The 72,089-nt window shown below is 36.0% G+C and overlaps 2 protein-coding genes across 2 annotated transcripts; both read left to right on the forward strand.

Moving 5' to 3' along the window:
• Positions 1–12,737: 12,737 nt before the first annotated feature.
• On the forward strand, positions 12,738–17,655 carry LOC113694724 (tropinone reductase homolog). Its single transcript, XM_027213580.2, has 5 exons — positions 12,738–12,817; positions 13,200–13,407; positions 15,690–15,906; positions 16,731–16,837; positions 17,473–17,655. The coding sequence occupies exons 1-5, from the start codon at positions 12,738–12,740 to the stop codon at positions 17,653–17,655; spliced, it is 795 nt and encodes a 264-aa protein (XP_027069381.1).
• An 18,498-nt stretch (positions 17,656–36,153) lies between these two features.
• LOC140009905 (uncharacterized) lies at positions 36,154–50,855 on the forward strand. Its single transcript, XM_072056244.1, has 3 exons — positions 36,154–36,375; positions 48,133–49,497; positions 50,256–50,855. Exons 1-3 carry the CDS (start codon positions 36,154–36,156, stop codon positions 50,853–50,855), a joined length of 2,187 nt encoding a protein of 728 aa, XP_071912345.1.
• The last annotated feature ends 21,234 nt before the right edge of the window (positions 50,856–72,089 follow it).

Consider the following 72,089-nt stretch of genomic DNA (forward strand, 5'->3'; position numbering starts at 1 on the left):
GCCATTTTGTTCAATCATCTTCAAGGCTCGTTTATCCCAAAATTCTTGTGTGATTCACTCCCATACTACTGTGTGCGTCATTAGAATCATACATCTCACGCATTTCACACAATGGTGAAACTAAGAGGAGGAAAGGTGACTGCCGGACGCAAACACACATTCAGGGATGAAGATGCTGATTCTCCTAGGGCCAAAAGATCATCCAAACGTGTCAAAAAGGGGGCAGTAAAGGCTCAAATTTCACAGCCTTCCGCTCAGCCAGAATCCGGACAAGGAACTTCTTCTCAACCGCCCTCCAAATCAACCACTGTCTCCCCATTCTTTGATGATGCTGCCAAAGAAAAACACTCCTGGATATCTCAAAAAGGTTTCATTCCTCAACGTACCATAAATCCCTCTGAGTTTCGCAAAATAGGTTTAGAGTCCATTCTGCGTCTCTTTGAATTTCAGAAATGGTCACATATCATTTCCATGCCTAACGTTTATTACCCTGAAATGCTATATCAATTCTTTGCCAATCTTAGGAAAGGCACTGATCACACTGAAATTATGTCCAGGGTAAATGGGGTAGATTTAGTGTTTGATCCTGAGATTGTGAATGCTGTTTTAAATACTGTTATAGAACCAGGATGCAAAAGTAAAATTGTCAATTTCTTTTCTTATGAAGAGCATCCCACTGCTGATAATCACTTTGATAGTGCTAAGATGTTGTTTTATTTTCAAAAGAAGTTTTCTGCCCCTGCTGATGCAAAACTAAATGACCTTGCTCCTGTGAATCTCATTGCTTTCTCAATCATTTCAAATTTACTTGTGCCTACCGATGGTCATAGGACAGATGCCAATAAAATGGAGTTGTATCTGTTTTATTATTTTCGAGAAAAAATTCGCATTGACTTTGGCTTTATCATGTGCAAGTTTTTATTTCATTTTACCACTGATTCTCGTAGAAAACTGTCTTATGGAAAATTTCTTCAGAAAATTTTTGAGTTTTACAAAGTACCCATCCTTGGTGTTTGTCCCAAAGAAACGCTTTCTTCTGCCTTTACTAAGGCTTATTTTGAGCGCAAGAATCTTGTCTTTAGGGATAATATGTGGGCTTATAAGGGGGCCACGTCTAATGAACCTAGATCTAAGGCTGCACATGATCCCCTTCACACTTCATCCTCTGTTGCACTGACTTCTATTCATCTTAGGAAGACTGCCACTAAGGCATCTTCTTCTTCAAATTCTGAAGTGGTTGAACTCCTTCGAGATCTTAAACAACATGTTCTACTTCTTGAACATGGTCTCATGCTCACCACGTCATCTGAGCAACAAGCAGACTTCTTGGATAAAAAGAATCTTCTCTTTCCCCCACCTGTGGTTGAGGAAGTTCCTCATGGCAAAGAGCCACGCTCTAATGATCCAAGTTCATCAGCTCCTACTCGCTCTATGAGTCCTGCTTCCATCGACCTCACCTCTACTCCCGTGGCACCTCATGATCCTTCCACATCTGACAAAGGCAAGAAACAGTTAGTAAAGATGCTGAAGATGATGAAGACACTGAGGAGGAGGATCTCTCTCAGTATCTGCTTACTCGAAGGATGCCTGGATCCACTTAGTTTACCATTTAGGATCACTAGCCCTATTAGGATCATTTGCATTCTGTTTGCCTGATTTCTATTTGTTGGATGTTAGATGGTTGCATCGAATTTTTTTTTATTTTTGTTTTGTTTCTTTGATTCTGGTGCTTGTAATGTTCAAAATTGGATATGTGGATGTAATGGTTGTGATATTTTGTTAAGAATGTTTAGTTCTTTTTCATACCCTTTGACTTTTGTGATGACAAAAAGGGGGAGAGATATGAAGAGATATGTTGGTAAAATTGGCTGGACAGTTGGTAAAATGTTGGTTGCTGGATGATTGAATAAATTTGTGTAGTAGCCAAGTGAGGGGGAGTTTTTCAATTTTTGTTCTACGATTGACTAAGTAAGGGGGAGCTTTTGTCAAATGAGAAAGGGGGAGCCTATTTGTAATCATCAAATTTCATTTCAAACCATTGTTTTGTCATCATCAAAAAGGGGGAGAATGTTATTCTTGATTTTGATGATCACAAAGCACTTTAAAATGTTTATCTAATTTTCTTCAAATATAAGTGTTTTGCTTTTTAGAAAATCAGGTACAAAGGTGTCAAGGAAATAAAATCAATCAAAAGAAGAAGCAAAAACAGGGCACTCATGTCGGACGTCCGAAAGGATGAAGAACATCAAGAAGGAAACTCCTTCGGACGCTCGTGAGGAAGCATCGGACGTCCGGGAGGATCGGACGCACTCTTCGGACACATATCGATCGCGTTGGACGTCCGAAAAATTTCGTAAAGTTTTGATGACTCTCTAGACGACGTTCGGACGCAGATGCTTTCGGACGATAAAATCCCATCGGACGTCCGAACGACAACTTGGTGATTTTCGGACGATGGGATCGGACGATGATTAAGCTGTCGGACGTCCGACAGCCCCAACGGCTAGCTGACTCTTCATCTGCCTTCTATCCGTTGGAAGCAGTAATGAAGCCCATTTTTGGTCTCCTTCAAATACAAACGATTCTGAACGAGAAAGAGACTTTTGCATACTTTGTTTACAAGATCTCAAGAGATATTTTAGCCAGAAAATAGTCTCCTAAGCAAAATTTGTTCTCCAAGTAGTGTGAAGTTCGTGTATGCACTTCTCTTATGTTTGAAATTTTCAATAGTGTAGCTTTCTTGAGGGTTATCTGAGTGATAGTAAAACTTCCTAGCTTGACTAAGTGAGGCTTGGGGCAAGGAGGAAGTGATCCCTCCATTGTACATTGAGTTGATTATTTTTCATCAAAGAGAAGGTGCTCATCTTTGTGATTGGTCTTCAAGTTTGAGGAAAGCTTGGTAGACAATCGGTTTGATACTCTATCTTATTCCTTTTGTGTAATAAAATTCTCATTACTTATATATACTCTTATTTCTGATCAACATTGCTCTCTTCTTTAAATTTACTTGGCTGATCACTACTAGAAAAGAAGGTAAATTTTTATTAAAGAAAAAGTGCATAAACTCAATAAAATATTTTTAATCAACCTAATTCACCCCCCTCTTAGGTTGTCTTTGGGCCTTACACTAGCTAGCAACACTCTAGTCAGTCTTGAGGCATTCCTATCCAGCTTTGGCTGCAGTTGAATTTTATACCTTGCCAACTTCTGATTTCAACCAGCCTTGTAGCCAGCCTTGACTTTGTGGCCAGCACCAACCACCTTCAAAGTTCATTTTGTGCTAGCTTTTCTCCTTGCTTTGTTGCATTCATTTCTTGTTTCCCCCAGATGTGTAGTGAAAAACTCGTTGTAGTCTTCGTGTAAATACTCTAACTTCTAAACTTTGTGCTCAATCATCCATGATCCTTTAACACCTAAAAGTATCATGAAATGAAGATCATTTAGTTTGTAAAAATGCAACTTTCTTACCTTAAACCAATTAATATTAAAGTAAGCTAAAACCCTAGCACATGCACTTTTGAAATACCTAAAAAACACCAAAATAACCATAATTAAGCGCACTAAAACATGCAGAATAAACACTTAATACCCATACTTTTCAAAAATATCCTTTTTTTTGTTAACTAAAAGTTTGAGTGGGTTCGGCTTCGGTCACCACCACAGGTCAGGGCAAGCCTTCGGAACCATATGTCGTTTACAGAGATACTTACAGATCGCCAACTAACATAGTTCTCACATCAATAGCAGGATTCGAACATACGACCTTTTGTGAGAAAGTAATCCGTTCTTACTAATTGAGCAAACTTGTGTTGGCTTCAAAATATCCTGAGGACCCCCTAGTGATATGAATTGATCCGAGACTTCGATGAAAATCATCTTTATGGAAGGAATTGTGTAAAATTCTTATACTGCCCTTATTTATATAATACTAAAAGTCAATTGGCGGGTTGAATTTTCGTTTCAAAAAGCATATTACCTCATTGAAGAGGAAAGTCAGTTGAAAGGGTCATTTGAAATTTTAAGAAATTTGTTATCTTCTTCATTCAACTTCACGGACCAGACCTTAATTTTCCTTTTGTTTAGCTTTTTCCCATTTTTCTTTCATTTTTCATTTCTTTTCTTCCTTCCTCAATTCCAACCAACAGCACCATGTCACTTCCATCTTTATCATTACCACCACCATCTTTAATTATCGTCGTCTTCATTATCATTGCGTGTAGTTATTCTTTCAAGCAAGGTATCGGTTTTGCCACAAATTAATGCTTATCTATGCATTTTGATGATTAATTGGTAGTATAAAATTGTTCTGCGGATCCTAAGGGTCGTCCCAATATAAACTTCATACAATCTGGTGGTGATTTAGGGAGACAAAGAGGGTTGTATCAATTTCAATTTTGGGCCTGCTCTATCATTTTCAGCCATTTTTTTGTCTAATTTTTAGGTTAAAATTTGATGAGGTTTGCCACTAAATGGTGGTGGCTGGCGGTAGCAGAGCACCGAGCGTCGCCACCATTGCTGCATCTAATTTGATTTAGCAATTAGCTGAAGAATTAGGATAAGAAATACAAAATAAAAATAAGAAATGTGAAAAGAAAAGGAAAGAAAGGAAAAAGGAAAAGTAAAAGAAAAGTATGAAAAAATAGATTACCAAATTACGCTCTTACGTCACATTTACACTCACTTGTCAAGTAAGTGCAGTGCATCTGTCAATTTGGATGATTCTCATCTAACTTTTACGTTAAATCATACCATAAAAAGATAAAAGGTCCTTGGGGGTAAATTTCAACGTTAAGGGAGTGCCTAACTTTCGACCAAAGCACACAAAGGTTTTGTGTACTTTACCAATTTAACTTTTACATGATATCATTTTTGGCTCAGAGTCTACCAATTAGGGTACATATTTATTTTGTAGCCATATGTGCAAGCATAATATGGAAAACTACTTACTTGCCTCTTGAACAAATTTCATTCTTTTAATGTAGAAGTGCTGATTTGGATATATTGACAAGCAACATATGGTAAGTAGTGTAATATTGCCAACTTTAGGGGCCAAGGACATCATCAGAAACCTCAATGGCGATTTACGAAAATATTAATTTTATGACATGACAACGAAATCATTATATGAAGTATATACTGAAGAAGAATTTGAACTAGCCTTACAGAAAAATATTTGGAATAGAATACTTCTAGAAAAGTATTTTTTGAAATGTTGGCTTGAGAAAAATGAACAATGTTGTTTCAAAAACAAAAAAAAAAACATAAGTATATGGTCCAAATGGAATTGGTCAACTTATGGTTTCTTTTGTCTTCGTGTGCTTGTGTTTCTTTTTTGCTTTTTTGGTCCTTTTGGTTCATCAAACTAAAATTTTTAACATTAAGCACAAAAAATAGTATAAATAAATAAAAGGTACTAAATGAAAGATATTACTCTCTCCATAATGATAGGCTTACTTCCACTTTCACAGAGATGAAAAATGGTAGTTAATGAAATAATTTTTGCTTGGTACTTTCCTTATACGTCCTTCCATTAATACTTGTTTTAGTGTTCTATTTATTACTTCTAGCGGAATAGTTGATTAATAGAATAGCATATTTGTTGATTAAGATGCACGTTAACTAGGGGTGGGGAAAAAAACCCATCAATCCAAAAATCCAAGCAATTCGATCCTTCCACTCCAAAAATTAGGATATTCGATCCGGTTTCCCTCAGCAAAGTAGATGAGGGTCGGGTACCCGAAAAATTCGAATACAAATACGGATTATAAAAATAAAAATCCTTGGAGTACCTGACCTGTAGGTATATTATATAAATATTAGAAAATATAGGGGTCATTTTATAATTTTCTTAAGTTATTAACCCTAAATCCATCAACTTTCCAAATTTCTCTCAGTCTTCAACCTTTAGCTGATGTCTCTCAGTCTCCTCTCCTTCTCTTCCTTCTAATCTTTACAACCAAAGAATTGTTATAAGGTTTTCAAAATTATCTTATTGATTTGAGTTTCAACTTGTGCTAATATTTTTCTTGGTTGCTTTTATTTTTTGTAGAAATTTTAAGTTTGATAGATGAGCATTCTATTATTAATATTGAAGATTGAAGATTTGAAGAGTTACTTGTTCTCCTTAATATGTTGTAGAAGGATAAACCTTTTGCATTGATGTTCAATGTTTTAATTTGTGATTTTTGTTGAAGAATTTGTTCTCCGTCCAGCTGATTAGTTGTTTAATTCCTTTTTTTTTTCTTTTGTTAGATTGTAGTAAAATATTCGGAAAGTCACCTTGAGCCCAGACCTCAAATGAAACTTTGATTTGGCATTTTCTATGTGTATTAATTTGTCTACTGATTTTGTTTCATATTCGTGGTTCCTATACATATTATCTCAATCCCTTCCATGCATATGATGAGAGCAACTTTTCTTGGCTAGTAATGTTCACAATAATCAACTTAATGTACTTGAATTTAGTGCTAAAAGGTGTATTGTTGATTTTACGTTATTAGTTGCTTCAGCAGTACTATAAAAGGAATAATAGGGGTACCCTATAATCCGTCCTTTTTTTTTTTGTGTACTCGAGAATAGGATACTCGGAGACATGCAGAGTAGATTAGTGTCAAAAAATTATTGATTCTATAAGTTAAAGTCAGGTCAACTAAATCACGTTAGAACTGGGTACCCGACCCGTGCCCACTCCTAACATTAAGTATGGGCATTGTAGCAAATTCATATACTAACTATCATTAAAAAAGAATTAGACTTGTAATTTAAGAAAAATATAAAAGAAAAGAGAGTATATTTTTATGGGATGAATGTAGTTTCTAAAGTCAAAGTTGAAAGCAACATTCAAATGCTCAAGAACAGTACCATGGAACCTCCATTTCAGACAATGGTTGGCGCCCGTAGTGTACTGTCATGTAATACTACTGCTAGTTATGTGTTGTCAATATGACCTTATCGGGAATATAGATCGATTTTACGTATCAAGATTTTGACCAGATGAGCTTATTTCAAATCTCGGGAAGGTTTATGAAAATTTCTTACATATATCAGTTTTATCACATGGTGGAGACATTATTATTATTATTTCCACACTTTGACAAAGTATGTACTAAAGAAGAATCTGAAATATAAAAAAAAATATATTTAAAATTGAAAGTATCTAGAAAAAGGGGAACTCATAAAAAAAGACAATAGATAATATAGAGAAATATTTGGTCCAAATGTTGTTTCAGAATAAAAAAAAGGAAAAAAATAAAAAAAGGAAAAAAAAAATTCAAATTGATCAAGTCAATTATCGGTTTATGAAAATTTTCTTATATAATTGTCACTTTTATCACATGTTGGAGACATTACAATGTCTACGCTTTAACGAAATATGTACTAAAGAAGAATCTGAACCAGCTTATAAAAAAATATTCAAAATTGAAAATATCTAGAAAAAGGGGAACTCATGAAATAAGATCAAATAAACTTTAACCAAATAAATCATATAGAGAGCTACCTGCTTCAAATGTAAGAAAAAACTACTCCGAATAGAACAAGTCAGTTATGGGTTTCTTTGGTTTTTCTGTTTTATATGTTAAGTGCCTCATTTTTCATTCTGCGCCTTTGGTCATCACACTAATTTTTTTGACATTACGCAAAAATAAAAGGGGAAGATATTATTCAAAGTCAACGAGCAAGAGTGCTAGAATGGTATACTACTGATTTGATTTGGCCACGTGACCAAATCATGTGACCAAGTCAACGCCGTATACAGTGTTTGTTTTACGAACAAAAGTTGACTTTGTCATTTGAAATAAGAGAATTGTCTACTAGGTATTCCAAGCATCTAAGGCCTTGTTTGGACAGCCATTTTCAGCCGGAAAATTGCGTCATTTTTTGTGATCACATTTTCCTATTATTATTTTTTTCACATACATCAAATCACTACAGTAATTTTTCTACAAAAAATCATAGAAAATGCAATCCAAACACAACCTTAGATTATCAAAGATTTGCCATGGACTATTAGGGTGAATTTGACAAAACTGAACTATAAAATTTGAATATGTTAATTTATTAAATTGTTAAGTACTAGAATCCTAACATTTGAGCGTCTTTTGCATTCACTTATCACTTATTTTTTAGAGTAATTTTACCTAGTTCAAATTGGTTGATTAATTACGGTATTCTATTTTTTATTCAAACACGTTTGAATATATTAAAATTTGAATTCATTAAATTTATGTAATGAATTGAGTTATCAAACAAATTTTTTACTTATTCAGCTGAGATTATCCGGCCAAATAGGTGTCTAAAACACGGTGGCTAAGAACTTAAGTGATAATGTAATGGCTTCGGTCTAAATAAATTAGTTAACAATATCCAGAAACCACAACTCATTTATTTTGCTAGAAACTGAGTTGGTGGCCGATGTGAAACCAACAATTCTTTGCCTAGGTCAACAATAGTTTGGAAGAATCTAGGAATAGTTCATGAGTGCAAAATGAAATTAACCCTTAAATTTTATGTGATCTTGAATTTCATAATTCTAAACTTGGATAGTAGATCATTTGGAATAATTTTTTAAAAAAAAATACTGCAGCACTTGATAAAAAGGTGGTAGGAAAATGTATTGATGATGTAAGTGGATAATTTTTTGCAAATAATCCACTATCCAATCAAAATTTGGCTCATTTATTCCTTTATTTTTCCCAAAAGTAATATCTACGAATTACCCATTCAACTTCAAACTAGAATACGTTTTTTATCCTTTAGTTCACCTTCTCTGAAGAATATGCAGTGCTGCCATTACTATATTTATAGAATTGTAATAGTTGCATCTTTCATTAAAAGCAGTCCCAAAAGGCCCCAGCGGAATCCTGGTCAATAAACCCACACTTCAATTTAGAAATAGTTTTGGTTGCAGGTAGTTCATTGCAAAAATTAGAAGTTTAGGTTGCACACTCCAATATAGAAATAGTTGGAGTGGTGCAAAGTGCAATTAAGCTAATAATTTTAAGGGTTAATCACATTTTATCCCCTTAAAGAATACCTTATTTCTCAGTTTACCCCCTAACCTTTAATTTTGCTCACTTAACCCCCTTTAGGACAAAATTGCCCTTGCATTATTTTGACTTTTCATTTACCTTGTTTTCCTTTCTTTTATTTCTTTTTCTCTTTCTTCTTTATTTAATTCTTCCTCTTTCCCACAAAAATTTTCACCTTAATGATTGAAATTAAAAAAGAGGAATTGCAGAGATCTATTTTCTCCTTAAATGATTAAAAATATTCAAATCACTTTCCTAAAATACAATTTTTTTAGCCTTTCAATTCTTTTAATTTTGGATTTTCCTCTTTTCTTTCTAGTTTCTCATTTTATTCTCAAGAAAATATCATAAGATAAAATTGTTTTCCTTTCTTTTATTTCTTTTTCTCTTTCTTCTCTCTTTCATCCTTTCCAATAGAAATTCCATTTCAACGAAAATTTTTGTTTTGAGTTTGTAATTGCATATTTTGGGGTGAAGGTTTAAGAGGCATAAAAAACTAAATTTTGATTTTTTGTATGATGCCACGTGTCACAAATTTCAATTGATGATTATTAATCTGGTCACAATTTCATCTTAAAATATTTTCTTGGGAATAAAATGAGAACCTAGAAAGGAAAGAGGAAAATCCAAAATTAAAAGAATTGAAAGGCTAAAAAAATTGTATTTTAGGAAAGTGATTTGGATTTTTTTTAATCATTTAAGGAGAATATAGATCTTTGCAATTCCTCTTTTTTAATTTCAATCATTAAGGTGAAGATTTTTATGGGAAAGAGGAAGAATTAAATAAAGAAGAAAGAGAAAAGAAATAAAAGAAAGGAAAACAAGGTAAATGAAAAGTCAAAATAATACAAGGGTAATTTTGTCCTAAAGGGGGTTAATTGAGCAAAATTAAAGGTTATGGGGTAAACTGAGAAATGGAATATTCTTTAAGGGGATAAAATGTGATTAGCCCTAATTTTAAACAAAGTTTAGCTCATTTTCCCCTTGGGAAAAATGCACTTTTCATCCCCAATGTTTAAGCTGTTCACTAATTTCGTCCCTAAAGTTTCATAGAAAACACATTTCATCCTCATAATTTTGTGATTTTGACCAATTTTTGTCCCTAAAGTTTATGTAGAACACATTTCATCCTCATAATTTTACAATTCCTACCAAATAAGGACAATTAAAGGATTGTTAACAAATTTAGGCATAATATCATCACATGTCCCATTAATAATTGTATTAATAATACTTAATTCAATTATTGATTAATGTATAGAAATAACAACAAGTGTTTTTGGATAGGAGACTATCTCTTTTTTTTCCCTTTAAATTGTGATATGATATATTTGAAACTAAATAAATAGATTGAAAGATAAATAGATGATTGAAAAACAAGTATATGATGCAACAAAACAAAATTTTGCAAATAAATGACAATCCAAACCATTCATTCTTTTGCATTAATATTTTTCTCCAATTAGTTGTATTGGGTCTGTTTGACATTTTTCTTCAATTGGCTATAGTGGGATTGTTTCTTTCCCACTGACTTCATTTTCTTTGGATCTTCTTATCCGATTGTGATTAAAAAGAAAGTAATTGTCGCTAAAAATTTCTTAGTCTTTTTTGTATTAAAATGAGAAAGTGAATTAAGAAAAGATTTTTGAGCTTTTTGTTGATCCAATTTTTTTTTTTTACCTAATAGGCATGTCGTGATCAAGTGACGCTATCCCATTCAAATTGCTTGACAATCTACCAATTGTCCTCAATTAGCCAAATTTAGGAAATTATGAGGATGAAATGTGTTTGCGTAAAACTTGAAGGATGAAATTAATCAAAATTATAAAATTACAAGGATAAAATGTGTTTTGCATGAAACTTTAGGGATGAAATTGGTTAACACCTTAAACATTAGGGATGAAAAGTGCATTTTTCCCTTTTCCCCTTTCTAGAGTTGACATTTAACAATTAGCCTTTCAACTTCAAACTGAAACTGTATTATCCTTTAGTTCACCTTCTTTTAATAATATCAGAATATCCAGTGCCGCCATGCCCATTACTGTATTTAGAAGTGGCAAAATGGATATATGGTTGACAAATGGTTTTAGTTAAATGGATAGTGGATCAAATTAATCCAATCCAATTAAAACCATTTAATAAATGGATCTAAATGGATGTCATTTAAATGGATAGTGTAAACCATGATCCATCCATTTATCCATTTACTCTCCCAAATCCTAAATTTAAGATCCAAATGTTTTTTTCCAAAAAATACAGATCCCCAAAGTTCTATTCTTAAATCACCTAAAATCTTTTGGTAATAACAAATGCTTGTACTACTACTCTATTTCAGTACTTCATAAAATTAGTTTAGTTCCAAGAAAATTTAACTGCTGTGGTCAATTTAATCTTTCGTCATTACTTTAAGTATCATTTTGTAAAGTAATGAACAATTAAGAACTTGGCTACATTTTTATAACTTTTGAATGAATTGAATATGGCTTTACAGTGAAAAGAAGTTTACGTTTCCAATTTTTTGCACTCCTGTTCAAGAGTGATGTCTTGAATAAAAGTGCAGTTCTAACAAGAAATCTTATGTTAGTTGACAAGTAAAATATTTTCATCATATGTGCACGTAGTACCTAAAAATGTATGAAACTCCTTATTATACCATTGATACACAAGCTACCTTATATTACTTAATAAATTGGGTGTCTTTTTTTTTGGATAGTTGGGTTAGGTGATAAGGGAAGAGGGATTGCAAGTATGAGGATTTGGAAAAAAAAAAAAAGTTGTCATTTACATATCTTAACCAATGTTGCAGGGACACTCGTTAGAAAAATTCTTTTTATAAATAAAAGAATTAAAAAAATAAAAATTATTTTGACACTGCATGATGCATTCTCGCTTTTTCTTTACTTAAGAATATAAATGTTTGCAATCATTACTACATGAGAGTTTAATTAAAAAAAAACAAGAGTAGAGACTAAAATATAATTTTGAAAAGGATGGAAGAAGTCTAGGAACTAGAAGCAAATAAAATGCAATTAATGTTATTGGCAACTTGGCATGTGAGGAAGTTATGAAGGAAAGAATAGGTGGTCCCACAAAATTAATTTGACATATGAGGAAGTTATGAAGAAAAGAATAGATGGTCCCACAAGATTTTATCTCACATTTTTATAAATGTGTTTTCTATTTTTTAAGTTAAATGGATGTATATGGATAAGATGGATAATCCATTTAAATCCACCAACATAATTGGATTTAAATGGTTATCCATTTAAAACCATTGAATTTATATGGATCATCCAAATCCATTTAAGGTTGGTTTATATGGATGGATTGGTGGATATGAATCCATTTTGCCACTTCTAACTGTATTTATTATTTCGCCTGTTGTAATAATTGTATCTTCTATTAAAAGCAATCCCAATGAGCCTCAGTGGAATCCTGGTCAACAAAACCACATTTCCCCGTTCAAATATTTACGCCGTTTGGTTCCACCCATCGCAAGTTCACAACTGCTGACCTTTATCTCGACTACAAAACTGTGATGTATTCTAGATTTCGATGATTGTTGTGCTTTTCTTGGACTAATAAATAGCCTACATATACAATTATCAGCCATCCTTGCATCTTTGTAATAGTGGTTAACACTAGCAGCTCTCTCACCATTTCTTCCAATTCGCATTTTTCTCAACTCATTCGGAAGACAAAGAAAGCATGGCTGGTGAACAGTTGAAGGGTAGATGGTCTCTCAATGGCATGACTGCCCTTGTTACTGGTGGCACCAGGGGCATTGGGTAAGCAAGTTTCTACAGATATTGTTCCTGTATTTATTCTTACATCAAAAACTTGGTGAATTGTTTCATTATTAATTTGCATTCAATCCTCCAAAAGGGTAGGTTAAGAATCAATTGGACAACTTTTAAGTGTATCTATACAAAAATGTTATTCTCAACGAGTAGAAAAACCTACTCAATACAATCATTTGTCTTACTCATATCCAATTTAGCATAGCATAAATTCCTGCTTCCTCCTTGTTTCCTCGTAAATATGTGCGATTATGTCCCTAATAACTTAGGTTTGAGGCACATTTAGAATGTGATTCTGCACTCTTCAAAAGAATGATTTGAAAGCTCAAATGGGATAACCCCATTTTAACTATTTGACCCAAAATTTCAGGCATGCCATAGTGGAAGAGTTAGCAGGATTTGGGGCCACAGTATACACATGTTCAAGGAACCAAAAGGACCTTGATGAAAGGCTGCAAGAATGGGGAGCAAAGGGCTTTAAAGTATATGGCTCAACTTGCGATTTGTCATCAAGAATTGAAAGAGAAGAACTGATGAATAATGTCTCTTCCACCTTTAATGGGAAGCTGAACATATTGGTAAGTATAAAATTTTTCATTTTCATCCATTGGATAATATTTAGTTGCTTGAAAAGTCGGTTTTAAATTGTCAAATTGCAGATAGTTTGTTACCAAGGTCTGATTATGAGTTAATAAATGGGAAAATGGAAAAAAAATTCGGAATTTGAATTGCATCCAAAGTAATTCTTGGGTGAAATATTTGAGATTTATTGGTTTGAGTTAATTTCCCAAATAGGTACTGAACTGCAGATATTTTGCAGGATAAGTAACCATAATCACAGCTGTAAATGAATTCTATAATTGAAAATTTTGAGAATCATGCATGACTTGTTTTCTAATTTCTAGAAGAAACGGGTAAGAATAGGTTATTTTAAACGTGTATTGTTCACAATTGATCCTTTAAGAATCTTCCGCCTGTTTTTTGATTTGTTGAAATTAACTTAAAAGACGAAAAGTTGATTTAACAAGTATTAACGTGTTTTTAAAACAACTTTTCACTTTTCAAATAATTTTTTTTCCGAATTTAAGCCCACCTTTTATTTGGATTATAGGGATCAAATTTTCGGGCAGTAGGGATTCTACTACCAGAGAAAAGTTTCTTCTTTTTTTTTGTTTTTTTTGTTTTTGAGTAAATTACACTAACCTCCCCTCTTATTTTTGACCTCTCTTGATTTTACAATACCAGGGACATCCCATCTTGTTTAGCTAGATAAAATCAACAATTCCCCTACTCTTAATAAAGGGAGTAAAATTATTAGTTTTGAAATAAATTCACTTCAATATCCCCAAAATACTCTTACAATGAGTAGTTTTTCTTTTCTTCAACTCCCCAAAATATCCCCTACTCTTAAGAAAAGGGGCTAGAGTAGTTTTTCTTTTCTTCAAACTTAATGACCGGAAAAGATCCATAGAACATAAATGAATGTATAGCTATCAATTTTATCTTGGGTAAAATGCAAAAAATCTCCCCATGATTTGGCGAATGTATAGTTTAGCTCCCTATAGCCTGAAAACCCATAATTTGATCTTTGTGGTTTTAATCAAAGTGAAACCATTAGATTTTTCTGTAGGTTTAATGGTTAAACTCAAATAGTCAAACTTTTCAAATAAAATTACCCTAAAATTAATAAAACACCCTTCAATCTAAGGTTAACATAATTTCTAAACAAAAATTTGAGGAGAAACAGCACTTTAAAAAAAATTTTGAGGTAAAAATGAAATTTAGAAAAAAAGGTTATATTTGTTTCGTCTTCAATGTTATCTGTTGCACTGCTACCATCATTAATAAAAGGCTTACAACAATTCGCCTTTCGAATCGGCACACTTCACATACATCAGGTATACGAAGACAAAGATTATAGAAAAGTATTGCATTCTTGCTAATTTTGGGGAAATACTAAACTGAAAAGTTCCTCTTCCACATGTAAGGGTTACTATGGCATTTTTTTGTACTTGTGCACCAACCACGCAAATTCCAAATACTAACATGCATAGACGGAACTAGAAAATTTAGTTAGAGGGGGCAAGGTTTAACATATCTAAAGTTATGTTTATATTATTTAGTATTTTCAAAGTTTGCCCAGCAAAAATTTAAATTTATAAAAAAACCCATTTAAATATTATTAAATTTTCAAGAGAGGAAATCCTAATTTTTAATAACTTTTTTTGATTTTTTTGATTTTTTTGTTGTGTTTGGGGGGGGGGGGGGGGGTTGTGTTGGGTCGGAGTGTGGCTCCTCCCTGTCCATTCCTCGCTAACATGCTCCTGCATCATTATTTCCCTCTTGGAAAGGACTTGAGTTCAAGGAGAAAGTTTTGATGCACTCTCATGACATCCACGTTGCAAGTTTTGATAAAGTACAACGTTCTGTCCTCGCTAACATGCTCCTGCATCATTATTTCCCTCCTGGACAGAACTTGAGTCCAAGGAGAAAGTTTCGATGCACTCTCAAGACATCCATGTTGCAAGTTTTGATCAAGTACAAAATCCAAGTTCTAATGCTCTGAATGCCTTCTTCACAATTCATCATCTGTACTCCCTATTGGATTTTGAGGGTAACCACTTTTCAAAGCTATCTTGGAAAACTACTTGAACGATTTAATAAATGTTCATGTAGACGATGAATTGGAAACTTGTACTTTGTCGTAATTTTGATAATAGCAAGACTATCAACACACATTCTCCATAATTATCAGCTTTGCATTCATTACCATATGATCTACATTAATTTTGATTTCCAAATTCGTCCCTGGTCCATTACATATTCATTCACCATTCTATCGCTACGTTTCAATCTTTAGGTTAACAATGCAGCAACAGTTATCTTGAGAAGAGCTACAGACCTTTCTGCCGAAGATTTTTCACGTGTGTTGGGAACAAATGTCGAGTGTCCTTACCACTTGTGTCAACTTGCATATCCGCTTCTGAAAGCTTCAGAAGCTGGAAGTATAGTTTTTATCTCATCTGTGGCTGGTAGCACTTCACTTCCAGGTGCTTCGGTTTATGGAAGTTCAAAAGGTAACGTACACCTTTAATTACTAGTATCTAATGAACAATTGGGCAAAACACTAACCTTCTACCTTAGAATTGAACCAATTGGGTAAAACAATTTGATTTTTTCCAGAAAAAATCAGTATTCATATTGATGCGAAAAGTAACATTCCTGTGTTCATTTAACTCCAACAAATTTTCCTAATGAGTAGTTTTTATCTCAGGATATACTAAAAATAATTACTTTTTGGATTAGATCCTGATGCAACCCACAATTTATTCGAATTATAAGTGCTAATCGCAATTAATCAATTAAACAAAATAGCAAACCAACTCCCTCTAGAGGAGTTGGCCACCACATTAATTGAGGGATGAGAGGTCAAGCGTTCAAATCTTGCCTCCCATCAATGTGCCTCAATATGAGATTTGTTCTAAATCCATACGGGTGTGTGGTGCACCCGTCTGGTGTAATGGTGGTTCAGTCCCTGTCAGGTTCTCTCGACTCAGTTGAGCCACCCCATAGAGTAGGTTCCCCCCAGGAGTAGAAGTAGGTTAGGTAAGTTAGATGTGCCGTTACGACAAAAAAAATTAAACAAAATAGCAAACAGAGAAGCTTTGGAACCTTTTTTCTAGATCGAAATTCAAAATTTCTCAAGTCTAATACATCAACAGTGCAAGGAGCAATTTAGCCCATTACTTTTTTTTTTGTTTTAAAAATTTTTCCAATTGGAGAGGGGGATGAGACTTTAGAAGCGAAAAGGGACAGAGGAATTTGAGTTTAGAACTTCTAATTTTTGAAGTTTCAAATTTATTATACTTTTCAAGTTGTTACGTTATTTTTATAATTACAGGTGCAATCAATCAGCTAAGCAAGAACTTGGCATGTGAATGGGCGAAGGACAAGATCCGCGTCAACACTGTTGCACCACACGGAGTGCGAACCACTCGCCCAAAACTAGTAAGTTTTTTTTTTCTTGACAGTTGAGGAGTTTTGAATTCATAAGCTCCTACTTATAATTCCTTCCCCCTCCGAAACTAACAAGTTGATTATTAACTTCTAATATATTTCTATTCCAAATCTCTTCTATGTTTGCTAGTTCTTCTCCAAAAAATTAATCTCTTAAATTTCGACAAGGTTGAAAAGTCTAAAACAGGGTCAATCAAATTTAACAATATGAATCTTTTTCAACTCAATATAAGTTAGTTTATTAGTATAAAAATGTTGGGCAAAATTGTGACACTTCAAAGTTGGCCTTAGATTACTAATTTATTGAAAGACTAAACTTGTATATATTACAATGTACATATCAGCAAACATGAATGCATGACATATGGACAAGAGTTGAAGTTCAAATTAATATTGAGATTAGGTGGTATCCATCCGTACCCGCTAATAACAGTGTATACAGGATTAAACTTTTATAAAACAGCTACATTTAACTTTCAAAATTTCTTTTGCCAAAAAAAAAAAAAAATTTGAATTAAAGCAAAATCAACTGTATATAAGTTTACAAGAACAGACACATCAATGAAACACTTCAAGATAATGGCACCATACGTATATTAACTAATATAATTGATGAACGCTTACAGGAGGACTATGATGAAACCATTGCTCAACAGATGAGGCCTATAATGTCTCGGACTCCTCTCCGTCCACTAGGAGAGCCAAATGAGGTCTCACCACTGGTGGCATTCCTCAACCTTCCTGTTGCATCATATATTACTGGTCAGGTTATCCATGTTGATGGAGGATACACAGCAGGTAGCTACTAGGAAAACATCCCAGAAGGTTGAATCTTTGTTCCAAAGTTTTGCAGTCAAAACTTGAAAGGCTTGACAAAATTGATTCAAGGTAAAGATATGTAAGAACAAATGTGTTAGGTTGTTTACAAGTGTGTTACTCTACACCTTGTATAGATTCTTATATTTGTGCATTTTTGTATAAATAAATAGCGGGGACTTTGTTTTCCGTTAAAAGCTTAAAATATCTGCCAAGAATTTTCATAGTGCAAAATTTTGGTTCTTGAGCACTTAAGCAACTCAAACAACTAGCAAGGAAGAAAAAGAGAGTAATTAGGCTAGGGAAGATGCGGATTATGTCACTCTTTTGAGTAGATTCATACACCTTTAGACAACAATTGGTGAGATGAATGATTTGTTGCATCTGAAACATTTCTCAATTTATCTTGTTGCTTCTACTAAATCCATACAAATAATTGAACTCACAGCTTTACACAATACCTTATTAATACCCAATGCAGTAGTAATATAGAACGAAGAAGAGACCTAAGAAAAATGATGTGATACAATTGTTTAGAATCCTCCATGTGTAGGTTGAAATAATAGGGTTTACAATTCCAGATATTAAATAGAATAAACACAAAAATTTTTGTTGCAATGCAGTATTTTTTTGTATAAAGGTAGAAAATATTATTATTTGAATTAATAAAACATTTCCATAAGTAACACTTTAGTGGACCTTAGTTACACATTTATGGGAGAGAATTATAATTGAAAATTCTTAATAGATTTGTAACTTAAATGGCTTGAATTAGAAAATATATATGTCTTTTTATTTTTATTGAAATATTCAACAACATCCCACTCATACTAGTAAAGAAAGTTGGGCATCTAGTATGAACATGTTACCTTAACAAAGTAGCAATACCTTTAAATCTTCATTTGTTATTTCAGCCTTCTCATACTACTTGATAGAACGGACTTAACCTTTAAATTATAACTACTTGACACTATGTAAATACTTCACATATATGATGGTCAAGAAATTCTTAAATAAGCTTGTTAAGTTAGCACATCATGGATATGTGCTTCATCCAGTTTAAAAGTGCTCTAGAAAATTAGCTCAAATTTTCATAGAAGCAGCAAAACTTCTATATTCATTAAGTGAACTTATGAAAGATACTTGAATCAGTATAACATCCAACTGATAAAAGTTATAAAATTCATTGAGATTAATTCTCAGCCTATCATATATGTCATTAAATCACATGCATGCATGTCATATTAATGAACTAAATATAATGTCAAGATCATGCATGTACCCTAACAAGCGAATAATATTTATTATGCAAACCACAAAGTTGACTCTCTCCCGCGTGTGAGAGTATTTGAAAATTCTCTCTCTTGAGAATTGTGCCTAGGTCTCTTTCTGTGAGAGTTTTCTTCAATTGTTCCTCCGAAATTCTAGATCTCCCAGTAGTAATACAAAATTTGAAATCCAATATGTCTATGGTAATTAATGCATTAAAGAGTACCACCTTTAATACTGTCTGATTGCTCCATCTTCATGAACAAGAACGACCTTTTAAGCTGAAGAGCTTTTTAGAATATGGGAGATGAGCCAGGATATGAAGTAGAGTTTTCAAAAACTCCAACCATGACTTTGCTGAGACAGGTATATCGAAGCTTAGATCTTTGTAGACATTGCCTTTACTTTCTAAAAATCTGATTGTTTTCTGTCAGTCTTGTACTTTAGCTACTCTTCTTTGCTCTTCACTCAAAATTTGACAAAAAATTAAAATTTAAAAGAGAGTTACAGTATGAAATCTGCCTTTTTTTCTGCATAATAGAGAGGTTTCTCAAGGTTAGCCTTTGTTCTTTAAACCTGGATTAGTGAGACCCACCAATATCTTATTCCTTTACTAGGCTTCCCACTTTCTGGCTGTGATCTGACAAACTGGGGTGCAATATTCCTAAAGTATTGCTAAAGGTGTAAAATGGCAGATGAGATTATTGAGATCCTACAAAATTTACTCTTTCAAGCAAGAAAATTGGTGGAGAGGAATTCGATTTAGGAGATGTAGGATCCAATATCAAGGAGTGCCAAACGAGCCTTTTTTTTGTCGCAACGATAACAGTTGTATAACCTACTCTAACCTATTCTAAGGGGAAGGGGGGTCGACGGGAAATCCCGTCGAAGGAAGCCACCCGAAGGTGACAGCCACAATTAAGTGGCAATTTTTGGTGGGAAACAAGGGTTGGACCCTTGACCTCCCGCCAACCCGACCAACAGACCAAGAGGCTGTTGGCGCCAAACGAGTTTGGTGGGGAGGATAATGTTGTGTTTGTGGGCCAGCCCATTTATTGGGCCAAACCACAAAACAAATCCTAGTAGGTTGACTAATGCTTTCTCTCTTGGAAACAAACTAGGAGGCAGGGAAAAAGTGATGGAGATGCCCAGTTTAGTAAAATGATTTCTACTTAATCCAAAATGGATCCATTCATGGAATTTGTTTGTTTTTGATGGAATTTAGTTACAAATAAACCAAAAAAAAATTTTTGAACCAAAATTAGAGCAAACTTTAATATAACAAGAGCACCCCTAAACCAGTGGAGGTTGATCTTTACTATTGAGGATGGTTGCATCCTTGATCAATAAAAGTCAAATCCTCTTGAGTATGTAATCATGTAAAAATTAGCAAGTGTTATTCTCAACAAAAAACCAGAATATTAGAGAATTTTGTCCAAATTGTCATTTACGTTTGCTATCTCAAGGCTAGGTTGCACTATGGTTTAGTTACAAGATCCGTCAACTAATGATGCAGCTACTTAAACTTAAAAACATTATTAGAAGTTAGATTTTGCTATCTTTTCATGCTCTCAAAATAGTCAAAACATTTATATTAATATAATTTTTGGACTTTTAGTGCAGAAAGTAGACCATATCCCAAATCTTCCTGATTCATATGAGAACTCAAATCTACCGAAAGCAGGAAACTCACGAAGGGACGGATACAAATTTCAGCTAACAATATAAATATCAGTAATCACCAAGTGGTGGTGCACTTTCTTAGTTTACATAATTTGACTAAAGATAAAACACCAGGAGTAAAATTTTCTATGCCTTTCCTCTTAAAGATAATAACAGCAAAAGAAGTTCTAAAATGGGAGAATAAATCAACGAGTCCTTGTTTCATGGAGTCTTCTACATTGTGTACTCAGGAACTTCCTATGAACACAGAATGCGCAAATAGCGATCAGCTTTGGAATGAGTACCAATTTGTCAACTATTTACACACAAGGAGTATGTTCTCACATCTTCCAGAATCACAAAGGAAAAGTGCCATTGGTATAGATACAAGGCAAAAAATGGAATTACAATATATAATAGCATGACACATCCAATAACGGATTCTGCAGGGGCTAGCTACTATCTTTATGATCATTTGCGAAGGAATGAGGTAGGGCAAACCTCTTCACCATCAATGCCATATACTTTCCCAGGTGTTCCACCAGTGCGAGCTTTGTTTCACTGGGTTCCCTTGTGTGGTCTCCTAAGAAAACTCTTGCTCCATAAGGGGAACCTCCTCTCAGGGCGTCCATCTTAAAACATTCCTGCTCCAAATGTGTATCCTATTGGAACGTAGATCATACCATGGTGGACTCACTGGATAATTGCTGTCCACCTGTAAAATAGAAAGTAGTAAATAACCAGCATTTATTGTAAAATACAACACTGGATTCATTCACTAAGGACAGCAAGAATATGCCCACCCTTTTCTCTCAGGGGTTAAGCAAGTAGAGAGGTAGAATAAACAACCTGGAATTAAAGAGAGACATAAGCAAGAGTATATAGCTAGTCAACAGGTAGAAGTTTGTCATTTAAAAAAAAAAACTTATTTAGCCTTTTCGCGCCACTTTTCTGGTTCCTAACCTAGAGGGGCGCAGCATCATTACAATAACTTCTCCTGCGATTACGCTTAACTCAGAACGTCCCCTTCTTTAGAAAATGATTACCCATCCTATCCTTGGAAACTGGGATCAGTAGAGAAAAGGCATATGTAGCAGGTTGTCTAAAACTATAAAGACTGAACTGGAGGATTGGTCAAGATCAGGGGAATTCAAGTTTAATAGTTTAACCATAGCTGCTCTTCAACCATAACAAGCGGATTGAGAGCTGCTATGCCATGGATGCCCTTTAGTCTTTGGCTGGAAGGCATTCTTTGCCTTCCACAAGATGTATCAGTAGTTCATGACTTGTAAATAGTTAATAAATGTGTCACATAAATTCAAAAGTTAATGGACCTAATACAAAACTGATGTTATTTTGGACCTTAATTGTGCTCGTCTCTTGCAAACTTTAGGCACCAAAATAAACCAAAAATCACTTTGTAACCTTTAAAATTTACAGAATGCAATTTCCGATTAGCACAGGAGGTAAAAACTTTTGGGTGCCAATGCTAATTACACTTTCTTTGATCTTTGATCCATAAATTTAGGGACTTGTGAGCTAATTTCGTGTTTAAGGGGTGGACAGGGATATATATGGGAAGAATTAGGGAAGAATTAGAATACGCACTCAAACAAAGAAGACTAAAAAAAATGGCACTCAAGTTTACTTGGAGAAAGTGAATTCCACAGTACAATGACTTTCATCCACAACCCCTGTTTTCATTTTTTTCACTTAATTTGAGTATTTTACAAAGAAAACTGTATATTACTGGTAGAAACAAGATACTTAATCTCGTCTAACCTAAAACAATGGTATAAAAACAATATAATCAAGGTTTCAATTCATATCAGCCAAGGTAAAAAGGTAAAGAAAAATCTAAAAAATAAGAAAAGAGGGTTCATATTAGATTTAAACAACCCAATGAACAGCGAAAATGAAACATGGCCATTTCCAAAGCAATTGATAATGGTAGCAAAGTAACCTTTAACTTTGATTGCATATATCAATGCAAAACATAGTTTGAAAATAAAATTTAAATAGGGAAAAGGAAAAGCAGTTGAGATATAAATACTAAGAACAAAAGCATAAAAAAACACTAGACATAGAAGGCCTATTAACTTGTAAAGTTAAAAAAACAATAATAAAGTCCAATGACCTATGATTAAAAGAAAGATGATCTTCATATAAAGAAAGCCAAGATAAATGGATCAATTTCCCAAGCATAGTGTTTTGTGAAAAGCAATTGCAGTTATCACAAAACCATAGGGAAGAAATTCACCAACCTCATATAGCAATGGCAAAATCCAACAAGTTTGTTCTCATGAAACCTACTCCCAAGTCTGAACCCCAGCAAACCAAAAGCCCAAACAGTAATATTCAAAAAATCATCCAAATAGACTTCACATAGACTTGTGCTTAAACCTTAAAATTGAGCTGGGCATTTTAAGAATTCATGGGATATACCTCAGATCTATAATTTGCATCTTGTTGTAATTATTCCAGTAGGACAATGTTAGAGCAGCATCCCTTATAGCTTCTCTCATCTGAATATATGGAAAGGGAAAATACATCAATTATATATATTTTTTATAATTAACGGACGACTTCCAACTGAGGATAAAGTGGCACATTAGCCAGATGGATAGTTTAAAATTAGCGAACGAATATAAGACATGCAGGCAAAAAAACCAGTCAAGAATATATGGAGCAAGTACTCTTTTTTCTCCTTGGATTTTTTCCAGATGGAGAACAATTCTTACTCTGTTACATCTCGACATAAATTGAGTGCCTTCTCTCTCATATTCCAATTTTCATCTTGTCATCACCCTTTGCTTGCATCTACTCCGGCAAAGGCAATGCAAGATGAGGGAAATTAGGTTGTTGTTGGGAAAGATGAGCAGCTATAAATTTGGCAATCACATCAAGAACTTAACCTTGAAAACACTAAGAACAAGTGCTTATAAACAAACACAATGGAAAACAAAACAAAACAAAATAAAAAAGAAAGAACACAATATAGGGCAAATAACAGAAATTTTATTCCAACAAGAGGTCTGAAAGACTTTCTAGCAACTATTTTGGGTTTAGATAAAACTATTATTGTTTATATCTATATAAACTCATCCAAAATGGATTTTCTATTTCCACTTAAAACTACAAAGTGATTGTGTTACACTATCCGGTACTCTCAAAAATTTCTAACCCAAAAAAAAAAAATCCTCTCTTCCTCTTTTCACCCAAAATGCTAATGGTCATTTTCTGCCAAAATCAACAGCCAAAATGTAAACAGATTTTTTTCATTGATATCAGATCAACAGCTAATCTAAACAGGTGCGTGACATCTGTTCGAGATATATATAATGCTTGACTTGTCCTAAACCAAGTCAACAAAGCAAAGAAACCTCCAATTCAACAAAGAAAAGAAACCTGTCAAAGATGCTTGCATATGCAATAGTGTTGACAACCATGTCTAGATGACCAATTAGTCCATTTAAAAATAGAAAAAGGAAAATTATATCAAGAAACCAATGACAGTTCTCTATATATCTCTCTCTATTTGGGATAAGCTCAACAATTGAATGAATAAGAACTACTGGTTGTTCCAAGTGGGTGCTCCAAGAACTACTGGTGTAATGTGTGTGCTGTTCCAAGTGATATTGATGTAGCAGAATGAAAACACTGATTCACATGTGCAAGCAATCACATCACTAAGCAATTTTTAAGTAGATAATAGTGATGTGCCATACTATTTCTATCGTTGACCAAATATGGTCAGGAGTAGGGAGTTGACATATGCTTGTGACAACTAAATGAAATGTAAGGTGCTGCTAAATCAAGTTTCAGTTCATCCCAGATTTAGGAACCTGCAAAGGGGGTTTGGCGGGAAGGGAATGGCAAGCAAAGTAAGTAAATTCTAAAACTGAAGGTTGGAAAAGTTGGAGTTCATGAAGTCTTACATGTTCATGATTAGCAGCTCTGAACTCTCAAGTGCTTTAGTCATTTATTAGACAAACTACCGACAAGCAACTTAACAAAGTAAGAGATGCAAACGGTTAAGAGAATCAACGAAAGACTCTAGATCATGACAAATAATACGTTTCTAGCAAGAGTAGGAAAAATAGAATTGCAGATAGTAAGTAGAGAAGATGAAGTAAAGAAGGTGTTGGGGGGAGGGGAAGCTTATCGATGCTTTCCCATTTTGCACACCACAGTAGTAATTAACACCACTATTTTTTTAGTGTCCACCATATAAGAAAACTTTTGTGCGCCTTAAAATTTTAAGTCTTTTTTAGACAGAGGTTTCATATACTAAAATTGGGAGAGGTAACAATGAAATCTTATGCAAATTTTTCTTTAAACAATGACTTGATAATAATAATAATAATAATGAGTCATGAAAGAGGACAACAATCCAAGAAATTTTGTGATTCTTAGGGGTGTTTATATATGAGATTAAATACTTTAGTGTAGGAAAGGTGGGAAAAGGATAGATTAAAAAAAAGAGGAAAAAAAAGAAAAGCAAAAGAAGAGGGTAACTACTAAGAGTAAACAAAGTACGCACCTTCTGGAAAAAAACAAACCCTTGTATAAGAACCCCAATTGCCACCTTCGTCTTCGTTTTTAGTTTTTTTTTTATTTTATTTTTCACAGACAGAGCTGACTGCCGATGCATTTATTCCTCTCCATTCTCCAGCCACTCCTCCTCCTGCCAACCGGTGGAGCAGACAATTCTGATAGCTGAAAATAGCAAGAGAAAAGCTGAGAACCCCATCTTCCCATTTACAATAGCAGTCGAGATTAAGAGGGATACTTTTATCAGCATAAATTACTTAACAAGCGGCGGAGAGATTGGATTTGGATGAAAATAAGAGATGCCTCCCAAGCAGCAATCAAAAGCCGATTTAGCCAAGAAGCAGAAGATAGTCGAGGACAAGACCTTCGGTCTCAAAACAAGAAGAAGAAGTCGAAAAAATGTCCAGAAATATGTCCAATTCCTCAAGCAATCCGTCCAGCCAAAACCTGACTTCTCCCAAAATCAATGCCAAAATCAACGCCAAGGGAGAATTGAGGTGTTGGTGGTGGTTGTTGTTGGTGGTTCTGGGCTTGGGGGAATTGGGAAATTTGAGGAGGGGTGGCTGAGGAGAAGGAAAGGAAAGCATTGGAAGGAGAAGCGGCGGAGCTCTAAAGTAGGTAAAAGAAGCAGAGGAAACCCTAACGTCCGGAACAACTTTTTGAGGAGCAGCAGCAATAGCGAAACAGGCACGAACATACCAATTACCTGATTGTGTGGAGAGGTAACGAGGACAAGCAACATGCTTTATCATCACAGCCACCTAATCCTCGGGAAGGAAAGAACAGAGAGAAAGTGGGGAGGGTGTACAATTACTGTGAAGAGACAGCAATTTTTTAGTGCAAACAGCCTCAGGGCCTGGTCGAAAAGGAAAAAGGAAGCGGGCAGAAAGCAACATAGTAGCAAAAACAAGCGGAACGAAAGACGAACGAAGGAGAGAGGAGAGAAAAAATTAGGTGCAACCAAGGCAAATTTTAGAGTGGAAACAACACCAACATGTGGCCGAAAAGAAGAAGGTTGGAATGGGTAGAAAGGAAGCTGATAAGTGGGTACGAAGGAGAGAGGAGAGAAAAAATTAGGTGCAACCAAGGCAAATTTTAGAGTGGAAACAACACCAACATGTGGCCGAAAAGAAGCAGGTTGGAATGGGTAGAAAGGAAGCTGATAAGTGGGTAGAGAGGAGGAAACAGAACCGGAAGGAAGGAAGGAATGAACGGAAAAGACAGGATGAAGGAAAGGGAGGGAAAAATCAGGTGCAACCAACCTCACTTGACAACCAATCACGTCGCACCACGTCACCAAAAATCCAATCCCCGTGTGCCACGTGGCGGACGACCAAGCTGAGGAGGATCCCCAGCTTCCACACTTAGTCTATATGGTTGATAAAAAGGTTCGGTCGTATCATTCATCAACCGAGGAAAAGAAAATAAAATGAAGGTCAGCTACTACTCTTGCTGTCTCGGTGAAGAACAAAGAGAGAGAAATAGGAGAGAGAAAAATAACTTCAAGATCTTGATTGGAAGGTGATTCGAATCCTGATTGAGATGAAATTTTACACACGTGATCCTCTCATCAATCTCTAGTCATCTACTGGTTCAGATTTCAGATTTCCGCTTCGTTTGGTAATACCTTTCCAAACTCACTTCTTTGACAGCTGTAGTTTTTGGAAGTGATTTTATAGCAATTTCGCTTGATTGATATTGGTGATATTATTGTCATTTGAATATTTTGGGTAGAGCTGTGTATTCCCATTTTTGTGATAGTGGAGATTTTTTACTAGACTAGATCCCGTGGTTTTTCCCAATTTGAATTTTTCACGTAAAAAATCTTATTGTCCTATGCCTTTTATTTTTCCTGCATTTTATTATCACTGCTGGCATTATTACTTGGTGATTTGATTTATTCCTATTTTAAGTAGTACTTGGGGAAAGAGTAAGTTATCCTAGACTAACTCTGATATTGTGTGTCTGCACCGGTACCTCTTTCCCAACAGATAAAATGTGATAAAGTTGTTAATTTTGTGGGGGTCAAGAATTTTGTTAACATAGTTTGGGGATATCCAAAGGGACTCAGAATATTAGAATTAGAGGCAAATATATTTCAATTCACTGTTCTTGTTGAGAAAGATATGGATAGAATCGTCTTTGAGAACCCTTGGATTATGGATAATCAGATTTTGTTTCTAAAGGAATGGTTTAAAGTCAATCTGATTTTGGTTCTAAAGGAATGGTTTAACGGCATTGAGGAAGATGAAACCGCCTTCAACATTACTTCTTTATGGTTCTAGGTTTAGAATTTACCTGTCCATTGGTTATCTAAAGAAGTAGGGAGAAAGATTGCATTAGTTTTCCATGCAGCCAGAGATGTTCTTATAATAGAGGTAGGAGGGAAGGAGAATAGACATACTAAACTGCTGGTCATAGTTGATATAACTCAACCTTTAATGAGGGGTGCCACTGTTAAGACGGAAGGAAAGATAAAATGCATTAGCTTCAACTATGAGAAGTACCCTATATGTTAACTGCATCTCCTAACCGCATTATAGGTTAACTGCATGATTTGAGTTTTCCAATATTTCATATTATCTTTGAGGAATCGAGATGTTGGCAGCCTTATCCCTACCTCCAACTGGTTGGTATACATAGCCACTGTCCCTCAGGAGATGTGAAAGCCGATTCGTTTCTCCTGGCCCAACTAATATCTAAACTCTAGTGAAACGAATACTTCCTAACGAAATGAAGAGATCTCATTCAAGTCTATCATGGACAAATCTCGAGGAGTAAGGGGCTCTTCAACCCCCAAATCCCATTCGATCTCCACACCGAAGTTGTCATTGTATAAAACCTAGGAATCCATCTTAGATCCTTCCTTGATGTCCAAATCACTGTCTCCTCTCTCTTTAGATTCTTTTTTGGAAGTCTCTTCAACCTCTTCTACATCTTTTCATATCTCCCGTTTGTCTATAATGGCCTTCATCATTTTGATTAACTCGAGGTCAGGCCTTTATGCTTCAGCCGAATCCGATCTCACTATCTCCTGATGTATTTTTGCAACTCGGGCCATTCTTAAGAAACAAGTAAGGTGAAAATACTTACTATTTATTTCTGGTAGAAATGAAAATGGCGTGGGGGTGAGGTGTGGGACCCTTTCCTTGTCCTTTGCCTTGATACCCAAACACTCCCACCATCCTCATCCTACTTCCCTTCAAGTGTCCGTGATGGCTAATAGAAAATTGTCCTGTAACAAAATTTTAGCTAAATTTCAGCCAAAAATCAAGTATTTTATAAACCAATACATCACCAAGGTATTATCGATACATAATTCACTATAATTTCACATACTTAACCCATAAAAACAAATAAACAGATATTATTTGAATACAATTCAACACCATGAGACAATCAAGTTTTCACTTTTCAATCCCAAGATTGTCAAATGTGCCAGTTTTCTCATTTTTACCGGAACATGCCATCAACTGTCAAGTCTTCAATTTTCTTCTTGACATGTCATGTATCTTTAATATTTCCTTAGTAAATCTACAAGTAAATAATTTGAAATATCAACAAACAATACACCCTATTAATAGTGACATAAGAAAACAAAGTTAATAATCACAAACATCATCATCAACATGCGAAGTAGAGCAACATTGTCTGTGAGAACCCTTACTTAAAAATATAATATCCCCTAAATCACTTGCATTTCCCTTAGACTAAATCACTTATTACATGTCCTTGCATTGCATTCCATATGCATTATAACATTTCCCTTACATTGTATTTCATTACCTTTTATTTGAATTAAAAAATTTCCTTGACTTGGTATTATTTATTTCACCACATACTTTATGACCAAATATCCTTTTTATTATGGTTGGGACTTTATATGATAGTTTAGAGGTGTTAGTAAGACATTGAAAACATTTGGAGGATAGAAACATGATTTGGCAAAGATTAGAGGGAGAATGGCCAAGATTGAGACAAGTGGCCAAACCCTAGCCATTCAACCTTTTTGACCAAAGAATTAGAGGAAATTTAAACCAAACTTGGCTCCATTTTCTCTCCATATGGCCGGCCACCTTGAAGCTTCCAAGGGAAGAGAGAAAACTCTATTTTCATGTCTTTTAAAGCCTAGGTTGATCTTGAGCAAAAATCAAAAGTGAAGGATTTGAGTTAGTGGAGTGAACAACCTCTAGTGTGTGATTTCAAGCTTGGAGCTTTTGGATTGGTGGTTGTTTTGGGTGATTCAAGCTTCATATAAGAGAAGTATATGATCCTTAACTCTTGGTTTTATGGTATTATATCAAATATTTAAAGTTTTGATGGCAAACTAGGAGTTGTATGGATGATATTTGTGGTGAAATTTCTTGAACTAAACAAGTGCAGGTAGGGTTGATTGTTTAGCCTACCATGTGTTTGATTAATTGTTAAAACTTTGTTTATGGTTTTCTTGATGTATTAACATGATTTGGATCCTTTTAAAGTTAAGGATAACTCTTGGGATGCTGCTAAGTTAACTATAATTAAAGGATGGAAGTTGGTGATGCATATGAGCTTGTGGACTGTTTTCCTTTCTCTTGGCTGACCGGATTTGAAAGGGAGGTTTCTCCTGGACTTTTGTGGTTCTTTGCACCTTAATTAAGCCAAAGGAACTTGGCTAAATACTGGTTTAAGGTTTGGTGTGAGTTGAAATTGAAATGAAGCAAGTAAAGTGGTTGTTTTTGGGCAACTAGTGGACTGTTTTGATTCTTGTTATTGGCTAGACTGTTTTGGTTCACTTGATCATTTGGTGTGTTGCATTTAAGTTACAATGGTGCTGGATAACTTGATCCCCTGTATATGGACTCTAGAAGGTTGAATTGGGTGAATTTGAGCCAAAACAAGTGAAGTTGGCAAGAGGAAATAGAGTAATTTTTGTTAGGGTTTTGAGCTGATCAGAACCGAAACATCAGCCAACTTCCCCGGATCACTCGTATTGATAGGAGAGAAACTAGAGTCTGCATTTGGTACCGTTGGAAAGCCCTTCAAGTTTAGTTTCCAACGCCGCTAACGTAACCTGATTCTGACCTTCCTACAGTGAGATATGACCGTTTTTCCGAGACTGTGCGGGCGCGACTGTTTTACCCGCGAAAACCACTTAGAACTTGAATGAAATTTCTCTCTTGCTCAACTTTCTTGCACTCATTAAACTTGTTTTCTTATGATCTTTTACTGCATTTTAGGCCTAACTTGCATGGTGAATTAAGTAGATTTAACCACTCACTTGGTCACCTAATGAACCTACATTTGGGTTGTAATAAACCTAGATTGTTAACAATTTCACTCGTTGCCCTAGGATTGAAAAATGGAGGTGAACGTAACCAAGGAACTTGATGTTTGAACTTTGCATTTGCTTGACAGGTGAGTGTTCCATTGCCTATTACCTGTCTATGTGAAATATCTGAATACTTGAATTGTGACTGGTTGAGTTAAACATTGCTTTGACAAAATTGAGGCGAGCATGTACTTTATCATACTCGACCTCCTTCGATTTCACTGAGCCTCTGTGTACTGCTATTTTGAGATGTGATTTCTCTATGTTTGACTGTATGTGAGTTGTTTGAGTGATATCCCATCAACTACTATGATTGTTTGGGTATCCAACCTCATAGGTGAGTCGGTTGTATCGAACCAGCAAGGGCTTGGTCGAGAAAATTGATAAACCCTGAGAACTATTTACTGAATCTGGATCCTGTATACTCGAGTATTACCTACTTACTATTTATGGTGTTCGGGCCCGGTAAGGGGGTTGACTGGTGGACGGAAATTGGAGCAAGTGATGTTCTACAGACATGATATTCTTTGAATGCAAACGTTGACAGAGAGTCAACAGATTCTTGTTAGGATCAAGCTCAAGTGGATTTACTTTTTGGAAGCCACCCATATCCTTGAATTGAACTGTGATTTAATTGTTATAGTTCAATACGGTGGTTACTTGTTTATATTACGCCTTTAATTGGCTATGTGCTTACATGTTTATTTGGAACCTCACTGAGTTTTAACTCACCCAACTTATTTTGTCTTCCTTAACAGAGCTGGGATGGAACTGTGGTCGAGAACTTTCATAACTTTCACTTTTGTTTTGAACTTGCGCTTTGGCTTGTATCCCTTTTGTTAGAAGACTTTACTTTTGCTTCTTGTAAGTTTGCCGCATATTATGTAAATTAAGTGTGGAGTGGTAAGTTTGACTTTTAGTCTTATATTTTGTGTATGGAAAGTGGCGTGGCATTTATATTTCCATTTTGATCTGTACCCTTTATGTCTGAGATATTTCACTAGTTATTTGGATTGCTAGTTCATTAGTCGACTGAACCCCAGCAAGAGTTGGGCAGACAGTCCACTGATACCTTAGGATTCGCCCTAGGGAGAGGTGGAGCTGTTACAGGTGGTATCAGAGCTTAGGTTTTGATTGGCCTGGGCATATTAGAAATTTTTGAATTTAAGATTACATTTGATCATTTTCCCTTAAGAGTACTTAAGTTTTATCTATAACTTGTGCAGGATGGACGAACCTAGTGGCCCTAGTAATAGTCAGGCTGATGAGCAGCACCGTGCTCCACTGCCGATGATTAGGTACCAGATCAGGCCCAGAGGAGCTACCATACACTGGAGTCCAGCTATCCGCCGTCGGCCTTGCGAGTGCCGCCATACTTACTCCTATCCTAACCCAGTAGTTTTGGCGTTTGTGGAGGAGAGGAAGGCGCTAGCGAAAAACAATGTTAGGCTTGAAGCTGAAGTGAATCAACTAAGGGAAACTATAAAGATGCAAGTCGCTCGGATTAAGGAACGTGAGAATGACATAGTGGAGGGTCAAGAAAGGACCGATGATCTCTGTGCACAACTTGGGGAGACCCAGGAGCGACTGGTCATTGGAACCATGAAAATGAGGACTAGAGCTGAATCGATCCTGAATATTTGTGATGACTTACTTGGGGACTTAAGCGATGAGGCTTCTAATACAGGAGGCGAGGCAGGAGCTGAATCTACCCAGGATGGGGGATCAACTAGTCCCGCGGCGGACTAAGTGTTTGCTGCTAGGTTACTATTTTGGATGATTTTTTACTATTGTACATAGAAAGGTTAGGGGATGTGTTGACTTGGTGGTTGTACAGCTTCTTTTTGACTCGGTGGTTGTGTGACATAACTTGATGAACTGTGCCTGTACTTTTGAGCCTCATGCTTGATACTTTTGGCCTTGTTGGCTTGTAAATAACTGATGTTAGTCTTTGGATGTATAATACTTTGACTTTGACTTTGACTTTGACCTTGATTTTATTTCGATTTGACATTTAACTGTTTTGTGTTTTCACTTGCCTATCGTGATTTCGACTTTATTTCCCTTTGACTTTCGATTACGCACAAGTACCTATTATATACCAATACTTGCTTACGCCATTAGTTATAATTCGTGGACCCTAGACTGGTGAGAAATAATAGAGGGTAGACGACAACGTGGCCGGGGCCGTGGGCATGGACCCAGGCAAGAAGAGGAATAAGGATCTGTGGCGAATCAGAACCAGGGACCTGGAGGTGAAAAAGGGGACCAGATAGCTACAGCTATCAACCGTATGACTGATTTGTTAGCTCGACTGGTTGACCAACAAGGTCAAGTGCCTGGTAATCAGCAAAAGGACCTTGAAGTAGGTGAAAATAGGGCCCTGGAATGGTTCCAAAAGTTTTCTCCTTCAAACTTTTTTGGAGGACCAGATCCCGAAATTGTCGAAAACTAGTTTGAAAAAATGGTGGATATATTTGCTGCATTACACTATATTGAGGAGAGGCAAGTGACTTTCGCCGTTTTCCAGTTGGAAGGTGTGGCCCGTTCCTGGTGGAACGTAGTAAGGGCAAAATGGGACAGGGAGCAAACTCCACGTACTTGGTTTAATTTCACTAGGAAATTTAACGGGAAATTCCTTCCACCCTTAATTCAGGAGAAAAGAAAGGATAAATTTATCAAACTACGCCAAGGCACTTCGAGTGTGGCGGAATATGAGACTCGGTTCACCAGACTCTCTAAATTTGCTCCGAAACTGGTGATTAATGAGTAGAAACGCATAAGGCGATTTGTACATGGGTTGTATGTGAAAATTCAAAAAGATTTAGTTGCAACCCAAATTGATACGTTTAAATATGCACTGGAGAAAGCTTAACGAGTGGAGTAGATTCGATTTCAAGTTCGGACCTTTCAAGCAAAGAGACGAGATGCATCTAGCAGTACCACCGGATGAGACGATCAGAATGTACTGCCTCCTAAGTTTGGAAGAGGTTTGGGTGGAGTTCGAATCCAAGGAGCATCAAGAGGAGCTCCATCAAGAGGGGCTCACAACGGAAGAGGACAACAGAAGACTGTCTCCCAAGGAGGTCCAGCACCTACTCCTCGAGGGAGCTGTGGATATTGTGGTAAGATGAACCATATCGAGGATACTTGTTGGCGAAAAATGAAGAAATGTCTTCGTTGCGGTAGTTCCAAACATCAGATCGCAGCCTGTCCTGTTAAACTCTGTGAAGGGAATGAGGGTGTGCAGCCAAAAAAGTTAACCTCTAAACAGCCTACTGCCAGTGGGAGTAGACTGAAAACCTTTGCTAGGGTTTTTGCCTTGGACCATCAGCGAGCCCCTGAATCATTCGAGGTAGTGGAATGTATGATCCCTGTATTTCACCGCTTAGCTAAGTTTTTAATTGACCCTGGGGCAACCCATTTTTTTGTGAATTCTGCCTTCAAGTGTGGTATTGATGTGAATCTCATTAAATTACCCTATGATTTGGAAGTTAGAACACCTACTAGGGATCAAAGTCTAATTACCAACATGGTTTACAAAAATTGTGAGATTTGGGTAGGAGAACGGAAGTTGGTAGTAGACTTGATAAATTTAGACCTCAAGGGGTATGACATGATTATAGGCATGGATTTGTTGGCTCGTTATAATACTCAACTGAATTACAAGACTAAGGTGGTGGAGTTCTGTATACCTGGAGAAGTAACTCTAAGATTGGATGTGAAAGGTAGATTAGTCTCGTCTACACTTGTTTCGGGAATTTGAGCCAAAAAATTATTGAATGAAAGGGTGCAGGGTTACTTAACCTTCTTAATTAATACCCCTGAAAATAAGGTAAGACTGGAGGATGTGTTAATAGTAAATGAATTTCCCAATGTTTTTCCTGACGAGTTGAAGTCGATGCCTTTTGGTTTAACAAATGCTCCGGCTACATTTATGGATTTGATGCATCGAGTTTTTAAACCTTATTTGGACCAATTTGTCGTGGTGTTCATAGATGATATCTTGGTATATTCTAAGACTCAAAATGATCATGAACGGCATTTGATAATAATTTTGTAAACTTTGAGAGAACACCAGTTATATGTCAAGTTTAGCAAGTGTGAGTTTTGGTTAGAACAGATTTCTTTTCTAGGGCATGTAAGATCTAAAAATGGCATTTCTGTGGATCCAGTGAAAGTAGAAGCCGTATCTGAGTGGAAGCAGCCAGAAACACCAACTGAGATCCGTAGTTTTCTAGATTTAGCCGGGTACTACTGTTGGTTCATCAAAAATTTCTCCAAATTAGCTGATCCTTTAACCGACCTGACGAAAAAACATGGTCAATTTGTTTAGAGTTCTAAATGTGAAACTAGTTTTCGAGAATTAAAGAAACGGTTAACTTCGGTGCCAGTCTTAACCTTATCAAATAGAAAGGACAGTTTCTCTGTATATACTGATGCTTCAAGAGAAGGATTGGGATGTGTTCTAATGCAAAATGGAAGTGTAATTGCCTATGCCTCTAGAAAATTAAAACCCCATGAGCGCAATTACCCAACTCATGATTTGGAATTGGCCGCTATAATTTTTACCCTAAAGAAATGGAGGCATTACTTATATGGAGTGACTTTTGAGGTTTATACCAATCATAAGAATTTGAAATATTTATTCTCTCAGAAGGAGCTAAACTTGAGACAGCATCGGTGGGTGGAATTTCTTGAGAATTATGACTATACAATTAACTACCACCCGGAGAAGGCCAATATTGTAGCTGATGTCTTAAGTCGGAAAGTTCCAGTAGTTGAGTTAATGGTCAAGAAATGAAATTTGTTGGAAAAAAATGAGTGAATGGAATCTACGGTTGGACCGACAGAGAGTGATCTTGGGGAATATCACGGTGAAATCAGATTTGTTGGGACTGAATTAGAGAAGCTCAGATGAATGACAGAATGGTACAAAAATGGGTAGAAAAAGTGCAAAAAAGGCAAATCTCAGACTTTAATGTAAGTTCCGATGGTATTTTGAAATTTCGGAATTGGATAGTGGTATCGCAAGATGAAGTGATAAAAAAAGAGATTTTGAAAGAGACGCATCGATTTAAGTATACAGTACATCTCGGAAACAGTAAAATGTATCAGGATTTGAGAAGACTGTATTGGTGGGATAAAATGAAGAAGAAAATTGCTCAATTTGTCTAAAAGTGTTTAGTATGCCAACAAGTGAAAGTTGAACATCAGAAACCCTCAGGTCTTCTACAGTCTCTTGAAATTCCTGAGTGGAAATGGGAATATATTATCTGGATTCGTATCAGGGTTACCCCGTACCCAAAAAGGTCATGATGCAGTTTGGGCAATAGTTGATAGGTTGACGAAGTCCGATCATTTTTTGCCTATAAATATGAGATATTCTTTGAAAAAATTGGCCCAACTGTACATGGATGAGATAATGAGATTGCATGGGATCCCTGTAAGTATTGTTTCTAACAGAGATCCATGGTTTGTGTCTTATTTCTGACAACAGTTACAAGGAGTCTTGGGGACCAAGTTGAACTTTAGTACTACTTATCATTTCCAAATTGATGGACGGTTAGAGAGAACCATTCAAATACTTGAGAATATGCTAAGAACTTGTATATTGGATTTTGGTGGAAGTTGGGGACAGTATTTGGCGTTAGTCGAATTTGCATACAATAATAGCTATCATTTCTTTATACAAATGGCACCGTACGAAGCTCTCTATGGAAGAAAGTGCCGATCACCAATATATTGGGATGAAGTAGGGGAAAGAAGGGTTTTAGACCCAATTATAGTACCATGGATCGAGGAAGCCTATGTGAAGGTGAAGGTGATACGTCAGAGGCTTCAGACAGCACAAAGTCGACAGAAGAATTATGCAGATAACCGACGAAAGAACCTGGAGTTTGAAATTGGGGACAAGGTATTTCTAAAGGTTACACCACTTCGAAATCTCACGGCAGGAAAAGAAAAGAAACTTCAACCGAGATATGTAAGACCTTTCAAAATTCTTCAACGAGTGGGGAATGTGGCATATCAGTTAGAGTTACCCGCGAGTCTATCCTGGATCCATGATGTATTTTACGTTTCTATGTTGAAAAAATATCATCCAAACCCCACCCATCTACTGAAGCCAGAAGAAATTGACCTTGAAGAATCTCTGACTTATGAAGAAAGGGCGGTATAGATTTTAGATCGAAAAGTAAAGAAATTAAGGACTAAACAGATACCCTTGGTAAAGGTTTTATGGAGAAATCATGAGGTAGAAGAAGTACTTGGGAAGTGGAGGAGGACATTCGCGCAAAGTATGCTGAGTTATTCAATGATCACGGTGAGAATTTGGAGAACGAAATTCTTTAAGAGGGAGAGAGTATGAGAACCCTCATTTAAAAATATAATTTCTCCTAAATCACTTGCATTTCCCTTAAACTAAATCACTTATAACATGTCCTTACCTTGCATTCTACATGCATTATAATATTTTCCTTGCATTGCATTTCATTACCTTTTACTTGAATTAAAATATTTCCTTGACTTGGTATTATTTATTTCACCACATACCCTATGACCAAGTATCCTTTTTATTGTGGTTGAGATTTTATATGACAGTTTAGGGGTGTTAGGAAGACATTGGAAACATTTGAAGGACAGAAACATGATTTGGCAAAGATTAGAGGGAGAATGGCCAAGATTGAGACAAGTGGCCAAACCCTAGCCATTCAACCTTTTTGACCAAAGAATTAGAGGAAATTTAAACCAAACTTGGCTCCATTTTCTCTCCATATGGCTAGCCACCTTGAAGCTTCAAAGGGAAGAGAGAAAACTCCATTTTCATTTCTTTTAAACCCTAGCTTGATCTTGAGCAAAAATCAAAAGTGAAGGACTTGAGTTAGTGGAGTGAACAACCTTCAACCCTAGTGTGTGATTTCAAGCTTGGAGCTTTTGTTTTGGTGGTTGTTTTAGGTGATTCAAGCTTCATATAAGAGAGGTATATGATCCTTAACTCTTGGTTTTATGGTGTTATATCAAATATTTAAAGTTTTAATGGCAAACTAGGAGTTGTATGGATGATATTTGTGGTAAAATTTCTTGAACTAAACAAGTGGAGGTAGGGTTGGTTGTTTAGCCTACCATGCGTTTGATTAATTGTTAAAACTTTGTTTATGATTTTCTTGATGTATTAACATGATTTGGATCCTTTTAAAGTTAAGGATAACTCTTGGAATGTTGCTAAGTTAACTATAATTAAAGGGTTGAAGTTGGTGATGCATGTGAGCTTGTGGACTATTTTCCTTTCTCTTGGCTGACCGGATTTGAAAGGGAGGTTTCTCCTTGACTTTTGTGGTTCTTTGCACCTTAATTAAGCCTAAGGAACTTGGCTAAACACTGGTTTAAGGTTTGGTGTGAGTTGAAATGGAAATGAAGGAAGTAAAGTGGTTGTTTTTGGGCAACTAATCGACTGTTTTGATTCTTGTTATTGGCTAGACTGTTTTGGTTCACTTGATCATTTGGTGTGTTGTATTTAAGATACAATGAAGCTAGATAACTTGATCCCCTGTATATGGACTCTAGGAGGTTGAATTGGGTGAATTTGAGCCAAAACAAGTGAAGTTGGCAAGAGGAAATAGAGTAATTTTTGTTAGGGTTTTGAGCTGATCAGAATCGAAAAATCAGCCAATTTCCCCGGATCACTGGTATTGACAGGAGAGGAACTAGAGTTTGGATTTGATACCATTGGAAATCCCTTCGAGTCTAGTTTCCAACGCCGTTAACGGAACCTGATTCTGACCTTCCTACAGTGAGATATGACCGTTTTCCCGAGATTGTGCGGGCGCAACTGCTTTACCCGCGAAGACCACTTTGAACTTGAATGAAATTTCTCTCTTGCTCAACTTTCTTGCATTTATCAAAGTTGTTTTCTTATGATCTTTTACTGCATTTTGGGCCTAAATTGTATGGTGAATTGAGTAGATTTAACCACTCACTTGGTCACCTAATGAACCTACATTTGGGTTGGAATGAACCTAGATTGTTAACGATTTCACTTGTTGCCCTAGAATTGGGAAACAGAGGTGAACGTAATCAAGGAACTTGATGTTTGAACTCTGCATTTGCTTGACAGGTGAGTGTTCCATTACCTGTTACCTGTCTATGTGAAATATCTGAATACTGGAATTGTGACTGGTTGAGTTAAACATTGCTTTGACAAAATTAAGGCGAGCATGTACTTTATCATACTTGACCTCCTTCGATTTCACTGAGGCCCTGTATACTGCTATTTTGAGATGTTATTTTTCTATATTTGACTGTATGTGAGTTGTTTGGGTGATATCCCATCAACTACTGTGACTGTTTGGGTATCCAACCTCATATGTGAGTCGATTGTATCGAGCCAACAAGGTTTGGTCGAGAAAATCGATAAACACTGTTTACTGAATCTGGATCCGGTATTCGAGTATTGCCTACTTACTGTTTGTGGTGTTCGGGCCCGGTAAGGGGGTTGACTGGTGGACAGAAATTGGAGTAAGTGGTGTTCTACGGATATTATATTCTTTGAATGCAAACATTGACGAAGAGTCAACGGATTCTTGTTAGGATCAAGCTCAAGTGGATTTGGCTTTTGGAAGCCACTCGTATCCTTGAATTGAACTGTGATTTAATTGTTATAGTTTAATACGGTGGCTACTTGTTTATATTACGTCTTTAATTGGCTATGTGCTTACATGTTTATTTGAAATCTCACTGAGTTTTAATTCACCTCACTCCTTTTGTCTTCCTTAACAGAGTTGAGATGGAACTGTGGTCGAGAACTTTCATAGCTTTCACTTTTATTTTGAACTTGCGCTTTGGCTTGTATCCTTTTTGTTAGAAGACTTTACTTTTGCCACTTGTTAACTTGAATTTGTAAGTTTGCCGCATATTATGTAAATTAAGTGTGGAGTGGTAAGTTTGACTTTTAGCCTTATATTTTAAGTATGGAAAGTGGCGTGGCGTTTATATTTCCATTTTGATCTGTACCCTTTATTTCGGAGATATTTCATTAGTTATTTTGGGTTGCTAATTCATTAGTCGACTGAGCTCCGGCGAGAGTTGGGCAGGCAGTCCACTTATACCTTAGGGTTCGCCCTAGAAAGAGGTGGGGCTGTCACATTGTCAAATTTTTAAACTTATTCTATAACATAATCAACATCATCCTCTTCATCAAACAAAGCAGTATATGAACTCCTTTCTAAAGTAGAGCAAGTAGCTGCCAAAATATAAAGAAGTAATCATAAATTTAATAAATAAAAAATACTAAAAAGTTGTACAACTTCAAAATTAGAAATGAAACTTTTATTTACCATTGACTTCATTCCATGACCAAGTAAGAGTACACATCACTACTTTGAGATATTGTGGTGAAGTCTAGATCAATAAGGACTCATTCATCGCCATAAATGGTCGAAAAATACCACTCAATCAATTTCATTTTATATCTCGGATCTAAAACTATAGTAATACCAAGTATCACATTACAATATTCCTAATGCTTTTTTGTATTTTGACATCATCTTTTCAGCCATCACTCTTATTAAAGAATTTGGACTTTTTATTTATTGAGCCAATGATACCTTGATATTGAGTATCAGAGAACATTTCAGTTGCTTGATAAAACAATTTTAACTTCTCACAAACTTCATTATAGACTACTTAACACTCATCAGTTGCAAATAAGTGTAGTGTTTCCCTTGTATTTAACCAATAAAAATACATCTTTATAAATTGTAGCTATTTACAACATCAAAGGGTGGAATTCCATTTGGTTTTACAATCTAAGCACAATTGTTTTAGTACAAAAAAATGCATAATTGACTACTAGTTTCTTCAAAATTTACAACCCTAGCAGTAGAAGTAGTCCAATACGCAACACTAGCACGAATTCTCTCAGTAGCACTCGATATCATTTCTAATCCATCTTTCACAATTAAATTTAGAATATGAGCAGCATAATGCATTTGAAGTACCAAACCATCCATGATCAAATTATTCAAAATTAACTTATCCAACAAACAGCCAATCATAGCATCATTGGTGTAGCAAAATTATCTAAAGTAATTATAGGATCAACAATCCAATCCATCAAAGAAGGAAGCAGTATATCACTCAACATATCTTTGGTATAAGGCGCTAGAACATAAACATACCCAAATATTAGAAGACAAACATAATTTTCTTATGTATAACATCAATTAGTATAATTTAAGTTTTGAAATTTTGGAAAACATACCTCAATATTTGACTCTGTAAGATTCAAGAGGCATCAATGTAATGTGCAGTAATGGACATGAAACCTTTCTTAGTGTTGTTAGAAGTCCATATATTAGTTATAATTGCAACCCTACTTTTGAGATTTTTCAAAAAATTACAATTCTTCAATTTTTGCAATTCATAGATCTTTATGATATCTCTTTTGATTATATTTCTTGAAACCATTTTAAAACATGGTTGCAAACTATTAACAAATTTTTGAAAGCTGATATGATAGATAATGGATACTCATACAATACAATTGCAGTTGCAAGCTCATTGTGTGAATGTTGTTGATCAAAGACATGATTGTGCAATTCTTGATTTCATCATCTTACTATCACTCCGAAGTAACATTTGCAAGCTCTATTTGTAGCTTTTTGTTTTACAATACTTGTACACACCCAAATAAACATCATCATCACCTACTTCTCTAACAAAATGAGCCCACACTTTTTATTTCAATTTCCTTTTACCCCTTACAACTTCAAATTCTTCTTCTGCTTGATCTTCTAAACCAGTTGGCTCATCAATGATTATTTGTAGAGTTAGTGAATTAATCCCTTGTTCGAACAAATTCACCATATTGGAAATTCTACAAAATAAATAATTTAAGTTTAAGAAATAGTAATACCAACACAACTAACCATTTAGCAAACAGGACATTTTGATTGAAAAGTTAGGAACCACTCCTAAGACTTAAATTTGCTCAATGTAAAAGGAATTTTTACATGAATTCATGTCCAAACATGGCTACCGCTTGCACTAAAGAAATTACAAAGATTTCGACACAAATTTACATGAACCTACACATGAACTTGCAATGGACATGCCAAACCAATAATGGGGATGGTGGGGAATTTTCTCTAATTTAGATAATTTTTTTTAATTGTTTACATGTATAAGAAAAAAGCATACTCCATGGCAAAAATGAACTAAATTAAAAAATGAAACTCGATAAGTACACATTATATTTTGGCTGTGCTTAGCATATTTGACCTTGTCTAAGTTATCAACTTGGCTAGGATTGAAGGCCTGATAGTATCATAGATTTTATTTTATTAGTCCAATCAGTATTGCCAAAGAAATTATCAAGTTTGAGTAACGAACATATGCCCACAGATAGTGATAGCAACTTGTGAAACAGGTGTAGATAAGAAATAGAAAATATGGGTCATAATTTCATAAATTGGAGTACAAAGATTTCAAGCATTATATGTTGCGTATCACTTACATTAAATAAATTACAGCCAACATGGAATTTCAAGAATATTCAAATGATGTGTAGTTCAAGAATCACATCTTTAGCTTGGAAAGATTAAGCAATTGAAGGTTCCAAGCTCCAGTGGCACTCTGATAGTAGAGGAAAGCATCATTGACAAGATCAAATGAAGAGCGGACGGGCTAAAGTGGTTGTCGATCAATGGACAATGACTCGAGGGTAGGCTAGTGGCAAATTATTGGACTAGAAAAGGGAGAGAAGAAAAGAAGGACCAAGAGAATTAGGATTTAGGGTAAGGGACTATAAGTTGTCTCATGTCTAAAGATTGAAATTTTGATTAATGGAGGGGTGATCGATGGACTAGCATCTCCTAGCAGCAAGCGGCAAATAAGAAGAAGACTAGAGAAGGGAAGGAAAGTGACAGGTGTCGAGCCTGTGCAATAATAATTACCTACTCAAGAAAAATACAAATAGGAGTGAGTAGGGTCGAATCCACAGGGACTGGGGATGTGACGGCCCCACCTCCTCCTAAGGCGAACCAAAGGGTCGGCGGACCGCCTGCCCAACTCTCTCCAGGACTACGGATCAAATCATTCATAAACCTTACCAAACGGTCCAAAGAATTTCGGAAAAATGAATCATCGGAAAGTGCAAAGGACCGCGGCCACATCAAAATCTGACCAAATTTTTTTCTTCCACGTTCAAGGTTCGCACACGCTTGATTTCCCCAATGGATACAAGAAAGTTCACATAACCATAGAAACGTACAATCTCAAACAAATATGCTTGAAATACATGATTACACACTTATATACATATATACATCAGAGTCTTCAACAAATTAATTTGAAATACAAGCCATAGTAACCATACGTATACAAAAGACAATTAGGGTTTCGGTTACAGAGGAGTATGATCAAAAGAAGGTCTACACTAGCTCGACTCTTTCTTTAAAAATCATAACTCTCAAAATATTAAACCCTGTAAGGAAAACAAGGATAACGGGAACGGTGTGAGAACCCTCACTTTAAAACACAATTTCCCCAAAATAATTGCCTTACCCTAGGATCTAAATCACTTATTATATGCCCTTGCATTATATTCTACATGTGTTACAACATTTCCCATGCATTACATTTCATTTCCTTTTACTTGAAGTAAACCATTTTCTTGAGTTGGTTTTAAATAATTCACCACTTGCATTTTTCTAAGTGTTCTTTTATTTGTGGTAGGGACTTTATATGAGGGATTAGAGGTGTTAAATAAGTATTGGTACATTTGGAAGGGTTGAAACATCATTAGTCAAAGAATTAAGAGAAGTTTTGGACAAGAAGTGGGCTATGTGGCAAAACCCTAGCCAAGTATTCTGTTTGACCAAAGGTTAGAAGACAATTTAAACTAAGCTTAGCCTTTTCTTTTCTCCTTGTGGCCGAACTCCTTGAGGCTTGTCAAGGAAGAGAGAGAACTCCATATTCTTGCTTTCTAACCCTAGTTGATCAAGAGCAAAAACCAAAAGAGAAAGATCTTGAGTTAGTGAGAAACTTTCCTCCAACCCTAGTGCTTGATTCAAGCTTGAAGCTTTCATTTTGGTGGATTGATTTGGTGGTTCAAGCTTCTTACAAGAGAGGTGAATATTCTTTAAATGATAGTTTTATGGTGTTTTATCATGTACTTTAAGTTTTAATGGCAAGCTACAAGTTGTTTTGGTTGAGATTTGAGGTTAATCTCTTGAATTAAACAAGTAGTAGTTGAGTTAGTTAGTATGCCTACCAAGTGTTTAATGAAATGTTTGAACCTTGTTTATGGTTATTTATGAAGTATTAACATGTTTTAAATCTCTTTTGAGTTAGATTTAACACTTGATATGTTGTTTAAGTGAAAATCATTAGAGGATGAAGGTTGGATGGATAGAGGAAATTGTGCACTGTTTTCATCTCCTTGGCTGACCAGTATGAGAAGGAAGGATTTCTTCTTGATCTTTGTGGTTTCATTGTACCCTAATCAAGCCTAATAAACATGGCTAGACATTGGTTAAACTCATGTATGAGTTGGAATGAAATTTGAGCAAGTAAAGTGGTGGTTTGGTCTATAGTGGACTGGTTTGGTTTTCTTGATGGCTAGACTGCTATGGATATTCTTAATCATGTTTATGTGTTACATTTTGAAATCCAATGGTCGTGGGTGATGTGACTCCCTGTATATGAACTTTTGAGGACTGATTTGGGTGAATTTGAATCAAAACAATGAAGATAGCACCTAGAACTAATGTAGTTTTGCTTGAGGTTAGGGCTGATCCAGAGTTGGAAAATCAGCCGACTTGTCTGAGCTACTGATACTGATAGGAGACAATCCAGAGTGTGGATTGGTACCGTTGGAAAGCCCTTCGAGTCTAGTTTCCAACGCCACTGACGGCACCAAATTCCGACCTTCCTACAGTGAGATATAGCCGTTTTTCCAAAACTGCGCGGGCACGACTGTTTTACCCGTGAAGAACCTTTTTAGCTCGAATGAAACTTTTCTTTTGCCGACTTTTATGCACTTATTAAACTTGTTTTTTCATGAACTTTTACTGCATTTTGGACAAAATTTGCATGATGAATTGAATGGCTTTAACCACTCACTTGGTCTCTTAATGAGCCTACAATTGAGTGGGAAATGAACCTAATTTGTTAACGATTTCACTCATTGCCCCAGGATTGAGAAACGAATGTGGTCGTAACCAAGATACTTGACGTTTGACTACTACATTGCTTGACAGGTGAGTGTTCCACTACCTGTTACCTGCTTATGTGAAATATCTGAATACTTGATTTACGACTATTTGAGCCAAATCTTATTTTGATAAAAATGGAGGCGAGCGTGTACTTTATCGCACTCGACCTCCCTTATTTTCCACTGAGCCTCTGTATACTGTTATTATGAGATGTAATTTCTCTATATATGACTGTACTTGAGTTGTTTAGGTGATACCCCATCAACTACTGCTACTGTTTGGGTACCAACCTCATAGGTGAGTCGGTTCTATCGAGCCAGTAAGGGCTTGGTCGAGAAGGCCGATAAATCTTGGGAACTGTCTATTGAACACTGGAAACCGGTATACTCGAGTATTACCTAACTACTGTTTATGGAGTGCGGGTCCGGTAGGGGGTTGACTGGTGGATGGAAATGGGAGAAAGTGGTGTTCTACGGACTTTATATTCTTTAAATACAAACGTTGACGGAGAGTCAACAGGCCTCGGTATGATCAAGCTCAAGGGGATTTGGCTTTTGGAAGCCACCCGTATCCTTGAATGGAACTGTGATTAAATTGTTATTGTACTATACGGTATTTACTTGGTTATTTTATGTTCTTATTTGGCTATGTGCTTACTTGTTTACTTGGAATCTCGTTGAGCTTTAGTTCATCCCACTCCCTTTGTTTTCCTTAACAGATTGGGGATGGACTAACGGTCAAGAGCTTTCTTAGCTTTATTTTGCTTGAACTTGTAACCTTTTGTTAAGATGACTTTACTTTTGACTCTTGTAAGTTTGAATTCATAAGTTCGACTTATGTTATGTAATTATAGTATGGAGTGGTAAGTGTGACTTTTACCTTGACATTTTAAGTTTGGAAAGTTGGCTTGAAGATTATGTGCCATTAGGGTTTGTACGCTTTAATTTGAAGTTATTTCATTGGTTATCTTGAGTTGCTAGTTCTTTGATCGACTGAGTCCCAACGAGAGTTGGGCAGGTAGTCTGCTGATACCCTAGGGTTTGCCTTAGGGAGAGGTGAGGCTGTCACAAACGGGGTGAGCTTACGCTCAAGGAGGTACCACAAGTACAAGTAGTCAAGAATCATGGCATTTCACTTCTAAGACACATATACACAACATATAAGGAAATGAACAAACACCTCAAATAGAAAGGATATAGGTGGCTCTCAGGAACCAAAATTTCCATTGCAGTACTTGATCCCAACTCGTTGACGCTCCGTCAATGTTTGAAGAAACAAACATGACTGTAGACCCCACTTGACATCAAATTCCGTCCATCGAACAAACCTCTTGCCGGGCCCGAACGCCACACACAGAACAGATGTGGTAATACTCGAATATACCAAAAATTCAGAGTCTCCAATACCTAAAGATTTCCCAAAAACAGACTACCATGGTTTGTTATCTAATCGACCAGGTCCTTGTTGGCTCGACTCGAGTAACTAGCCACAGGATTTGAGCTCAAAGGTCACAGAAGGGTCGTTGGATACAAGCCTCCAAATGACATCAGAATAGACACAAATAATAGATTCAAATTCACACAGTAAACGATCACATAGGCAAGAGAACGAGTGTGATAAAGTACGCCCTCGTCTCATTCAGAATAAACATAGTTCATAGTCATTCAAGTCACAGATTTCAAGTACAAATAAATCAATTAAGCAACAAATCAGGGGAGTGGTAAACTCACCAGTTCAAGCAAAAATAACTTTAAAAGTTTCCTCCCAAAAGATGGCTTTGGTCATTGTCACGTCCTAATAACAACCAAGATAAAACAATTATGATTTCCCCATCCACGAACCCAGGAAACAGAATGCACAAATGAGACTCGACTACAAGTCATAGGCCGAGTCAAGTTAACTATTAGGGCAAAGAAATAATAATGTGGATTTGGAGTAAAAAGGTAGCGATTGGTGTTAAAAACATGAACAACCTTAAAACCTTTCGCTCAAGTCGCGAGTACATCCAACTAGCACTCGAGTGAAAATTTGGGCAGCACGCCCTTTGTATTTACCTATTTTTTAGCCATTTATGACTTCATTATTTTTCTCAATTCAGCCCCAAAATCACACATAAATAATCTTACCACAATAACCTTTCATTAGGCTCAATGTCATTCAATTACAAAACAATGCAAGCAATGTGACCGGAACTAATGTTCAAGACAAATAACAAAATAACAGATTTGACGTCTTTTGGCATTTCGGTCACAGCCGAAACTACATTTATCGGATTGGAGTACAATTTATACCGTTTCGAAGCTAAGACAGAGAACTACATTTCTTATGAAGACATCAACATCCAATTCGTGCATTTTCATTTTCAAAAGGTGACATCTCAGGAGAAAATAGAAAACTGTCTGTAAAACAGTACATTTGGCAGTCAAGGGTATTTTTGTCATTTCACATGATATAGTGCTCCGATTGACCTTTGACTTTGACTTTGACTTTATTGGCCTTTAACTGCTTGCATTTTCACTCGCTTATCATGACTCCGATTCCATTTTTTACTTGACTTTTAAATATGAATAAGCATCTATTGTATACCCATACTTGCTTACCCTGTTAGTTATTATATGTGGGCCTTAGACCAGTGAGTAATAATGGAGACTAGAGGACAATGTAGTCGGGGCCGTGGGCATGGATCCAGGCAGGTTCAGGACCAAGAGGAGAAATAGGGGTCGGTAGCAAATCAGAACCAGGGACCCAGAGTTGAAGGAGGGGACCAAGTAGCTACGGCTATCAATCGTATGACTGATTTACTGGCCCGTTTGGTTGACCAGTAAGGTCAAGTACCTGGTAACCAACAAAGGGACCCTGAGGTTGCTGAAGATAGAGCCCTGGAACGTTTCCAAAAGTTCGCTCCTCCAAAATTTCTTGGGGGACCCGATCCGGAAGTTGCCGAGAACTGGTTTGAACGAATGGAGGATATATTCGCTGCGTTACATTACACTGAGGAGAGGCAAGTAACTTTTGCCATTTTCCAATTAGAAGGTGTGGCCCGTTCCTGGTGGAACGTAGTAAGAGCCAAGTGGGAAAGAGAGCAAATCCCACGTACTTGGTTAAACTTCACCAGGGAATTCAATGAGAAGTTTCTTCCGCCCTTAATTCAGGAGAAAAGGGAGGACGAGTTTATCAAACTGTGCCAAGGCACTTCAAGTGTGGCGGAATATGAGACACAATTCACCCGACTCTCCAAGTTTGCTCCAGAATTGGTAGTTAATGAGCAAAAGCGCATAAGGCGATTTATACAAGGTTTGAATGTGAAAATTCAAAAGAATCTAACCGCTGCTCAAATCGATACCTTTAAAGATGCTCTTGACAAAGCTCAGCGAGTGGAGCAGGCTCGACTTTAAGTTCGGACCTTTCAAACCAAGAAACGTGGTGCATCTAGTAGTGCTCCTGGGTGAGGTGATCAGAATGTACCACCTTCTAAGTTTGAAAGAGGTGCGGGTGGAGTCCGAATTGCTGGGGCACCAAAAGGAGGAGCTCCATCTAGAGGGACTCAAAGTGGAAAAGGACAAGGGCAACATAGGACCATCTCCCAAGGAGTTCCTACACCCACTCCTAGCCCAAACTGTGGATATTGTGGTAGGAAAAATCATACCGAGGATGCTTGTTGGCGAAAATTGAAGAAATGTCTCCGTTGTGGAAGTTCTGAACATCAAATCGCCACTTGTCCTGTTAAGAACCGTGAAGGAAACGAGGGTGCACAGCCGGAGAAGTCAAACCCTAAGCAACCTACCGCCAGTGGAAATAAATCTAAAACCTCTGCTAGGGTTTTTGCTTTGGACCACCAGCAAGTTCCTGAATCATCAGAAGTAGTGGAAGGTACGATCCCTGTATTCCACCGCTTAGCTAAGCTTTTAATTGACCCTGAGGCAACCCATTCTTTTGTGAATCCTGCCTTTATGTGTGGCATTGTTGTGAATCCTGTTAAATTGCCCTACGACTTAGAAGTAAAAACACCTACTAGGGATCAAAACTTAATTACCAATATGATTTATAAAAATTGCGATATTTGGGTAGGAGAACGGAAGTTGATGGGAGACTTGATAAGTTTAGACCTTAAGGGGTACGACGTGATTATAGGCATGGATTTGTTGGCGCGTTATAATGCTCAATTGAACTGTAAAATTAAGGTGGTGGAATTCTTTATATCCGGAGAGGCAACTCTAAGACTGGATATGAGAGGTAGGTTAGCCTCGTCTGCACTTGTTTCGGGAATTCGAGCTAGAAAGTTATTGAGTAAAGGGGCGCAGGGTTACTTAGCCTTCTTAATTAATACTCCTAGAGATAAGGTGAAACTGGAGGATGTTTTAGTAGTGAATGAATTTCCTGATGTCTTTCCCGACGAGTTGAAATCGATGCCACTAGAGAGGAAAATAGAATTTAAGATCGATTTGGTGCCTGAAACTGCTCCTATTGCAAAAATACCATACCGAATGGCCCATGCCGAATTTAAGGAATTGAAACTGCAGTTACAAGATCTGTTAGAGCGAGGGTTTATTCGAGAAAGTGAGTCACCGTGGGGAGCGCCTGTGTTATTTGTTAAAAAGAATGATGGTAGTTTGAGGCTGTGTATTGACTATCATGGCTTAAATGATGTTACGGTGAAAAATAAATACCCTTTGCCACACATTGATGAGTTGTTTGACCAGTTGCAAGGAGCAGTGATTTTCTCTAAGTTGGACTTGATGCAAGGCTATTATCAGCTACGAATTAGGCAGGAAGATATACCTAAAACTGCTTTTAATTTCAGATATGGACATTTTGAGTTCGTCGTGATGCCTTTTGGTTTAACAAATGCTCCTGCCGCATTTATGGATTTGATGCATCGAGTCTTTAAACCCTACTTGGATCAATTTGGCGTAGTGTTTATCGATGATATTTTGGTGTATTCTAAGACTCGAAAGGATCACGAACGGCATTTGAAGATAGTTTTGCAAAATTTAAGAGAACATCAGTTATATGCCAAGTTTAGCAAGTGCGAGTTTTGGTTGGAACAAATCTCTTTTCTGGGGCATATAGTAACTAAAGATGGCATTTCTGTGGATCCAATAAAAGAAGAGACTGTATCTCAGTGGAAACGACCGGAAACCCCAACTAAGGTCCATAGTTTCCTAGGTTTAGCTGGGTATTACCGTCGGTTCATCAAAGATTTCTCCAAGTTAGCCGGTCATTAACTGACCTGACCAAATAGTATGGTCAATTTGTCTGGGATTCTAAGTGTGAAGCTAGTTTTCGGGAGTTAAAGAAACGGTTAACGTCGGCACTTGTTTTAGTTTTACCAAATGGAAGAGATAGCTTCACTGTGTATACGGATGTCTTAAGGGAAGGTTTGGGATGTGTTCTAATGTAGAATGAGAGTGTGATTGCCTATGCCTCTAGAAAGTTAAAACCCCATAAGTGAAATTACCCGACTCATGATTTGGAGTTGGCTGCTGTAGTTTTTGCACTAAAGAAGTGGAGGCATTACTTGTATGGGGTGACTTTTGAGGTGTATACTGACCATAAGAGATTGAAATACCTTTTCTCTCAGAAGGAGCTAAATTTAAGACAGCGTCGATGGGTGGAATTTCTTGAGAATTATGACTGTACAATTAACTACCACCCAGACAAAGCCAACGTCGTAGCGGATGCCTTAAGTCGAAAAGTGCAAATAGCTGGATTAATGGTTAAGGAATGGAATTTGCTGGAAGAGATGAGTGAATGGAACCCACGATTAGACCGACAGAGGGTGATTTTATGCAATATTACGGTAAGATCTGATTTGTTGGATCGAATTAAAAAAGCTCAAAAGAATGACCAGATGATGCAAAAGTGGACAGAAAAAGTGCAAAAAGGGGAGATACAAGACTTTAATATGAGTTCCGAGGGTATCTTGAAATTTCGTGATCGGATAGTAGTACTGCAAGATGAAGTGATAAAAGGGGATATTTTGGAAGAGACACATCGATCCAAGTATACAGTGCATTCTGGAAGTAGTAAAATGTACGGAGATTTGAGAAGGCTGTATTGGTGGGATCAAATGAAGAAGAAAATTGCTCAGTTTGTCCAAAAATGTTTAGTATGCCAACAAGTGAAAACTGAACATCAAAAGCCCTCAGGTCTTCTACAACCTCTGGAAATCCCTGAATAGAAATGGGAACATATTACTATGGATTTTGTATCAGAGTTATCCCATACCCAGAAAGGTCATGACGCCGTTTGGGCAATAGTAGACAGGTTGATCAAATCTGCTCATTTCTTACCTATAAATATGAGATACTCTTTGGAGAAATTGACCCAACTGTATATGGACGAGATAGTGAGATTGCATGGGATCCCCGTAAGTATTGTTTCTGATAGAGACCCGCGGTTTGTGTCCCGTTTCTGCAACAATTACAAGGAGTCTTGGGGACCAAGTTGAACTTTAGTACAACCTATCATCCCCAAACTGATGGACAGTCGGAGAGAACTATTCAAACACTTGAAGACATGTTGAGGACCTGTATTTTGGATTTTGGTAGAAGTTGGGGACAATACATGGCTTTAGTTGAATTCGCATATAATAATAGTTACCATTCTTCCATACAAATGACACCGTATGAAGCTCTCTATGGAAGGAAATGCCGATCACCAATATTTTGGGATGAAGTAGGGGAAAGAAGGGTTTTAGACCCAGTTGCAGTACCATGGATCGAGAATGCGTATGAGAAGGTGAAAGTGATACGTCAGAGGCTTCAGACAGCTCAAAGTCGACAGAAAGTTATGCTGATAATCGACGAAAGGACTTGGAGTTTGAGGTTGGGGACAAGGTATTCTTAAAGGTTACACCACTTTGAAGTCTCACGGCAGGAAAAGGAAAGAAGCTTCAACCGAGATACGTGAGACCATTCAAAATTCTCCAACGAGTTGGAAATGTAGCATATCGATTGGAGTTACCGACAAGTCTATCCAAAGTTCATAACGTATTTTACGTGTCCATGTTGAAAAAGTATCATCCAGATCCCACTCATGTACTGAAGCCAGAAGAAATTGACATTGACGAATCTCTAACTTATGAAGAAAGACCGGTACGGATCTTAGATCGAAAGGTGAAGGAATTGAGAACTAAATAGATACCCTTAGTTAAAGTTTTGTGGAGGAATCATGAGGCGGAGGAAGCTACTTGGGAAGTGGAAGAGGACATTCGCGCCAAGTACCCTGAACTATTCAGTTATCAAGGTGAGAATTTCGAAGACGAAATTCTTTAAAGGGAAGAGAGTGTGAGAACTCTCACTTTAAAACACAATTTCCCCAAAATACTTGCCTTACCCTAGGATCTAAATCACTTATTATATGCCCTTGCATTATATTCTACATGTGTTACAACATTTCCCATGCATTACATTTCATTTCCTTTTACTTGAAGTAAAACATTTTCTTGAGTTGGTTTTAAATAATTCACCACTTGCATTTTTCTAAGTGCTCTTTTATTTGTGGTAGGGACTTTATATAAGGGATTAGAGGTGTTAAATAAGTATTGGTACATTTGGAAGGGTTGAAACATCATTAGTCAAAGAATTAAGAGAAGTTTTGGACAAGAAGTGGGCTATGTGGCAAAACCCTAGCCAAGTATTCTGTTTGACCAAAGGTTAGAAGACAATTTAAACTAAGCTTAGCCTTTTCTTTTCTCCTTGTGGCCGAACTCCTTGAGGCTTGTCAAGGAAGAGAGAGAACTCCATATTCTTGCTTTCTAACCCTAGTTGATCAAGAGCAAAAACCAAAAGAGAAAGATCTTGAGTTAGTGAGAAACTTTCCTCCAACCCTAGTGCTTGATTCAAGCTTGAAGCTTTCATTTTGGTGGATTGATTTGGTGGTTCAAGCTTCTTACAAGAGAGGTAATATTCTTTAAATGATAGTTTTATGGTATTTTATCATGTACTTTAAGTTTTAATGGCAAGCTACAAGTTGTTTTGGTTGAGATTTGGGGTTAATCTCTTGAATTAAACAAGTAGTAGTTGAGTTAGTTAGTATGCCTACCAAGTATTTGATGAAATGTTTGAACCTTGGTCAAGGTTTTTTATAAAGTATTAACATGTTTTAAACGTCTTTTGAGTTAGATTTAACACTTGATATGTTGTTTAAGTGAAAATCATTAGAGGATGAAGGTTGGATGAATAGAGGAAATTGTGGACTGTTTTCATCTCCTTGGCTGACCGGTATGAGAAGGAAGGATTTCTTCTTGATCTTTGTGGTTTCATTGTACCCTAATCAAGCCTAATAAACATGGCTAGACATTGGTTAAACTCATGTATGAGTTGGAATGAAATTTGAGCAAGTAAAGTGGTGGTTTGGTCTATAGTGGACTGGTTTGGTTTTCTTGATGGCTAGACTGCTATGGATATTCTTAATCATGTTTATGTGTTACATTTTGAAATCCAATGGTCGTAGGTGATGTGACTCCCTGTATATGAACTTTTGAGGACTGATTTGGGTGAATTTGAATCAAAACAAATGAAGATAGCACCTAGAACTAATGTAGTTTTGCTTGAGGTTAGGGCTGATCCAGGGTTGGAAAATCAGCCGACTTGTCTGAGCTACTGATACTGATAGGAGATGATCCAGAGTGTGAATTTGTTACCGTTGGAAAGCGCTTCGAGTCTAGTTTCCAACGCCACTGACGACACCAAATTCTGACCTTCCTACAGTGAGATATAGCCATTTTCCCAAAACTGCGCGGGCGCGACTATTTTACCTATGAAGAATCTTTTTAGCTCGAATGAAACTTTTCTTTTGCCAACTTTCATGCACTTATTAAACTTGTTTTCTCATGAACTTTTACTGCATTTTGGACCAAATTTGCATGATGAATTGAATGGCTTTAACCACTCACTTGGTCTCTTAATAAGCCTACAATTGAGTGGGAAATGAACCTAATTTGTTAACGATTTCACTTGTTGCCCTAGGATTGGGAAACGAAGGTGGTCGTAACCAAGATACTTGACGTTTAAACTACTACATTGCTTGACAGGTGAGTGTTCCACTACTTGCTACTTGCTTATGTGAAATATCTGAATACTTGATTTATGACTATTTGAGCCAAATCTTGTTTTGATAAAAATGGAGGCGAGTGTGTACTTTATCGTACTCGACCTCCCTCATTTTCCACTGAGGCTCTGTATATTGTTATTATGAGATATGATTTCTCTATATATGACTGTACTTGAGTTGTTTGGGTGATACCTCATCAACTGCTACTACTGTTTGGGTATCCAACCTCATAGGTGAGTCGGTTCTATCGAGCCAGTAAGGGTTTGGTCGAGAATGCCGATAAACCTTGGGGACTATTTATTGAACACTGGAAACCGGTATTCAAGCATATGTGATGCAACTACCTCAATTATTATGGGGTTAAGAATATTCCATCTTTTTAAATATGAATGACATGAAATTCATTAAATGGATATCTAATCCATTTTCTAGTGCGATGTAAATATCCATAGATATAGCATTTAAATATAAAATTGACAATCAATTCATTTGCACAATATAATATGCTATGTTTAATTAAATTAGGTTAGAATGCTCTCACACTTAAATATACTTAGCTGTTAAATTATGTTAAACTTAGATTACTATAGCATAATCTATATATGAACTTCATAGCAAGTTAATTATGAAGGATTTTCAACCACATAAACTCTTTCAAAAAATGAAGTTTCTCCCTTTCGTTTTGCAAGTCACGAGCTAATTTAAAAAGAATTGGGGGTTATCACAATCAAGCATTTATATGTGCAAATTCATCGTTTTGAATGACATTTTCAATATATAATATACGTGAATAGAACATCAGTATAGATTCAAACATTCTAATACATATGTTCTATTCTCATAAGAGTGCAAATTAGGATACATAATATAGCTTAACGTATAAACATCATCAATTTGCAACAATCAAGATATGAGGTAAATATCATAATTCAACTTTTAAGATTGTACCTTATTATAGATGTAGTTTTGCATCTATTTGGAAAGATTGTTACCTCTATAGTCTTCCATATTCATCTTCCATTCTTTCACCCATTTTCAAACTTTCAAATTCCTTATTCTTTTGACTCGAAGTGATATTTTATATCATATTTCAACCTTGATTTGAATCAATTTTCATCTTGAGTCCCATTTTTGGTACCTACTTATTCTTGGGTTTATGGAGTTAGTTTCTATACTTTACTACCTAAATAGTCTTCATTTCTAATTTCAATTTCTTTTCACATAGCATTCAATATTCATATGACCACATTGACAATAATAATTGCACATAATATCATAATTGCTAACATGAAAAGATTTTATGAAATAAAAACCATTCCTTCTAGAAAGAGTAAAATGTTTGTTAACACTTGAACTCCTTACATTTTTCTTTTCTAAAGTACTTTGTTTCTCATTTTGAAGAAAAACATTTAGGTCCTTTATTCTTTGTTTCAACAAATTTTTTCTTCCTTAATCTTTTCATAAAACTTTGTTTTCTCATCCAACTTTATTTTCAAATTATCCATTTTCAAAATAGAGTTAACTTCATTTTTCTTTCTCAATCTCTTATTTTCATGAAAAAGTTTGGAGTTTTCATTCAACAAAACATTTATTTTGATTTTCAATTCCTTATTCTTAGCATAAAAATCTCTCAAACTATCATACAGTTTAATCATAAATGCCTCAACAACATCATCATCATCATCAACATCACTATCTTCATCTTCATCAGTAAAAAAAGGAGCTAATAAATATCTCGTTGTTTCCGATAGCCATAAATGCCATTTGAGCTCTTTCACATTCTTCTTCAAGTTCGCCATTTGAATTATAATCATTTCATAGGATTTGAAAGTTGTTCAAATTTTTCAAGAGAATATTCTCTTTTGTTTTGATGGAATTTGAGAATTGGTTGTTGCTTGATCTATCTCTTGTGAATCTTCTCTTATTGTTGAAGAGTTTCTTGATGGTTTTGATCATAAGAGCTACATCACTTTCATCAAGTTTCACATCTTCACCATCAAGTTAGAGTAGATCCTCTTCTTCTTGAGAAACCTTAAGTACAATACCTCTATTGGCTCTAACTTCTTCTTCATCTTGCACATTTGATTTTATCTTCAACTCATAAGTCGTTAGTGTGCTAACAAGAGAATCAATAGATATAGAATTCAAATTTTTAGCTTCCTTCATGGCATTAACCTTGGTTTCCTATTCCTTAGACAAAATATTCAAGATTTTTCTATTTTTCTCATCCAAAGAATATTTTTTTCTAAGCAATTCAAGATCTTTAATAATGTCATTAAATTTACAATACATCTTATCAATATTTTCATGAGCTTCCATTTTAAAATATTCATATTTAGCAACAAGTAAATATTTCTTTTACTCTCTAATATCTTAACTACCTTTATGCATTTCATACAATTTATCCCAAATTTTTTTAGTCAATTTACAACCTTTAATCCTACTAGATTCATAAATATCTAAAACATTATATAACAAGTTCATAGCCTTAACATTCAAAAACAGACGTATTTTCCATTTCATCTAATTTTTATCTAGTTTTTGATCTACTCAAATTTGTTGTAGCATGAATTATTGTAGTTTCATAAGAACTATCAATAACAATATACCAAACTCAATGTCAATAGATTACAAGAAACCTTTCATTCTTTGTTTCCAACTACTAAAATATGAGCCACTAAATATAGGCGGTCTAGAAATAGATTGGCCCTCTAAAAATAAGGTATTATTAGTTGCCATCTTTACTCTTAAACTGATTGAAGTTAATCTCTAGGAGACCAAATTCTAACACGAATTGTAAGGTCCAAACAACCTAAGGAGGTGATGAATTAGGTTGATAAAAAATAAAGCAAGTAAAATCCAAATTTTCACTCATTTATTCAATCAAAATAGTTTAAATAAACAAGCACTCAAGCAAACACAATAACAAGAGATATAGGCAAATTAAACCACACAAACAAGTAACAAAAAGAGAACAATAAAGTAAAAGATTGCAAATCAATCGAATTCCCAAACTTCTTCTAAACTTCGAGTTGAATCTACTAGTAGCTTCTTCAACTATTGGTGAATCTAACTAATTTGTATGAGTGAAGACTTACTCTTTGTTCACCATAAAACTCTTTGGTTGAGCCAAATAGTTTTACAATTTAACCAAGTTAACCCTCAATTGGTTATAATTGAAAACTCACTCAACTAATTGAGAATTATTTACAAGTGCAACTCACCTTATCCAAGATTTTACTTCTCCTCAATGAGAAACCTCATATATCCAAGAACTTCTCTATACCTATACAATATTTAGAGTATTTTTTTAACAAAAAATTACTCATGAAAGCTTGTATTTTATGTAGGCAAAAGTCTCTCATAATTTCAGATTTGGGAGTATTTATAGGTGGTGAAATTTTGCCTCAAAAGTCTCTCCAACAATAAAAAAACTAACTATTAAAAAATTAGCCATTGGAGTTGTTAGACGTCCAATCCCCTGTTGAACGTCCGATCCAATTGCTCTACATCTGACACTGCATTCGAAGTTGAGTTGAGCGAGTTTTTGTCAGAAGTATCAAACATCCGATACAACGTCCGAAAGATGCGTTCGACAAAAACGGAGAGTTCCAAAGTTTCCTTTTAATCTGTTGGATGTCCAATAGTCCTGTTATGCATCCAATCCATCGTCTAATGTTCAACGAAAAACTTTATTCCTTCTTGTTTTACTTTCTTTCCTTTGCCAATTGTTTGAGCAACTATACTAGTGAAAAACTCATTTGAAATATTAGTTCAAATCATTATTTTGTTTCGTTAATCATCAAAAATAAGGATTGATTAACCTAAATCTTTCATAAGTATTATTAGTTAACTTGCAATGCTCATATGCAAAAAGCCTTACTTATTTGGGGGTAAAACTGAAATAAAAAAATTTTAACATAGCTATTATTCAATTTCAAAAACTTCCTATAAATTCTTTTATTCTTACTTCCAATAACTTTTTTTTTGGCTGCAAATCAAACTCTAATAACTTCTAGCTTTTGTTCTTAAAGGAAAAAAACTCCTACCCTTTTATTATGAAAAAACTTTTTTTTGACTTGCACACCTATAGAGTGTGCCTCTCCTATTAGTATATATGTACTATATATAAAGGGGGAGGAAAAGGTTTGGTGTAAATATTTTATTGTCACTTTATGCACTTCAATTTTTATTCTTATAAAAGCTAATTTTACTTTAATTACCTAAGCACATGTTATCAAGATAACTATTTATAAGCATTTCTTAGTTTACTTGTGAGAACCCGAAAATTTTCACATTTTCTAGACATTATTTTATTTTTGCCTACATTTTATACTTGCCTTTAAAATATTAAAGTTTCTATGCATTTTTATAAGCAAGTACAGTTTTAAATCATTTTCCTAGTATAAGTTAGTGTACGTTATATTTGAAACGCATTATAGACGTGGGACCCGTTGCTGCAATAAAATTTTGGTGATTAAGTGATTTTTGTGTTAAGTGTTATTATTTGACAAGGTGCTAGGAAATAATTAGAAGTTAATTAGATAAATTACCATTGGTAGACAAAAGGATAGGATTGAAACCCTAAAGGACCATTTGTCACAAAACTATGGGACCTTGGACTTTGACCTAACTTTCTTCACTTTACGAAAACAAAAATTTGACCAAAAATCAGGCCATTTTTCCCTTCTTATGGCCGAAAATTTGAGTTCTTGCTCCAATCTTGAGTTCTAATCGATAGAATTGCAAATTACTCCATAAAAGTTGTTTATTAAGGGGATTTCAAGGTATTGGTGGAGTAATTTTGGAAAGGAAAGCATCAAGCTTCTAGCTTTCTTGGACGAACAAGGTAACCTTAGCTAGAATTTCCTTCTACTTCAATTCATTGTCAATTAGTAGTTTAGAGTTGTGAGTTTTGTAGTTTTATGGAAAATTTCATGGAGAAAGTGGTGATTTGGGAAATTTCAGATTTTTGGAAAATTTATCTGGTCTTATTTGATGCTTGAGCAATTGCCATGGAACGATAGCTTTGGTATGTGCAAAATGAAGCTTTGATATGCTAGTTTTGGTTACTTACGGAAATTTCCAACTTATGTGCACAAATTCCAGTTTTAGGGTTTTCATCTTGCCTTGTTCTGACCAGTGTCATTCGGCCATGATGGAGGCCAAATTGGGCTTAGTTCAAAACATAAAAGTTGTAGAAAATAATATTTTATAGCTGCATGTAAAATTTCAACTCAATCCGAGCACGGTAACATGTGAAAAGATAAAAATACCCTTGACTGCCATAGGTAGAGCTCTGTGGACCATTTTGACATTTCACCATTCTGGTCGCATTTTTTCACCTTGATCCGTATTGAATTAGCATTTGGCCAAAACACAAAAGTTATAGTACTATGTTTTAGCTTTCCAACACCTTTGAAAACGCCTCAATCGGACTTTGTAACTTGATTTATTGTCAGTTCAACGCGGTGCTGTTAACCAGCCTGACAGTGAAATTCTGGTTCTGTAAATGATGAATTTGACTTGGATACACTATGAACTGGATTGAGTAGTCTTCATCAAAATTGTAGCCCTTTGTCTTAGCTTCAAAATGCTATAAATTTCACCCCAATCCGATAAGCATAGTTTCGGTTGTGACCGATACACTAAGAGACGTCGAACCTGTCTTTTACTTTTTGCCTTAAACCTTATTTCCAGTCATTGGTTTTGTAATTGTATGACGTTGAGCCTATTGAACGGCTATTGTAATGAGACTATTTGCATGTGATTTTGGGACTGATTGAGGAAAAGAATGAAGCCGTAAATGGCTGAAAAATAGGTAAATACAAAGGGTGTGTTGCCCAAATTTGCGCTCGAGGGCTAGGTAGATATACTCGCGATTTGCATAAAGATTTGAGAACGAATACCACTTGAACCATCTAAGATATTTGCGTCTTCTTTTATCGAGGTATATAAGTTAGAATTTGGCCGAAACTTGTACCCTTGGAAAAATGAAATTTACGACTAATAGAAATACGTTTTCTTTGTCACTTCGACTCAAATGGAGATTTTAAAGTTTTACGAGTGAGCATAAGTTTTACAAATATTTTACTTATGTCCTTTGATTTAAATGTACTCTTTTCACTTCCAAAACCATATTTGTACTTTGTACTCGTACGTATTCGAATTTTCTTTGAATCACTTAAATCTTTGATGGTTGAAGCATAATGTGTTCTTTTGATTATATTAGGGTTCTTTGGTGATTGAGAGTGTTATCCGCAAGGATACTTTGGACGTTATTTTGCTTAAATAGGTGAGTGTTCTTTGTATGTTATGTTTTCATTGACTATGTGGTTTGTTGTAGATGTATGATTAAGTGTTCAATGTTATCAATGACTGTTAAAATGAATTTTACTAGGCGAGTGTGTACTTTATCGCACTCGACCTAAATGAATGTGAAATTTTCAATGATTAAATGATTAAATGCTAGTTGCGCATGAATGTAAGCTGTTCGACTAAATTGGGCCCTTGCCCTTTGTTGCCTGTCGACTCGAGCCAGAAGCGGATTCGATCGAGCGATTTGGTGACCCTGCGTGAAAGTTTGGTATACTCGAGTATTACCACGTTGTCGGGTGGAGTCTGGCCAATGTCCAGAAGGGGGAAGAATGAAATGAATTAACAAGTGATAATGGCAATGGAGGAGTTTTCACTTACAAAATGCATTTTAAAATGATTGGAGGAATAAGGAAATGAAAGGTGAATGAAAGAACGAAAGGCTCCGTGCGAGCATGTATCCTTTTAATGAATGTGTTATTATTGCTTCATATTGTAAATGTTTCCTGGATTATTTGTTATGAAATGATTAATGTCCTTGTTTAAGTTGATTATGTGTCTAGAACCTCACTGAACTTTTAGTTCATTCCATTAGTTTTGTTTTCCTCAACAGAGGATGCGAGCAAGGACGAGAGATCTGTATAGACTATTGCAATGGTTCTCGCCCTAGCGCTTGGCAAGAGTTGGATGTATGAAAAATTGAGAATCTTTGTATATTTGAGTTGTATTCCTTTTGAGGTAGATATGTATAAAAGTATATGTTTTAAGTTTGGAATTATTGTTACACTTGTTCTTGTGGTCTTTTTTTTCATTTGTATTTGAGGACTGTAGTGAGCCCCGGCGAGAGATGGGCAGGCGGTCCGCCGAACCCTCTGGTACGCCCTATGGGGAGGTGGGGCCGTCACAGGTGGTATCAGAGCCTGCTTCGCGTGATCTCTACGCGGAGTGAGTTTGGGCCAAGTGGTGAATAAGTGTGAAGGACAGTGCTCTTTTGAGCATAAGTTATGAATCATGAATTGTTATAGGTCTTAAATCGTTATCATGGTATTTGAGGACACTAGATAGGGACGTTAGGTATGAATCTCGATTGTTGATAATTTACTTTTGGGACTAGCCAACTTGAGATATGAATTATTTTATTTCGGATTCTTGTACCCGAGTACTCCAGAGTTGAGGGCGATACTAAGTACTTGAGAATTTCATTTTGGGAAACATGGACAGGTTCGTGTTTGGCTAGAGTGAGTACAAGAGATCAACGGGCGCCTAGTTCAGATAGAAAATGAAGTAAGAGACCGGACGAGGGTGATTTTAACTGAGTGTGGGATGACAAGTCGCGTTTCCTTTCGTTTTGCCCTTGCATTGTTCCTACACGTCTTTTGCCTGTGGTATGTTAATACCTACATGTATAGTACTTGCTACCTTTGACTATTTGTCTAACTTGAGATGTCTCTTTGTGTATATGGTGTGTCTCCTTGTGTATTTGGTGTGAGATATCTTGTTATTTTAGTCAATTTATTTCGTTATATACTAAATCACCTTCTGAAAAAAAAAGGGAGAGAAAAGGGTATGGAAGGGAAACGTAGTCGTGGACGTGATTGTGGCCGTGGGACTAAGCGAGCTCAAGAACCGAGAGAAGAAAGAGAAACAGTGGCCGAGCAAGAACATGGACCGAGGGTTGAGACCGGAGATCAAATGGCGACGGCGATGCAACAAATGACAAATATCCTAGCACGACTGGTAGATCAACAAGGCCAAATGCCAGTGAATCAACCTCGGAATCCTAAGATAGGAGAGGATAGGGCTCTTGAGAGGTTCTAAAAGTTTCTACCTCCGAAATTTCATGGAGAGCCTGATCCAGATATAGCTGAACAGTGGTTGGAGGCAATGATTAACATCTTCGCAGCTTTAAACTACACGGAGCAAAAACAAGTGCACTTCGCTGTATTTCAATTCGAAGGACCGGCCCGAGTATGGTGGAATGTTATTAGGGCAAAATGGAAAAAGAACAGACTGCATGGACATGGACGAATTTTGTAAGGGAATTTAACAAGAAGTATCTCCCACCTTTAGTCCAAGAAAGGAGAGAGGACGAGTTTATTGGGTTACGTCAGGAAACCCAGAGTGTGGCCGAATATGAGGCTAAATTTACTAAGCTATCCAAGTTTGATTCTAAATTGGTGGCCACGCAGCGGAGAAGAGTGAGACGGTTCATACAAGGGTTGAATTTGGAAATCCAGGAAACTTTAGCGGCGGTTTAGGTTAATACCTTTACGGAAGCCCTTGAGAAAGTTCAAAAGATTGAGGATGCAAAGGCACAGGTAAAAGCTTTCCAAACACGGAAAATGGGTGCATCTGGTAGTGTATCTGAGAAATCTAGCGAAAAGATAGCGCCTTCTAAAGTACAAAAAGTGAACCCTTCACCCCGCCCACCATGGACATTAGGAGCACTAGATGAAAGATCTACCAAAGAAAGTCAAATAGGTCATGGGGAAATTTCTCAAGAAAGCCAAAAAAGTGGCTTCTCACCTGACCTGCGGATATTGTGGAAAGACAAATCATACTGAGAATGAGTGTTAGAGGAAATGGTGACAATGTTTGATTTGTGGGAGTAGCGATCACCAAATTAGTAGTTGCCCGATGAAGCAGCCCAGGGGGAATAGTGCTCAACCACAAGATGGAACCAAACCGAAACAAGTGAATGAAAGAGAGAATCGAACAAAAGTACTGGCAAAGGTATATGCCTTAGACAACCAACAACCTTCTGAGGCATCTGAAGGTAAAAATTTCGAGGACGAAATTTCTCAAGAGGAAAAGAGTGTGAGAACCCAAAAATTTTCACATTTTCTAGACATTATTTTATTTTTGCCTACATTTTTATACTTGCCTTTAAAATATTAAAATTTCTATGCATTTTTATAAGCAAGTACAGTTTTAAATCATTTTCCTAGTATAAGTTAGTATACGTTAAATTTGAAACGCATTATAGACGTGGGACCCGCTAGTGCGATAAAATTTTGATGATTAAGTGATTTTTGTACTAAGTGTTATTATTTTACAAGGTGCTAGGAGATAATTAGAAGTTAACTAGATAAATTATCAGTGGTAGACAAAAGGATAGGATTGAAACCCTAAAGGATCATTTGTCGCAAAACTATGGGACCTTGGACTTTGACCTAACTTTCTTCACTTTACTAAAACAAAAATTTGACCAAAAATCAAACTATTTTTCCCTTCTTATGGCCGAAAATTTGAAAGCAAGAGAGAGAGAAAAACATTCATCTTTCACTCCAATTTCTTGCTCCAATCTTGAGTTCTAACCGATAGAATTGCAAATTACTCCATAAAAATTGTTTACTAAGGGGATTCCAAGGTGTTGGTGGAGTAATTTTGGAAAGGAAAGCATCAAGCTTCTAACTTTCTTGGATGAACAAGGTAACCTTAGCTAGAATTTCCTTCTACTTTAATTCATTGTCAATTAGTAGTTTAGAGTTGTGAGTTTTGTAGTTTTATGGAAAATTTCATGGAGAAAGTGGTGATTTGGGAAATTTCAGATTTTTGGGGAATTTTTCTGGTCTTATTTGATGCTTGAGCAATTTCCATGGAATGATAGCTTTGGTATGTGTAAAATGAAGCTTTGATGTGCTAGTTTTGGTTACTTACGGAAATTTCCAACTTATGTGCACAAATTCCAGTTTTAGGGTTTTCATCTTGTCTTGTTCTGACCAGTGTCATTCGGCCATGATGGAGGCCGAATTGGGCATAGATCAAAACATGAAAGTTGTATAAAATGATATTTTATAGGTACATATAAAATTTCAGCTCAATGCGAGCATGGTAGAATGTGAAAAGACAAAAATACCCTTGACTACCATAGGTAGAGCTCTGTGGACCGTTTTGATATTTCACCATTCTGGCCGCATTTTTTTACCTTGATCCGTATTGAATTAGCATTTGGCCAAAACACAAAAGTTATAGTGCTATATTTTAGCTTTCCAACGCCTTTGAAAATGGATCAATCGGACTTTTGTAGCCTGGGTTATTATCAGTTGAACGCGGTGCTGTTAACCAGCCTGACGGTGAAATTCTGGTTCTGTAAATGATGAATTTGACTTGGATACACTATGAACTGGATTGAGTAGTCTTCATCAAAGTTATAGCCCTTTGTCTTAACTTCGAAATGTTATAAATTGCACCCCAATCCAATAAGCGTAGCTTCGGTTGTGACCGATACACTAAGAGACGTCGAACCTGTCTTTTACTTTTTGCCTTAAACCTTATTTCCGGTCATTTCTGTAGCATGGTTTTGTAATTGTATGATATTGAGCCTATTGAACGGCTATTGTAATGAAACTATTTGCATGTGATTTTGGGACTGATGAGGAAAAGAATGAAACCATAAATGCTAAAAAATAGGTAAATACAAAGGGCGTGCTGCCCAAATTTGCGCTCGAGTGCTAGGTAGATATACTCGCGATTTGCGTAAGGATTTGAGAACGAATACCACTTGAACCATCTAGAATATTTGCTTCTTCTTTTATCGAGGTATGTAAGTTAGAATTTGGCCGAAACTTGTACCCTTGGAAAAATGAAATTTACGACTAACAGAAATAAGTTTTCTTTGTCACTTCGACTCAAATGGAGATTTTAAAGTTTTACGAATGAGCATAAGTTTTACAAATATTTTACTTATGTCCTTTGGTTTAAATGTATTCTTTTCACTTCCAAAATCATATTTGTACTTTGTACTCGTAAGTATTCGAATTTTCTTTGAATCACTTAAATCTTTGATGGTTGAAGCATAATGTATTCTTTTGATTATATTAGGGTTCCTTGGTAATTGAGGGTGTTATCCAGAAGGATACTTTGGACGTTATTTTGCTTAAATAGGTGATTGTTCTTTGTATGTTATGTTTTCATTAACTATGTGGTTTGTTATGGATGTATGATTAGGTGTTCAATGTTATCAATGAATGTTAAAATGAATTTTACTAGGCGAGTGTGTACTTTATCGCACTCGACCTAAATAAATGTGAAATTTTCAATGATTAAATGATTAAATGATAGTTGCCCATGAATGTAAGCCGTTTGGCTGAACTGGGCCCTTGCCCTTTGTTGCCTGTCGACTCGAGCTAGAAGCGGACTCAGTCGAGCGATTTGGTAACCCTGAGTGAAAGTTTGGTATACTCGAGTATTACTACGTTGTCGGGTGGAGTCTGGCCAATGTCCAAAAGGGGGAAGAATGAAATGAATAAACGAGTGATAATGGCAATGGAGGAGTTTTCACTCACAAAATACATTTTAAAATGATTAGAGGAATAAGGAAATGAAAGGTGAATGAAAGAATGAAAGACTCCATGCGAGCATGTATCTTTTTAATGAATGTGTTATCATTGCTTCATATTGTAAATGTTTCCTGGATTACTTGTTATTAAATGATTAATGTCCTTGTTTAAGTTGATTATGTGTCTAGAACCTCACTGAGCTTTTAGCTCATTCCGTTAGTTTTGTTTTCCTTAACATGGGATGCGAGCAAGAACGAAAGATCTGCATAGACTAGCCTAGTCTAGTTCTTTTGAATTTTTTTTGTAATGGTTCTCGCCCTAGCGCTTGGCAAGAGTTGGATGTATGAAAAATTGAGAACCTTTGTATATTTGAGTTGTATTCCTTTTGAGGCAGATATGTATATAAGTATATGTTTTAAGTTTGGAATTATTGTTACACTTGTTCTTGTGGTCTTTTTTTTCATTTGTATTTGAGGACTGTAGTGAGCCCCGGCGAGAGTTGGGCAGGCGGTCCTCCGAACCCTCTGGTACGCCCTAGGGAGAGGTGGGGCCGTCACATTACTAGTTAAGCATATTTTATTCAATGTAGCCATCCTTAAACTGTAAATACCAATATAACATTCATTTATCAAAATAATTTAGAATATCAAAATTTTCTTTATCACTAAAAATTTGTAAGTAAAATTCATTCATTATTAATATTATGCATTTCTTTATTACGCACATAGTAGTATGAATTCATCACTAGTATTAATAATTGGTGTAAAAAGTACATATTAACTTTACAAGTATGACAATAATGACCATATATACTCTGACAAGAATAGTGTAAGGAAGAGTCCCAAATTCGAGTTTTTCATTCTACGCAAATTAGGCCAAATAAATCATATATCTAGAATCTCCATGGCATAAGAAGTTCATTAACATAAAATAATTGAAAATTTCACATCTATTTGGACCTTGAAGTTTTGAAAATATTTGAAATACTGAAAAGTATGTATCTTGGTAATTTCTAGTTTTTCACGCCAAATTTTTTTGGATTTGAACTCTCTTTACTTCAAGGAATATTTTGGTACAAACTCAAAAGGTCTGGCAAAGGATCATTTGCTAAATCATTGTAAAACTACCATATTTGAATTCATATTCAATCTTATCTAGTAAGATTCATGAAAATCTGAATCCAATTTGGAATCTATCAGACAAATGGAGTCTAGAGGTGTGATTTCAACAAGATTTGATGGTGATAAAGTGGTGGTCAACCTTTGGAGGTCAATGGCTGCGAATAGTTGCAACAGCCAGCAGTTGGAAGAGGAAGATTAATACTACTTTTTTCGGTACATTTTGGTCTATGTTTTCAGACTCGGACCAGGTATCGACTCAGTCGAGTTCAGGGGTCAGGGGTCAATGGATTTGATTGGGGTTAAACCGGATGACGTCATAAATAAAAATTACTCCCTCCGTCCCACTTTGATAGTTCTGATTTTTTTTCACACAGTTTAAGAAAAAGTAGTTAATTTTGTTGGAACAATCAATTTAGGTAGCTATTTTTCTAAAATACCCTCACATTAATTAGAGTCAACTTTATGGGAACTTGAATTGATGGTTTATGGGAACTTAAATGGGATAGGTTTATAGTAACAACAACTTACATTGAATATGGGTATTTTAGGAAAATTAAAATACAACTACATTCTTCAATTGGAAAGTGGACTACAATTTGGGACAGACGAAAGAGGAAAACAGGACTATCAAAATAGGACGAAGGGAGTATTTAAAAATTAAATATTGTATGTAAAATATCTAAGAGCATGTTAATATTAATAAAGGTATATTCATATATATTTGATGTTTCAAATATATTTAACAAGAAAATATAAAGAAATTAGAACAATCAATTAGCAATTTATATTATTTAATGAACATTAACAAGTTTAGAATTAAAATTATGGATCTGATTGTAAAATAATGCCAAACTTTAGGACAACATTTATAAAGTATGAAATATTTGAGGTATATTAATAATTTTTAACAACCTAGGGGTCAAAACATAATATTGAAAATGCTTTGACCTTTTCAAAAAAAAGCATCTTTGACACAAATCGGTTCTTCTGGACACAAACGGGTTCTTCCGATTTTTCGGTCAAACCTAGTATTGAGTTTTTATCCATACAATTTTTTAGAATAACTCGGACCGGACACTTGGCCGATTCCCGATTTGACCAATTGAACCGGCCAGTCTGGTCCGAGTTTAAAAACATAAGTTTTGGTAGGATTAATAGCTCAGGTTGACAGAAAGGCTATATAAATGTAAATAATAGTTGGATGACCAAAAGTATAACATCGTAAAGTTTGAGGGCCAAATTAAGGCCCCGTTTGGCAAGTGAATTTTTTGGATGTTTATCTAAAACTTTACTGTAACTTATTGTAGAAATTTTTAAAATTGAAATGTGTTTTTTTTTAATATTTTGAAGTGTATAGTTTAAAAACTTTGAGAAGTTTTTTGAGGTTACTGTAGCAAAAATTTTTAAAAAACTTGTAGCAGAGAAATTTGGCAAAAAACTTGTCTGCCAAACAAGGCTTAAATTTTTGCCCAAATTACAATTATTGAAAATATTAAACTGTCCCAACATTTACATCATTTATACTTTCAATACAAAATATCTTATTAATAGTGGATCTGAAAAGCAAGCCACGTTTTCAAGAAGATACAATTGAATCCTTTAATGTGTATTCTCCTCCTTTAACATATATAGTCTGTGTAAATGCAATGGCTCCCAATTGAATGGATTGCTGATGTGGCGCTCTAGCATTGGCCGATTGGTGGTAGTCCTCCAATTGATTCCAATTTGATGAGTTGTCGTCTTCTGATTCGTCAATTGGTGGCAGTCCTCCCAATTGCATATGGAAATGAGGATATGGCGAGTTTTAATTCGACTAGGAGGAGAACACCACGCGATGCGCTGTGTAATTTTCAAGGTTGCCCAGAAATGCCCAATGATTCAAATTCAAATATTAAATATGAAAAGTTACAAAAACATACACCAAAAACTTTGCCATTCTGTTTTTGTAGTTTTATTAAGCAGTGAATATGAATAATCTGTTAAGGAAATGCAAGAGAATACAATGAGTAGACTAATAAGATCATTAAGATGCTCCTTGCTTTTGCATAGAATGAAAATAGAAATAAAAAAAGACACATGTAATGGAGGAGAAGGGGAAAAATATAGCTTGAAAAAATACACAAAGCGAGTTGCTAGTTCCTAAAAAAGGCATTTAATAGCTATAAGTTTGTTTTGTTGTTGATAAAAACCACAAATCAAGTTGTCAGTTCCTAGAAAAGGATATTTAACAGCAACAAGTTTCTTTTACAATATATTCAAACGAATAATAAAATGCATATACATGCAGTATAAAGAGAAAATCTACTTAGTGAGACTAAACCTATACCAGTGCCAATTGAACAAATTGACAAAGAAAAGAAAAAAGTATTTCTAATTGGCCACAAGCAAAATGATTCTAGACTTTCAATGACTAATAGCATCAGAGAGCTCCAGCTTCATTCAGACTCTCCTCTCGTTCCCGTGAAAGGCTGGAAGCAAATACCTATCCAGCAGTGAACGACGGGTTTAGAAAAACTCTCTATAGACGAAACTCCAAGTTAAAAGCTACAGACAAGAAGCAATGTCATAAACCAGAATACCAAACATTTGAACAAAAAAATCCTAAAGAAAATATCATAGGAATTTGAATTTCTATGGAACACTTAATTCTGATCAGAAACATCAAATTTTAGAAAAAAAAAAAAAAAAAAAAACCAATTGATACCAACCTATAATAATAGTCCGAAAGTCAAAATAAGCAAATAAATAAGTAAAAGGACAAGACAGTACCTCAGGAGAAACCAAAAGCAATATGAGATCTGACAAAATTTCTTGATGATATTAATGCAAATAACCCCTAAGCATCTTCACACTTCAAGTGCACGAGAGGTAATTTTAATGTTTCTAAACAAAAGAAAAGGAATATCTCAAGAACCCAAAAAGCAACAAAGACATTCTTAACCAAAGCCAGCAAGAATAATTAAACCCAGCAGGATAATGCATCATCAGTGGAACGGTTCAATCAAATAAAACTTAGATCTTCAGACATATTTAAAGTGTAATACATTTGAAATTATTCTACCTAAAGCAATAGTAGAAATCCAATTTTACTTTCAAGCTCTTACCATCGATTAGGAGTCTATCAAAATCCAATTTTTCAATCATTCTAATAACTAATTCTACAACCATAGATGCAACTCACACAAATTTTTTTCCAAAAAAAAAAAATCACTTACGACTATGTAATTTTATTATTTCTTCTTTCTTTTTTACTTCAGAATCAATAGTAGAAAGTCAGAAATAATAAAAAAAAAAGGCAAACAAGAAAGAAACTCAGAAAACTGCTCAAGTTACAAAGAAAAAGTAATAGAAAAAACTTACAGCATTGAATCAAACCAAAGATCTGTTCTTTCCCTTCATCTGCTTCACCTCATTTTCATTTCAAAAACTCAGATAAAAATGTATTTTGAACTAAAATAAAACCTTACAAAAACTGCTTAAATTAAAATAAAAAAGAAACTTATAGACCTTTTTTTTTTTAAATCAATATTTATTAATAAGGAATCATGAGTACACCAGGTGCCCCATCATACATAGCCCACCATCCGTCTACGGATGGAGGGAATTCCCAACTGATCCAATCTAATCGCCCCCCGAATCCATTGAGGTAAATCTAGCATCGACTGAAACAGTTGTTTGCCATTTAGACCTGCCCCTAAATTAGCCAACCGATCCGCGGGAACATTCGCCTCTCTGTAGCAGTGAACTACTGTCCGAAAGTGCTGCTTGAACTGAAGCAAGTCATCCAATTCCCTCTGCATCTCCCAAGGGCAATCACTCTCCCCTCTAACCATCCGAATCAGTGAAAGTGAGTCTGATTCCAAGTGTATCTCCAGGAAATCCCGGGCAATACAATGCTTAATCCCCACAAGTAGAGCACGCATTTCAGCCCGAATGCTAGTTAAAAGACCAAAACACTCTGAGAAACCGAAAACAAAGCCCCCATTGCAGTCCCTCACCAATCCACCCCCTCCACTCAAACCCGGATTCCCCCGAGAACATCCATCCACATTCAACTTCCACCCACCTTGCGGCATTACCCAATGCACCGTCCGGACACTCCATCTTTCTTGCCGACAAGTCATCTCCCGCACTAATCCTTCCCACGAAGCGTCCGCACACCTCAGCGTAGGAAAGCGTGCCTGACAGACCTCTACTAACACCTGGACGACACGGTCCACCATATCCCGACCCCGCATCCGCTGTCCCTCAAACATTCCCCGATTCCTCGCCTTTCACAACTCCCAGCAAATTACCGGCGGTACTATGCGAAACACGAACCGCAAAAACTCATTGCTCCCTTTCCTTAGCCACCATAGTCCAGCCATGTGTCGAAGTGTGTTGACCTTGGTCAATCAATCCTTGGTTTTGATGATTAACAAACCAAAATGTAGATTTGGGCTAATGTTTTTATGTGAGTAATTTGTTAGAACAGATTCTTGTGGCATAAAAGAAGAAGCAAAAACAGGACACTCATGTCGGACGCTATCGGACGTCCGAAAGAATGAAGAACATCAAGAAGGAAACTCTGTCGGACGCTCGTGAGGAAGCATCGGACGTCCGGAAGGATCGGACGCACGCCTCGGACACACATCGATCGCATCGGACGTCCGAGAAATTTCGCAAAGATTTGATGACTCTCTGTCAACGTTCGGACGCAGGGTTCGGACGTCCGACAGGTGGTTTGGACGCAGGGTTCGGACGTTCGACAGGTGGTTCGGACGTCCGACAGGCCAACGGCTAGTTTTGACAACATTTAATATTTGACCGTTGGAGAGCCTTTTGAAGCCATTTCTCACCTTTTATAAACACCCCAAAGCACAAGAAGACAAGGGACTTTTGCCAACACAAAATACAAGCTTACAAGTGAGATTTTTGAGTAGAAAGATTCTTTGTTGGTTGTATAAGGGGTTGGGAAAGTTGGGTTGTGAGGTTGCTCAAGTAAAGGTTACTCTCTAGGAGGAGTAAAACCTTGGTGAAGGTGAACCTATCACTTGAAGTGGTAAAACCTTGGTGAAGGTTGCCTCATTTGTATAAAATAGTTCTTAATTGGGTGAGTGATCTTTCAAGTGTAGGTTGTTGAGGGTTAACTAGAATAGTTGTAAAACTCCTTGGCTCAACCAAAGTGTGTTTGGGGTGAGGAAGGAGTAAGCCTTCACTTGTACATCTTGGTGAGCATCGCCATCTATTGAAGAGGCTATTGGATTGATATTTGGTTTGCATTTCTTATCTTTTCTCTTTAATTAAGTTTTCTTTATTGTGCTTAAATTTGATATATCTTTGTGCATCATTGTGAAATTGTTTGTACTCATTGGGTTGCACCAGGACTTACAATTGGTATCAGAGCTTGGTCTCTTTTGATCAAGCTTAACCGCTTAGAGTAAAGATCATGGCAACCATAAAAGTTTCTTTTTTAGAAGGGCAATCTATTGACAGACCACCTATGTTTAATGGTTCTTATTTTAGCATGTGAAAACAAAGAATGATGATTTTCTTACAATCCGTTTATATTGAATTATGGTATGTGGTAGAAGATGGTCCTTATGAAGCCAGAATAATTGACTCTATCACTAATTTGAGTAGATTAAAGACTAGACAAGA

This window comes from Coffea arabica, chromosome 6e (genome assembly GCF_036785885.1).
Source record: "Coffea arabica cultivar ET-39 chromosome 6e, Coffea Arabica ET-39 HiFi, whole genome shotgun sequence".
Classification (NCBI taxonomy): domain Eukaryota; kingdom Viridiplantae; phylum Streptophyta; class Magnoliopsida; order Gentianales; family Rubiaceae; genus Coffea; species Coffea arabica.

Bases quoted from the DNA above. Each gene is read 5' to 3' on its own strand.
- LOC113694724 (XM_027213580.2), top strand. From the start codon at position 12,738: ATGGCTGGTGAACAGTTGAAGGGTAGATGGTCTCTCAATGGCATGACT. The intron at 12,818-13,199 runs GTAAGCAAGTTT...CCAAAATTTCAG, and splicing joins GGTGGCACCAGGGGCATTGG to GCATGCCATAGTGGAAGAGT. The intron at 15,907-16,730 runs GTAACGTACACC...TTATAATTACAG, and splicing joins GGTTTATGGAAGTTCAAAAG to GTGCAATCAATCAGCTAAGC.
- LOC140009905 (XM_072056244.1), top strand. From the start codon at position 36,154: ATGGCACCGTACGAAGCTCTCTATGGAAGAAAGTGCCGATCACCAATA. The intron at 36,376-48,132 runs GTATTTCTAAAG...TGAGGTGATCAG, and splicing joins AGTTTGAAATTGGGGACAAG to AATGTACCACCTTCTAAGTT. The intron at 49,498-50,255 runs GTGATGCCTTTT...CTTTTCTCTCAG, and splicing joins ATGGACATTTTGAGTTCGTC to AAGGAGCTAAATTTAAGACA.